The sequence below is a fragment of the Prunus mume genome, linkage group LG1, assembly GCF_029339155.1.
Source record: "Prunus mume cultivar Tortuosa linkage group LG1, ASM2933915v1, whole genome shotgun sequence".
Lineage (NCBI taxonomy): Eukaryota > Viridiplantae > Streptophyta > Magnoliopsida > Rosales > Rosaceae > Prunus > Prunus mume.
In genome coordinates, this window is record NC_142698.1 from 4,767,904 (window position 1) to 4,839,297 (window position 71,394).

Sequence of the window (71,394 nt, forward strand, 5' to 3'; positions counted from 1 at the left end):
AACATACAATTACCATAATCTTAATGTAACTCTAGTGTAACCTACAGATTCCATAATCCTAATGTAACGTACACATTATGTAACCCTAATGGAACCTACAATTGCCATAACCCTAAGGTAACCTACAATTATCGTATTGTAGGAGTTTCATTAGTTTAAGTTATTTATTTCTGGAAATGATCCTTTACTTGCACCCTATATTATTGTTTAATACATGCACTTGCAGGTTTAACTTTGAATTATTTTAATCCATTAGTTAGGTTGAACTATTTTCACACTACAATGAATCCAATATAAGTACATAAAGTAATAACATTTACTCAGCTATGCACACTCATCCTAATATAAAATTGTCAATAATAAATAATGAATACGTAACATGTGCAAAGTAGTTTATAATATATTTTTCGCGCAGGTTCGGAAAATATTGGCGGTTTTATTCCCGCTTATAGAAAAGTCTTTGCGTGACGGATAAATGTATTTTTGTCGCGCGAGGTTATATTTTTTAACTTTGCGCTATGCCAGAACTTTTTACATCGCAAAATCTTTTGTCATACGCATTATTTCGTCTCGCAAGGTGTTGAAATTTTGGCGGTCCATCTCCCACTGATTACAATATCGAACCGGCGTGATGGATAATTTTGGTTTCGTCGCACAAAGTTAAATTTTTTGCTTGCGCAACGTAATTTTTCGTCGCACAAGTTTACCCTGTTGAAATTTCAGGACGAGTTTCTTTTATTTGTCGCGCAAGTTAAAAAAAAAGCTTACGCGACGCCTTTTTTCGTCGTCGCACAAACTTCCCAATATTTTTCTGAAAACGCGACACATTCCCTCTCCGTCTTTATTCCTCCGTCCTTCGCAGCCTCCATACCTCCACCGCCAACCCCAAGACCTGATTCGCCGCCATTCCCTCCAAACTTCAATGCCTCCCAAGCCTCCATAAGTCGACGCAGCCGCTCTCTCGCTTCCTTTGCCCTCTCTAACCCCAAATTCGTTCCCGCTCTCTCCAACCCAAAGCCCCATCGCCACCACACCACCACCTCCCTTTCGCAGCCTCTGTCTATACGTATAATCTCCCATTGTTTTTTTTTAATTTTAAATATATTCGGGTTTATTTTGTTTTCTAGTTGAATTTATGTGAATGATTTAGTTAGTGTTGAAATTTCTTAGTCTGATGCTTGGTTAGGGTTTAATTTTGAATTTTTTTGTTAGGGTTTTATTTTTTTTTCAATTTTAAATATATTCGGGTGAAATTTTTTTTTTTTTTTTCTGTTTGAATTTATGTATTTATTTACTTAAGTGTTGAAATTGCTTAGTCTGATGCTTGGTTAGGGTTTTATTTTGTTTTTTTTTTTTCAATTTTAAATATATTCGGGTGAATTCTTTTTTTCTTTTTTTTTCTATTTGAAGTTATGTAATTATTTAGTTAAGTTTTGAAATTGCTTAGTTTGATGCTTGGTTAGGGTTTTATTTTGTATTTTTTTGTTAGGGTTTTATTTTGTATTTTTTTCAATTTTACATATATTCAGGTGATTTTTTTTTCTGTTTGAATTTATGTATTTATTTTGTTAACTATTGAGATTGCTTAGTCTGATGGTTGGTTTAGGGTTTTATGTTTTGATTGAAAAAATTGAGGGTGATAGTTATTGTGGTGGTTTGAATTATGTGTTTTAATGTGATTTTTTTGCTGTTTTCACATGCTGTTTTAGTTTTGGTGTTTGAATTATTGTAGCATTTTTTTGAGTTGGGGGAAGAGAGATAAGAGAGTGAGTTATTGGTATTTTGGTGATTGAATATATGTTGAATTTGTTATTCATTAGTTATTGAGGTTTTTATTTTTATTTTGTTAAATAATTTTTTGGCCAATGAGGTTTTAACTTTGAATGCTTGTTCAGTTTTGCAGATGTCGAACCTTATCAGAAGTCGTAAGGTGGTGACGACATCGAGTTTGCCTCCCGCTCGACGCCACCGCCACTACGCCAAAGAGTGCACGCCATGGCGGTTTGTCCCCGGTCCCTCATGCATGGCGTCATCGAGTCGTCGATGGCGCGACTGTTAGCGCCAGCGGCGTCATCGCCCCAAAGATGACCGACACCACTTTGACCTCCGCGTTGGTGCGTCGGAGTCGAAACAGTAAATATTTCCTTCAACTCCTGTTTCGACCAAGATTTTAGTATGATTTGTTATTTAACGTTACATTTATATTTCTTTGCAGCCAAAAAGCACACCCGGGGACCTTGTCGCCAATTGAAGACGGCAAAGGTTACCCGGGTGACCAACAATTTTATCAACATTGGATACGACAAGCAGCATCCAGCTGCACCAACGACGGACCAAAGCATAGCTCATTGGCCCATGAGATTGGTCACGTCGTTCGGACCCATTGCCCGATGAAATGGAAGTCTTGGAAGGCCATGCCTGACGAGGTGCGGATAGCAGTGCGCTCCCAACTGTCGGTATGTTTCTTACTTTTGAATTGTTTTCCCTTCACATTTTATATATTTTCAATACTTCATGTATGTACTGAATTTATTGCAGAAGAACTACAATTTGGAGGACATTGACGACGAGATGTTGGTGTACATCAACAGACTCTTTGCTGAGAGGCATAAGCAGTGGAAGAGCGACCTGCACCACCATTTTCAGACATATGATGATCCACAGGTTGCTCTTCAGGAGGGTTGCCCGAAGGAGCTTGAGGGGCGGGAAGATAGTTGGGAGAGGCTTTGCGGTCATTTTCAGGAGTCCGATTTTGTGGTAATTTCTTATCGCTAGTTGATAATTATTACACGTTTTTTACTAATGTTTGTTTAATTTTTAATATTTCATTTAAATTTCAACTAATATGTTTTTTTATTTATCACAGAAGCAGGCCAAAGCAAATAAGGGCAAAGGGCAAAGAAGACTCTTCTCCACCATTCAGGTTCCAGGCCCTTTTCCTATAGGATCAAGGAGCGGCGACGGGTAATAATAAAGTTGTTTTTTTATTTCATTTTTAATATATCTTTAATAATATTATTTGGTTTTTTTCATGCAAACATTTTTTTTGAATTGTTCAATTCAGGGGGGTCCAAATTTCGAGATTGACGTCTTTAGTGAGCGTTTACGTTCGCCCTGGGAATGAGTTGGCTGAGTTCCTTCATGTAAGTAGTCTTTAATCTTAATTATGATATTACACATTCAAGTTTCATAGTTGTTATATGAATATTTTAATTAATATTTTATGTTATGTTAAACAGACGACGATGATGGAGAAGAGCCAGTTGGTTCTTCAAGAGTCACTTCCTCCCGATATGCCGCTCAGTCCGTGGATCCTCCACATGATGCAGGTTTCAGAATCGACGGAAACCTTGGATCAGACTCTTGGGAGGCTCCTGGACATATTGTCGAGGGATGGGGAATGCTCGTTGGCGGGAACCTAGACCCGATCATCGTCGCAGCGACAAAGGATCACGCTTTGACGGCAAAGGTGACTATGCTTGAAACCTAGATGGCCCGGATGACACAGTTTCTACATCCCTCCCGGGCCGGCGTTCCAGACCGCCTTTTACTCACTTGTCAACCTCTGAGCCCATCCAACCCGAGCATGGCCACCACACCTCTGCCCCTATCGACAATGCCCGGACTTTCGTGCCGCATTCGCCTGAAGATCACGTAGATTTTGGAAACTTGTTTCATTAGTTTTTTACTTTTACATTTTAAACATTTCTATTGTATTTTATACATTTATTTTATGTCAAATTTATCTCTTCATTACATTTTTTCATTGCAATAAAATAAACAAAATAAATAAATTTAAATCGGAAAAATATATTTTAAATTTGCGCGACGAAAAATCTTTCGTCACGCAAGGATTATTTTTCTTGGTGCAACAAAAACTTTCGTCTCGCGAAAAGAAAGTGCACGACAAAAACTTGTCGCGCAATCAACGGTGAGATGAAATGCACGACGGCCCTTTTTTGTCGCGCAATAGCTCGTGAGACAAAAGAACATGTTCATCGCACAAACTTTTACGACACCAATGCGTTCCGTCGCGCATATTTAGTTGCGCAATATTTTGTGAGACTAAATGCGCGACGGCCATATTTCGTCGCGCAAAATTTTACCACCCAAATGTCTTTCGTCGCGCTGAAATTTCACCAACGCAAATATTTGGTCACGAAATAGCTTGTGAGACAAAATTCGCGACGGCTTTGTGTCGTCACGCAAACTTTTCTGACACAAATGTTTTTCGTTGTGCTGAAATTTCGCCAACGCAAATGTTTTCGTCGCGCAAATAATTATGAGACCAAGGTCTCGTCGTCCGTAAATATTTGGTGCGACGAATGCATTCGTCGGTCGTTTTTGCACGACCAAATGGAAAACTTTGTCGCACAAAGTCTTTCTTCACGATCTTTGCGCGACAAATTATTTGTTGCGCTGATATTTGCGCGATGAAATTGTACTTTGCGCGACGAAAGTTCTTTCGTCGCGCAAATGGGAAAATGTAGTGGTGTGGAGTTGATCCAACGGTCCAAAAATATCGAACCTGGATAACACCTAATATGTGATATCCGATCAATAGTCAAAAGATAACCAAAATTAAATCCGAGCATACCTCGTGCTCAGGACGACATGGGGATCATTTTATGACACAAAGACTAGTCATAAAGTAGCCCACGCGCCGTCAGCAATCGAGTGTCCATAGTAATTCCCACGATTGGAAAATCTCCAAACTACCGGTCAAGACTTATACCCACATGATCAGAACAATGAGTGAAGCAGCTTTTGTTTGGACCATGGCCAAAAAGTGGCTGAAACTAGCCGGAACGGAGTCGAAACTGTAGGCCAAATATGGGTATAATGAATGAACTATAAAACCTCAAAATCGATCTAGAATACCTACAAAAACGGATAGAGCACAAAGAGCTCATCTCCGGAAAATGCAAGAACATCGCTGGAAAAACCTAACCCTTTTCAGCTTCACAATGAGCTCATCGTCAACGAATCAGATCAAGTCTTAGGTGGGTTTTGTAGAGGATGACGAGGGGAAGATATTTCTTGAAGGTTGCAATGGCAACCGAGATGAGACGACGCCAAAAAAAGTGATGGAAGTGGCTGCCAAGAGAAAAAAAAAACCCAGGAAATCTCGTCATATCACACGGAAGAAGAAGAGAAATAGAGGCGATCAGAGCGATCTGTAGCAATCACAGATTTTTAAATTCCCACTACGTCCTTTTCGTTTCTAGACCTTTCCTCCTTCGTTACAACTCAGAATTGGGCGTGCCGCATGTCTATGAACTTGTATCGTTGAGCTCTACGTAAGGTACCACCCAAATCCCCAAATTCTTTCCCAAACAAAAAGTCAACTTTAAACCCATTAAAATATCCCCGGATTAAAATTGTCTTTTACTTAAATATTTTAATAATTAAATATTAATTTATGAACGGGATATCACAATAACTATAAATAACTCTCTATTTTCAATTTTTTTAAAGTATTTGGAAACAAAAAAATAAAGTCAAATAATAATAAAAAAATTTTAAAAAAATCTCTCTTTGCCTTCATTACATGCATAAATTAAATTAAATTAAAAATAGGGTGGTGCTAGAGGCACAAACTTTGGGCACCAACTCCCTAATAGAGGTTGAGCCTGCCAATACACCGGGATCCACGCTCTATTAGAGAGTTGGTGCCCAAAGTTGGTGCCTCTAGCATTTTCCTTAAAAATACCCAACTTTTGCATAGAGACCAAATCAATTTAGGACCAGCCTCTTTAGATTTCTTATTAACTCGTCACACCCCTCTTTAAATAAACAAACCCCAAATTTCAAACCCATCTCCCATCTTTGTCTCTGAAAAAAAAAGGAATCTAATAAAATAGCTTATTTTTTCTCTATTTGTATATTTATTTGTGGTGTTGTGGTGGGGGTGGCTAGGGTTTTGGGGTTTCAGAATGGGTGGTTGTTGTGGTGGCGGCCGTGGTGGAGGGTGAACAAGGTGGATGAGTGAATGGTCGATGGGGTGGCTGTAGAGAATAGATCCCTAGTGGTAGGGTGGGTTGGCAAGGGGGAAAGAGAAAGAGACAATTTTTTGAAAAAAAAAATAAAAAAAATATATTATTATTTGACTTAATTTTTTTGTTTTTAAATACTTAAAAAATTGAAAATAGAGAATTAACTATGGTTATAGTTAGACATGTGTCAAGTAGAAACGTAGCAGAAAAAATTATGTGAAACAGTAATTTTTACACTTGGCATACCGTGATTCGCGGGATAACAAACAACGATGGGAAAGAACGCAGTGAAGAAAACCCAGAACGCTGACATTACAGAGCAAGCAAAGCAAAGTCTCTCAGAGCTCAAAAATATCAATATGGAACCTGAAAGCAAGCCAAGTCTCTCTGAACTCAGCAGCACCGCAGCATTAGGAGATTACGTTCTGATATCAGAGGTTGGGGAAGGCTCCTTCTCCAGAGTGTGGAAAGCCGTGCACAGAGAAAGTGGGGAGGTGGTGGCTCTGAAGCAGGTCTTCCTCTCGCGGCTCAACAGGCACCTCAAAAATTGCTTGGATTGCGAGATCAGATTCTTGTCTTCTGTTTGCCACCCCAACATCGTTCGTCTCCTCAAAGCTTTCCAGGTACTTGATCATCCTCCTTTCCTTCAATTTCTTCGATTAATTTTTATTTTGTAGTTTTTTAAATTTTTAAATTTTTTTTTTTCCATATACCCATTTCATTAGTTTGGTTGAATCAGAGCAATATTGTAGGAAATTTGGAGTTTCTAAATTTCCATATTTTAGTGAAACTAGTTTTTAATGGCTAATCACGCTTCAACTTGTGTCGTCTGTCTTTTGATTTTTCTCTTGGTGCTTGATTGATTTTTATGTGACTGGTGATTGGTTTAGTGGTGAATGTTATTTATAGGTTTTTACCTAAAATATTTGAGGGATAATATTAGTAATTGGTTCCTCCATCCACCCGGTAGTAGCCGTGGTGATTTTTGAGTATGAAGGATTTATTATGCTTGCATTGTGAATGCAGAGAAGCCTTTGCCATAGATTAAGTTCTGAGCTGGTTTTTATTTTTGATTGGTTGTTGGATTGAATTTTACCCTTTCCAAATAGGTTTTATTTTTCTCTCGCCTGTGGATGATTGAAGTCTCAAACCTAAGTGCTGCCCGCCCCACTCCACCAGTTTTGCATCTATGCTGGCTCTCCGGCCCTTAATCTCCTTCCACCATTCTGTTTCTTGATCTTCATGTTGTCAGATACCTCTTCATTCTATTTAGTTAAATTATCCTTTACAGCCCAAAGGACCTTTGCTAGAATTATCCCAGGAAATTGGTTATTATCCCAGCAATCTTCATTCTATCTACAGAACCTTCAAAAAGATATATGGCATTGGCGGGGGTGGATAGGTTTCTGTTGACATTCCTAAATACTGGCACACTAATTTGTATTTTACAAGTACAACAAAAATTCTCATCTCAGGAGTACTTTCAGATACACACGTGTTTGGATGAATACAAGGATATCTTTATCTTCAATTCAATTTTTTAGTCAAACTTTTAATGCAGAAAACCTAAGCAAGAAACATGGGTCCAAGTCAGGATTCAACTGTTTAGACTTAAGACTTACTAACCTACTTGATTCTAGGACTGTTATGCACCATTGTTGTCGTTTTCTACATGATTAGTATAATGCCTCACGTAGATTTGAGTGATCCTCAATACACTCTTTCCGGCCTTCACTGTCACAAATCACTTATTCATCTTTTAAACATGTCAAGGCGTGAGTATTTTATTTAAGAATATTGTTTACCAGTAACTGGCCCAAACCTCTCAAGTTCTGTCGCTAAGCATGTTTCATACAAATGTAAAAGTAGGCATGAGATCATCCTCTAAACACTAAACTACTTTCACAGCAGATTTTGAATGCAGGTTCTTGAGGGATTCCATAATCACAACTCAAGCTTTTAGAACCCCAAATTCTCAACCTTTATCTTTATGAATTTTCATAGAAGTTTGGAAGTGAACATGGGATCTAAACATCAAACTACTTTCATGGTATATTTTACGTGCAAGGACTGTAATTGATCTGATTCCTAGTTTTGAGGGTATTGGATTACAGATTTTAACATGGAACCCACATAATTTTTTATTCCTTATGTAGTAAACGTAGGGGAAGTCATGAATTGGAATTATTCCAATACCCATTCCTGATAAGTAAACATGCCATAACGGAATTGTGTACATAGGGATGAAGGGGAATAGAGTGAGATTATATAAATGAAGATATCCAGGCACCAAACCTTTTAACAGTTGGAAACCAGCGTGTTATTTGGCTATTATTTAGCATGTTATTCATGTCTTCAACCCAGAATGAAGGTTGCATATTCCTGGTCCTGGAATTCTGCAATGGGGGAAATTTGGCAACCTATATTCGGCAACATGGGAGAGTTCAAGAACAGATTGCTAGAAAATTTATGCAGCAGCTTGGTAGCTTCTTATTTTCATTTTAATTTGTAATAAGGCTTTACACTGCTTCTACAATCTGCATCTAATCAAATTCATATTCTACAGGGGCTGGTTTGGAAATACTACATTCTCACCACATCATTCATAGAGACTTAAAACCAGAGGTAAAAACAGGATTTTATAGGACAATGGCAACAAAAGTAAATTTTCCTATTTGTAGCCATTATTTTCTTTTGCCGGGGAAGTTATGTATGGGCCCTATGGTTAAATATCCACAGAAGATCAACTTTCAGTTCGCACCTGGGTGTTTGTCTCACAATGCTGGAGAAGCAAGAACCCAAGAGGACATTCTTAATCTGATTTTGATATTCACCATTATGAATCTTATTTGAACTTTATTTTATTGAATTTTAAACTCATATATAAATCTACATTATGGGATCGGATTTTGTGAATTGAATCTATATTGGTTGAACTTTTATCCTTACCTAATTCATTGCCCCCTTACATGTAAATTGCATTAGTAGATTGGAGTGACCCTGTTTTTAAACTTCACCAATGGTTTCCACTCAACAACTAGGATTTGAAAAAACGAAAACCAAAAATTACTTCTAAATATTAACAGATTCTTTTGGGTTTGGAGTCTTCAAATTGGAAACTTCCATGTCTTTTTTTCTTGAAGCATTTTGAAATTTCTAGTCTTAGTGATGTCTTGTTGCATAAAATGCTACTTCAGAATTTTACATGTCAACTAATTGTTGTTCTGACAATGCTGTAATTTTCTGAAGTAGAGTAGAAAAGTGGCAATTTATTTTCTGGTTATGGTACCTGCAAATGCAGTGTTTTACCTATGGTTTGACAACATCATAATTCTCAAATTTTCTGAGTTCTTTTGTTTTGTTGGACTAGAACATTCTACTCTCTCGCAGTGATGATGATGCGGTGGTAAAGGTAGCTGATTTCGGTCTCTCAAGGTAAACTCTAGCATAGAGGGACGTATGTGGAAATTCATCCTGTAACCCTTTTTATTATATATTATTTACTATGATTTAAAGCAATTAAATTTGGAAGTTTCATTTTTTGCCTTTTCTTTTCTACTATGGACAGAAGCTTACATCCAGGTGATTATGTGGAGACAGTTTGTGGATCCCCATTATACATGGCACCTGAAGTTCTTCAGTTTGAAAGATATGATGGAAAGGTATGATCTTGTCCAGAGCTCATGCCATTTTCCCTTTTCAATCAGGACGAACAGAAATGAAGGGTTTGATTTTTATAGGTCGACATGTGGAGTGTTGGTGTAATTCTTTTTGAGCTTCTTAATGGTTGCCCTCCTTTTCCTGGTAGGACTAATGTTCAGGTATCAACATACTACTTTTTGCCATAAAAACTCCTTTAAATATGTTCACTCAAATAGTGATAAATTTTTTACTTTCCAGGTGCTTAAGAACATCAAGTCATCTACATGTCTCCCTTTTGACCAACTCATCCTTTCTCGGTTGCATCCAGACTCTGTTGATATGTGTTCAAAACTGTTGTCTCGAAATCCAGGTCTAGCATTATACCTTCCTCAATTTCATATATTCTTATTGTACCCTTCACCAAAACTAGCTATATATGTTGCTTCTCTGTTAGGACCAGGATTCTCTACCAGGTTGGGATTTTATCTGGTTATACCAGGGTATTAATTGTTCTATTCTTTAAGGAGTTTATGCATCTTCTCCAAGCACTCATTCCTTCACCCCTGCTGATAGTTACTACCTAGAGCTAAGATCAAATCCCATTATCTCTACAAATCAATTCTCTGAATGCATGTAAGGGTGAATAACCTCTAAATATTTACTTCGTAAAAGGAAAACAAAATTATTATAAATAAAAAAACTCAATCTGTCCGACACCCAAATTTCCCACATCAAAACCCTATTTTAATTGTTGAGCCATTCAAATTTTTTTCCTTTGACTCTGAACTGTTAATGTTAAGAAGGGCCGATAGCTTGAAACCAGGAGATACCTGATCTGCCTAAATAACTACATAACGAAAAACCGTCATGGAATCCACTGCATTTAGATTCAAACTAAAGCTTTCCTCATTAGCCATCTAGAAGAACAGTTGCACGTTGAAGATGAGTGAAATTTTAGGGTATACAAGTAATTTCTAAAAGGTTTTCATTGTTTGAAGTTTCATTCGTAAAATTTTATTGAGTCTTACGTATCAGGTTCAATACCTTGCTCTTGCATGTTGAGGATAATTGAGTGATTTGAATTTTGATTAAAGAAAATCAATATAGATGAGATTTTTGCATCTGCTCTTCCCAATTTCAGTTTATTGTCTATGTGAGCATAAAGTTAAAGTTTATTCATTCGGTGTCGTGGTTTTCATGGTGTAATGTAACCTAAAAATGTTGGTGAGACATTGGTTTGATGGTTCTAGCCATAGGGACCATGAATATAGGTGATTTTTCTCTTTTATAGTTGTAGGGAAACAATATGGGAGGCTGAGTGTTCTCTTCAAGGTCAAGGAGGAGCATGAAAGAATAAGGGCTGTGAGCAAGTGCAAATGTCATTGTAGTCTTAACCGAAAATAAACTTAAACATTGCAGATATGGCACAATCCAAACCGTAGAAGATTCTGGTACATGGGTTAAAAGCATGGTATAACCGTGTAGGATCCCAATCTGGTAGAGGCTCTTGGTCCTTTGTCTTTATGAGGAAGCCCCTGACTGATTGATGCACTATTGCAGTTCACCGCCTGTCCTTCCATGAATTTTATTCACATAGGTTTTTCAAGGTTTTTGAGAAGAGTTGAGATGTAAAAACAATTATGGGAACTCAGATGCAGTTTGAAATCTATATAGAAAGTGCTTTTACTGATGAGTTTGATTCCCAAAAGGCAGCAAGGCACCAGTTGAGATCAAGTTCCAAAAAGAAAAATTGTGCTAGAAGAGGTTTCCTGATTGGGAACGTCAGATCTTCAAGCTCCATCACTTTTCCCTGGATCATGATGTTTTTAGGCTCATTCCTTTTGTTTTGGTAGTAACTATGAGCTTAGAAGTTGGAATTGAATTTCAGAAAGTCTGCCTTGATTGTAATATCTTGAGTCATTCGGTTCCATAAAGGGCATGTTCATGATATTATAGAAATCCTCCTATGAAAATAAGATTGCTCGAGTTCTATTTTTGTTGCTCCTCTTCTTGGATGCTCAAGACCAAAAGCATTAGTTAAAGGAGGTATTAATACGTAATATTGATTTTGCAAGCATAGTTCTTAGGTGTGTATTTTAGTGAAGGATCCTATTTCATCCAATGAAACAAACGCTAACAGTTAGTTCTTTTCCATGTGGAATTTTTTACATTTCGCACTTCATCGCATGGACATTGCCTTTCCTTAACTCGTATGTCAATTTTCTATTATGTATGAACTTATTGATGTGTACGAGTGCATATCGTGTATTGGGGAAACAAACAAAAAAGCAGACAGAAATGAAATAATGTATGAAATTTCCATTCTTTCTTTATGTAATTTTCATATGAAATGATGAAAAAAATTCTAGAGGAAGACAGATTAGTCAATGAAATAATGTATGGAATTTCCACTCGTTCTTTATGTAATTTTCATATTAAATGATGAAGAAAATTCTAGAGGAAGACAGAGTAGTCAATGAAATAATATATGGAATTTCTGCTCTTTCTTTATGTAATTTTCATTTTAAATGATGAAGAAAATTCTAGAGGTAGACTTATTAGAAAAGGATATACATGTGCTCATAAATGAAAAAGGAAAATACATGTCCTCCTCTGTTCTGAGGAGTGGGACAAAGGTGGGTGTTCATAAGACTTGACGAAGGCTTTTACCAATCAATCAATGAAGATTAGAGGAAGACTTTTACCAATCAAACGATAAAGGCTAGAGGAAGACTTAAATACCAATCAATGGCTCTTTTTTTGATTGGGGGAACGTGTGTCTGGGTTTTAAAACTCATTGGAGAAAGACTAGAGGATTGTACCACATCATGTGGTAGATAATGTGTCAATTTGCAAATAACTGTAGTAAGCAAGTGGACTATACCAGCCACCTACAGCTTTAAGCCTGATCATTCAGATAATGCTTGCATCCTCCTTTTTATCACCGCTGCTAGCACAAAGAAAGCCGATGCTTTCGTTGCCTATTCTAGCTCCACGTGGCATTGCTCTGTCGGGGTTTCTCCCATTGAGGAGAATTTCCCACTACTGCCTTCGGAAGGTGTATGGGCTGTGTCATAGAAATGAAATAATGTATGGAATTTTCATTCTTTATTTATGTAATTTTCATATTAAATGATGAAGAAAATTCTAGAGGAAGACAGATTAGTCAATGAAATAATGTATGAAATTTCTGCTCTTTCTTTATGTAATTTTCATATTAAATGACGAAGAAAATTCTGGAGGTAGACTTATCAGAGAAGGATATACATGTGCTTATAAATGAAAAAAGAAAATACATGTCCTCATTTGTTCTGAGGAGTGGGACAAAGGTGGATGTTCATAAGACTTGAGGAAGGCTTTTACCAATCAATCAATGAAGACTAGAGGAAGACTTTAATACTAATGAATGGCTCCTTTTTGGGTTGGGGGAACGTGTTTCTGGGTGTTAAAACTCATTGGAGAAAGACTAGAGGGCTATACCACATCATGTGGTAGATAGTGTGTCAATTTGCAAATAACTTTAGTAGCAAGTTGACTAGACCAGCCACCTACAGCTTTAAGCTTGATCATTCAGATAATGCTTGCATCCTTTTTTTTATCGGCGCTGCTAGAACAAAGAAAACCGATGCTTTCGTTACCTCTTCTATCTCCACACGGCATTGCTTTGTCGGGGTTTCTTCCATTGCGGAGAATTCCCCATTACTGCCTTCGGAAGGTGTATGGGTTGTGTCACAGAAATGAAATAATGTATAGAAATTCCATTCTTTCTTTATGTAATTTTCATATTAAATGATGAAGAAAATTCTAGAAGAAGACAGATTAGTCAATGAAATAATGTATGGAATTTCCGCTCTTTCTTTATGTAATTTTCATATTAAGTGACGAAGAAAATTCTAGAGGTGGACTTATCAGAAAAGGTCATACATGTGCTCATAAATGAAATAGGAAAATACATGTCCTCCTTCTTTGTTCAGAGGAGTGGGATAAACGTGAGTGTTCATAAGACTTGAGGAAGGCTTTTACCAATCAATTAATGAAGACTAGAGGAAGACTTTTACCAATCAATCAATGAAGACTAGAGGAAGACTTAAATACTAATGAATGGCTCCTTTCTGGGTTGGGGGAACGTGTTTCTGGGTGTTAAAACTCATTGGAGAAAGACTAGAGGGCTATATCACATCATGTGGTAGATAATGTGTCAATTTGCAAATAACTTTAGTAGCAAGTGGACTATACCAGCCACCTACAGCTTTAAGCCTGATCATTCAGATAATGCTTGCATTCTCTTTTTTATTGCCGCTGCTAGCACAAAGAAAGCCGATGCTTTCGTTGCCTATTCTAGCTCCACGTGGCATTTCTCTGTCGGGGTTTCTCCCATTGATGAGAATTTCCCACTACTGTCTTCAGAAGGTGTATGGGTTGTGTCATAGAAATGAAATAATGTATGGAATTTCTATTCTTTCTTTATGTAATTTTCATATTAAATGATGAAGAAAATTCTTGAGGAAGACAGATTAGTCAATGAAATAATGTATGAAATTTCCTCTCTTTCTTTATGTAATTTTCATATTAAATGACGAAGAAAATTCTAAAGGTAGACTTATCAGAAAAGGATATACGTGTGCTCAAAAATGAAAAAGGAAAATACATGTTGTCCTCCTTTGTTCTGAGGAGTGGAACAAAGGTGGGGGTTCATAAGACTTGAGGAAGGCTTTTACCAATCAATCAATGAAGACTAGAGGAAGACTTTAATACTAATGAATGGCTCCTTTTTGGGTTGGGGAAACGTGTTTCTGGGTGTTAAAACTCATTGGAGAAAGACTAGAGGGCTATACCACATCATGTGGTAGATAATGTATCAATTTGCAAATAACATTAGTAGCAAGTGGACTATACCAGCCACCTACACCTTTAAGCCTGATCATTCAGATAATGCTTGCATCCTCTTTTTTATCGCCCCTGCTAGCACAAAGAAAACCGCTGCTTTCGTTGCCTCTTCTACCTCCACAAGGCATTGCTCTGTCGGGGTTTCTTCCATTGCGGAGAATTCCCCATTACTGCCTTCGGAAGGTGTATGGGCTGTGTCATAGAAATGAAATAGTGTATAGAATTTCCATTCTTTCTTTATGTAATTTTCATATTAAATGATGAAGAAAATTCCAGAGGAAGACAGATTTGTTAATGAAATAATGTATGGAATTTCCGCTCTTTCTTTATATAATTTTCATATTAAATGATGAAGTAAATTCTAATGGAAGACAGATTAGTCAATGAAATAATGTATGGAATTTCCGCTCTTTCTTTATGTAATTTTCATATTAAATGATGAAGAAAATGCTAGACGTAGACTTATCAGAAAAGGATATACATGTGCTTATAAATGAAAAAGGAAAATAGATGTCCTCCTTTGTTCTGTGGAGCGGGACAAAGATGGGTGTTCATAAGACTTGAGGAAGGCTTTTACCAATCAATCAATGAAAACTAGAGGAAGACTTTTACCAATCAATCAATGAAGACTAGAGGAAGACTTAAATACTAATGAATGGCTCCTTTTTGGGTTGGGGGAACGTGTTTCTGGGTGTTAAAACTCATTGGAGAAAGACTAGAGGGCTATACCACATCATGTGGTAGATAATGTGTCAATTTGCAAATAACTTTAGTAGCAAGTCGACTATACCAGCCACCTACAGCTTTAAGCCTGATCATTCAGATAATGCTTGCATCCTCTTTTTTATCGCTGCTACTAGCAGAAAGAAAGCTGATGCTTTCGTTGCCTCTTCTACCTCCACGTGGCATTGCTCTGTCGGGGTTTCTCACATTGCGGAGAATTCCCCACTACTGCCTTCGGTAGGAGTATGGGCTGTGTCTGAGTTGGTGCGGTTGATCTTCCTAATTGCTTTAGTTAGCTTTGCCTTACCAACTACCTAATCAGACACAAGGCCCTTTCCTCGGAGGGAAAGTTAATAGCATAACTATATAAGACTTTCACCAGCTATCAATATGATTGTGTGTTAAACCCCTTTCAACCTTAACCCTAGAATTACACAGAGTAATAAGTATTCTTCATTGAATTATCGAAATAGTATTCTCAACAACTCATTCTTGATACTGTAATGTAAAGCTCTCATTAACCAATTCAGTTGGAAATTAATTTCTTAACTAATCAATTAACAAACTGACTATGTCAGCTCATCACTAATCCAGCTTAGCAATGATGAAGGTTCCTAACAATGTGATAACCTGATGTGACGTAGTGTTTTTGATTAAAATATAGCCATCCCTACCACCTCATGTAAATCCCACAAGACTCCCATTCACGGAGGGGAAGAAAGTAGTAATAGAAACAAGAATATGTTTACATGGTTTTCAAGTCTATAGAAAACTGAAGATAATTATTTTGATCTCATAATGAGAAGTACAGGCTTATCAAACTATAAATTGGTTTCAGGACCGGCTTCATTGAATCAAATTCAAACCCAGTTAACGTCTTGAAATAAAATTTTGTGTAATCATTGTGCGAGAGGAAAGAGGGTGCAGATGGAGATTTTTGAGTTTTGATATAGAAGTAAGTTGTGTTGTTGCGGAGAGACTAAGCCATTGCATGAATTAAATGGCTAAGATAGTTGAAAATGCAGAGAGCTGCATTAAAGTTACCCAAATTAAATATAGAAAATATGCTTGAATTAAATTTATACAATGAACCATATTGATGAGAATAATCATTTACCCATGAGAGACTCTTGATTCAATGAGTCTTTGATTCTCGATACTTTAGTACAACAATGTAACCAGTATAGGTACCATACCCTTAGCAATCTTGCTTATTCTTTTAACAAACTGCATATAAGAAGAAAGCATTTCCTCACAGGCATTAGTTACATGGAGGTAGCAGTTGGACATGGAGGAATAGCTATATCAGTAATGCCTTGTAACATCAACACAACAGACTTCATAGAAGGACGCAGAGCTGGTTCATCTTGTATACACCATAGTCCCACCTTAACCATGTTCTCCAACGTCTTTTTATCGACCTCTTCACCACCCACGAGCTTATGCAGCTCTCTACCGACAAAGCACTTGTAGACCCAAGTAGATAGAATTATCTCCTCTGCTCTAACATTGACGTCCATGTTCCGCCTGCAACATACAATTTCGAGAAGCACTATTCCGTAACTATAAACATCTGCCTTCACTGAGATTGGAGTGTTCTTTTGCCATTCTGGTGCCAAGTACCCTCTTGTCCCTCTGATCCCTGTGAAAGTCCTCGTTTGATCCGGCATCAACAATTTTGCAAGTCCAAAGTCGGAGATTTTAGCATTCCAGAATTCATCCATCAGAATGTTTTGAGGCTTTATGTCACAATGGATGATAGGGGCCTTGCACTCTTCATGCAGATAGAGGAGGCCTCTTGCGACATCAAGTGCAATTGTTACTCTTTCACTCCAAGCAGGATGCCATTCATTCCTGAAAAGGAGATCTGCAAGGGAGCCATTGCTCATATATTCATACACAAGGAGTCTTTTTGAGTCCTCGGCGGAGTAACCAAGCAATCGAACTAAGTTCTTGTGGTGAGTTCTTCCGATTGCTTGCATCTCTGCACGAAACTCCCTCTCACCTTCTTCGACTAGCTTCTCTAATCTTTTCACTGCAATGAATTTTTTTCCTTTGTTTAAAGCCCCTTTGTAAACTGCTCCAAACGAGCCCTTTCCCAATTCTTCTTTGAACCCATTGGTGGCTCTTCTCAGCTCATTGAATGAAAAAGCTCTCAAAGTAAGTTCTTCATCAGCCAGCTCCAAATCAACATTAATCTCCGTCAGCCTTTTGTACCGCAGAAGTCGGATTTTGAAAATATAAAATCCAGAAACTGCAAGGGCCGCACAGGAGAATAGGATGAGAGCTAAAGTTAAAACAAGAATTTGCTCAATCACCTTCTTGTCTGTAACGACCGTGGTAATTGGATTCAGCGGGATGGCTAGATTAGTATTGTTGTGGCTGTTGCCGATCTTGAAGACAACTGTGCTGGACTCCTTGGGATCCCTTCGGACATATCTGAGTGGTAAGTTTTGTTTGACACAAACATTACTCCCACTGTGGAACGCAGCTGCCCCGCAGTTGCAGTCTTCCAGACAAGACATGCTGCATTCTTTCACGGTCGGCATTCGTGCTTCATAGTAAGCTATATCTTCCAATACCATATTCTCCATGGTGCTCATGTGATAACTTGATATGTTTTCTTTCCCATCATTACACTCTACTTCAGTATAGTTTCTCAAGCAACCGAGGGTCCTTTGGTCGGAGTCAGCGTAATCTGTTCCAGGAAGGCAAATGCAGTTTGGTTGATAGTCATACAACGTGCAGTAGCTATTAAGGCCACAGAAGCCTTTAACATCGCAAGGATCGTCCAGTGCTTGCCACAGAATAAGGGATGGCTGGAATTTTCCAGTACTCTCATCATATTCATGAGAATACAACCGGAAATTTCCTTCCACGTCAACAGTCGCACGATATATGGTACTGTTTTTGTAGTTGGTTTTGGACGATTCATCATAATCTAAAACATCGATTTCTTCCCAATTAGTGCTGTTGATGAGAACTAGACGTCCTGTAGCGTTAAGATAAAGTTGAAGCTTAAGTCGGAGATAGGTTTCAGAGCTCCAATAGGAATCTGCAGACGAGTTTTCGCTGTTTGCCGAGTATAGAACCAGGTTTCCATCAGCCTGCATGTCGAGATGGAACCGACCTGTTGAGTGGTCATTTTCCGAAAGACTGGAGAAGAGTGAACCCCCAACAGGCAGAACCTGACCTCCAAGGAGAGTATCAGTAGGATGATTAAAGCTCTCCCAGATGACATCGCGCCTTTCATTATACAGAACAAAATTTCCAGAGTCGAGCATGGAGGCAGAGGAAGCTGCAGAGTCCGTTGGTGAATAAGTATCTGTAGTGACGACGAGGTTATTTTGCCGTTCTCTATCACTTAGAACAAGCTTGCCGTCACTTGTTAACCGCAGCATTGCATTTGAGGTGACTGGGAGATTGTCGCGATTTGCTGTCCAGACAATTGTTTGCTTGTCTGTTCCCACCAGCCAAATTCCGATTGCAAATCCTGCTCCTTTTTTATAAAACCCAAATGCAAAATGGCCAGAAGGGGAAGGCCATGAACTTCGGCTACTTGTGGGATAAAGTGAAGAGCCTGGGCTTATTAGTTGGGTAGAATTATTTTGTCGAGCTCCTTCACCTCCTAGAGAAAATAGAGAAAGGAGAAAGGCAACAATCCGAATACTGGAAGCCATACTCAGATATGAAAATCTGGGATTATTTTCACTCCTTAATTTGAATTGATAGGGCATGAGAGAGAAATACGGTGGTTTAAGGTGGATTGACTGAGCAAGTCTTCTTGTTGAGTCAAGTTAACCACAAATGAAAATCATTGCTGATGATAGAACCCACGCAATCCTAATCTTTACCATGACACAGAATATATTGCTTTATCATTTATCTGTATAATGTCAAAGTAAAGATTTTATAGTAGAAATTACCTTCCCATCTTTATGTTTCAAGAATAGATTATGATCAAAGTTACTTTGTATGTAGATTCTTTGGGTGGATAAATAACTACTATTAAGTTATTAACCACTTGAGCTATAAGTTCCGGGTAAATGCTAATTTTTCAAAAAAGGTAGAAGGCTTTTTCTTTTTAAAAATATGACTTTTCTTTATGGCAAAAAAATTAGTGGGGGCAGGGCAGCTGCCCCTGGTGGCCCCATCCTACCTTCTCCTTGTCCCTAATGAATAAGTCTAAAGAGACTTTGGCATAAGAATGAGAAAATGAGGCGTACCTCTGGATTCTCTACCTAATTAAAATCCTAGACTTAAAAAAATTTGAGTTAGTAATTAGAATTAAAGGGCACATAATAGAAAATTAGAGCCCGAAAAAATTTAGCAACCTTACTATATAGCCATTAAGAGAACGAAGATACTTTTAGATCCCCAAAGATTTCCCTCTATAAAGTGGTGGAGAGAGACCCAATTTGAAAACCACCATTGTGAATGCTCTTAAGTTTGGATCTACTTAACATTAACATTATAATAAATTAAAGTCTAGAAACGTTTTATTTGACATGATACAAACAGGAGAAAATTAAAAAGAAAGAAAGAAATCTAGAGATTTTCCAAGCTACACCAAATTAAAATATGAATGAGTCTAGCTATGTCCATATATCAAATCAAGATTATTTGATTCCCTTGACATATATGCATATACATTACTTCAATGCTTAAAACAAAGATAAATCAACAGTCAACAGGATTGGCGAAGCTCTGGAGATGGAGGGACTGGTATATCCGTTGTCCCTTCCAACATCAAGATTACGTTCTTCATGAGGGGACGCAGAGCTGGGTCGTCCTGAACACACCACAGCCCCACTTTTACCATTCTTTCTAGTGTCTTCAAATCCACATTTTGTTCGTCATCTTCTACAAGCTTGTATAATTTTCCGGCCTTAAAGCATTTATATGCCCAACTAGAAAGAATCATCTCATCTGGAACTGAAACTTTTAACTCTATGTTTTTTCTGCAGCATACAGTCTCCAAAAGCACAATACCAAAACTATAGATGTCTGATTTTACTGATATCAGGGCGTTCTTCTGCCATTCAGGTGCCAAGTAACCGCTTCTCTGTTCGACTCCGGCAGCTATTTTTGTTTGATCATTTGGCACCAACAGCCTCGCCAAACCGAAATCGGAGATCTTGGCAGTCCAAGAGTGATCCAGAAGTATGTTTTGGGGTTTCAAATTGCAGTGTATAATATGCACACCGCACTCTTCGTGTAAATAGAGCACCCCTTTAGCCACATCCAACACAATTCCTACCCTTTCTCTCCAGGAAGGGCGCACGGTCGCGTCCTTATTAAAAAGAAGATGTGCAAGCGAGCCACTGCTCATGTATTCATATACAAGAAGCTTTTGGGAGCCTTCGATACAGAAACCAAGCAACTGAACCAAGTTTCTGTGATGAGTTCGTCCAATAGTAGTGATTTCAGCTTTGAATTCTCTCACTCCTTCTTCCACAACTTTCTCGAGCCTTTTAACAGCAACAATTTTGTTGCTAGTTGACAGAGTTCCTTTGTAAACAGCTCCAAAAGTGCCCCTTCCTAACTCTTCCTTGAAGCCATGAGTTGCGTTTTCAAGCTCCGTGTAAGAAAACGATTGTAAACTGAACAATTCTTCAGCCAATCCCACTTTGGTATGATCCAACAGCTTCTTGTACCTCTGAAGTCGGTGCATGTATATGATGAAACTGGAGACTGCAAAGGAAAAACATACGCATGCAATGGAACCCAGACTCACAGCAAGAATTACAATCAAGCCATGACTATTCTTGGTTTCGTATTTCACCGATGTCGAATTTCCGGTAGCCATTGGATTGTGATTGTGTGTTGCATCTACCTTGATGAATCCTGTTGTATCTGGGCTTCTTATACCATATCTAAGCGGTAGCTTGTATTTGTTGCAATTGCCTTTAGTATATAGCGCTGCCTTACAACTACAGTCTTCCAGGCAAGAGTCGCTACAAACTTGCGGGTTCTTCAATGGCACCACTGAATAAGGATGGTCAATGGGCCATGATATATTGTCGACAGAAGCTATCTTGTACCCTAGCCGTGGGTCTTCATTGCCAGTGCAGCCATCGTCACTAGCATTCTGATAGCAGCCTGGAAACATATCAACGGGGTTGATTACAAAACCGGGATAACATTGACACTCAGTTTTGTTCGTCTTTATTTCCAGGACTGCACAATAACGGTTTAAGCCACAGAAACCTTTGACATCACACTGGTTATGCAAATTGGACCAAACAATCGACACCCTTGAGCTGGGGCTCATCACAGAGTAATTGTGCAAGTACAATCTGAAAATCCCATCGGCATCCAGCGTTGCACGGTGGACAATAGTTCCGTCATCATGGGCATGGTATGAGCCAGTTGCCAAGGGATGTGCAGTTTCAGGAATCAAAACGAGAAAACCTGATGCGTTCAGACTAAGCAGTTGCGCGGAACCAACAGTGTTGGAAGACCAATAAGCATTTTCGGGAATGGTGGAGATATTTACCGGGTAAGAAACAAGGTTTCCATCATACTGCATCTGCAGCGAAAATCGTCCGCTAAAGTGGTTGGATGCAGACACACTAGATACCAAATATGTGCCAGCAGTCAGATTTTGACCCCCCAGTATGGTATCAGTTGGGGAATTAAAGCTCTGCCAGATAACCTTAGAACGATTATCATAGACTACAAAGTTTCCATAATCAAGCATAGCAGCTGAACTTGCTGTTGTTGAAACATTACTGGCAATGGGTACTTGTTCACCTTGCTCAGTTTGAAGAAGCAGACCGTCTCCCGTTAGCCGTAGTGTAGAGTTGGAGGAGACAAGCGGATCATCTCGCCGTGCAGTCCAGACGACTATGCTTTGCTCAGTCTGATTAAGTTCATTAACAAGCCATATCCCAACAGTGAAGCCGTTGCCTTGTCGATAGAAACCAAAGGCAAACCGGCCAGAAGGTGAGAGCCATGAACTCAGGTTAGAATCCGGGGATAGAGAGGAACCCAATTTGATGACATGTGACTCATTTCTTGCAGCCTTTACAATAATATTATCATTGATCAAGATAATTAAAGCAGAGAGTAAGAACAGAGCTGCCGGTACATAAGCCATGTATATGAGAGAGAGAGAGAGAGAGAGAGAACCTCTCAAAGATTAAACAAGTCAGGCCAATTAAACAAAACAAGAATAGAAAAATAAATATTTGAGTAATCTATTTTCGTCCCTGCTGATCAGTTTGACTTGACTTACGTGTTGTCTTGTCATTTACGGCAATTAGTGAGAGCAACTGGGTCCTACCGTGGAAATTTCCTCCAAATGCATACATGTAGAAGTCCCTACTTGAAGCAGTGAAACTTAGTATTACTATTTTGCCATACTCTATGAATAATACAATGTCAAGTGGAATTACTATTTTGCTATACTCTATGAATAATACAATGTCATGTGGAAGTACGGTCACGTGTGTCAAAACGTCATTGGTCAGGAATAGCAAACTAGCGTTATCCCAATAAATGATTTGATACAGTCAATAATGTAAGGCGATGTAGAGAGTATGCTAAATTGAAGATCAAATTGCATCAATTGCTTAAAAGATCATGGACCTCTCCACTCATTACCCATTTGGTTTCGGTAATTTCCTCATTTTAGAGAATTGTTTTGGTAGTAATTATTGTTGGAAGTTTGAATGAAATCCAAGACACCTTTGCCCCATATTGGTAGAACAGAGAAAGAGATTGGTCCATATAAGTGTGGTATGTCCCACGCTTGGTAAATGGGCAATGAACCAAGTGGAAGCAATTTGGGCTTCACATGCATTGATAAAAAAGAACCAAAAATAAGAGAAGTAGAGGAAAGAAGAGCCCATAGTAGCAGGGTTGTGCGTAGGAGGAAGAAAAAGAAAGAGATGCATAGAGAAGAAAAGTTTTATAAGAAAATTTAAAAAAATCCACATGCCCCAAAAACAATATATTAAAAAAAAACTTACTTTTAAGAAAAATATATATTTAAAAATAATTTAGTCCTAGTCCAATCAAACATAATAAAAAAAAAAAAGGAGTACAAGTGTTATCTAGCTTAGGACAAACCAAGTCAATCCAAGACAGTCCCATAATTTAGTCTAGTCCATGACAGTCCACCATACCAAACGATCCCTAAAGGGATATGTTGATTGATTGTACTAGAAATCCTCCTTATTATATTATTTTAATTGGGAAAAAAAAAACCACATATGAAAGTCAGATTGCATGAGTATTATTTTTGTTGATCCTCTTAGTAATACCTGGAGGTATCACCTTAGTTAGCTTTCAGTGGTAGAGCTAAGAATTGATGTTAGAGTAGGGATGACAAAAATTCCCGTCGGGCTGAGTCCTAACGGGGGGAAATTTTGGGGAAAAATGGGGATCAAGTACGAGGATCCCCGAATCATAAAAATCCCCATTGGGTGTGGGGCGGGGATGGTATTAGCATTCCTACCATCCCGTCTCCGAACCTGGCTCGATATTTATAAGATTAATTTTAAATTAATACATATATAATATATTATTCAAAATTTATAAATAAACAAGAAATCCCTTCCTCTCCTCACCTCTTCTTATCTCCTACTTCTTCTCTCTCTGTCTATCACTCACAAACTTCATCGTCTTTTTCTTTTGCTTTTTTGTTGAATCTGATAGAGCAACAAACCCTCATGTTTCAGCTTAGAAAAGAATTATTAATTTTGGCCATATAGAAGTTAATTGGTTGATGTTTGTGAGTTCATCAATTCAACTAATTAACAGTACAAAAAAGAAATATATACTCACCCTCTGTTGTCATTGGATTTAGATGTTTATATATTGAATGAGTTGCAATGTTCACTTCTCTTCTCTCTTTTTTTTCCTGTGTTTGTTTACTTTTTTTTTTTCCTAATTACCTCTTTGGAGAATTGGGTTTCCTAATTACCTTTTTTTTTCCTAACCACCAAAAACTCTTAACTGGGGATGGAGCCGGTGATGGGAAGCGGGGGCGGGGATGGTATTGTCATACTCAACCCCTATCCGGCCCGTTGCCACCCTATGTTAGAGGGGGTCTGTTGCAAAATATAAAACTGAAGGGAAGGGAATGAGAGCATAAACACTGCAAAGTTCTCGTAGAGCTTCTTGTGTATAATTTTTATGAACCAATATCCCCTAAAGTAAAAATCAAGAAATAAGCATTTAAATTATAGATTTTACACATCAAGTTCTAATTGTTGTATATATAAAACCCTTGTATCCTCTTTCAATATTCAATTCATAAACAGAACATTAAATCATTTACAAAGAGAGAAAAAGAGAGAAAGAAAAGGAGAGTGAAATGGTGGGGAAGAAGAAAAAAGAAATTGTGGGGGAGAGAGAAAGAGTTGAGAAAGGGCATGGGACCCCTCTGGTCCCTACGTGCCTCCGCCATTGGTTAGCTTTGGTCATCATCTCTAACCAGAATGGAGGATACCTAATTACAAAGCCAAGGTTTCCAAAATGATCTCGATCTAGTTTGTCAAGCATTTTGGTTCTATGCTGGATAATTGTTGGGTGCCATTGAATTTGAATTGCATAGAAATTTTCTGTTAGAACTCAAGATCCCACATTACAAAAATAGCATATCCTAGAGTAGTTTAAAAGCTCATGAGAATCCTTCCCTTATAAGTTGGTTTTCTAGGGCAAGTTCTACCCATGAGTTCTTAACAATTGATATTAGACTCTGGGCTAGAAGTTTTGGTGGTTAAAGGAAATTTGACAAATGTCAAAACCCAGTTGTTCCTTAATTTTAAGGAGTCAAGCCATGCTCGTGTTGGGCCAATTAATAATGGGCAGGAGATTGGTGTTGATTGATTAGTAGTTGGCAGATGACTAGTTTTCTCTTTGCGGAAATTTTCACATTTCTCACTTTTTCACGTACACTTGGTTTCTCAATTTTCTACAATGCATGAACGTAATGATTTCTATGAGTTCATATCATGTACCGCTTCATGTTCTAACAGAAAGACTTGTTAGAAATCTAATGGTCCAACCAAGAAAGGCATGCATGAGATCTGAAATTCCTCTCCCTTTGCCCCATCACTTCTCCCTCATCTCCCTTTCCTCTCACCTCTCCACAACTCCATCTATCCGTGTCTCTCCTCCCATCAAATCTCAAACCCAAATGACCTCTATCCCAAAAATTTACTTGGTTTGCCACTGGATTGCTATAGCTGTTTTACTCCAACAACCCTTTCTCAGGAGTCAGATCTAAGACTTGGATCTGCGCTTGTAGGCTCTGTTTATCTATGTTCATTTTTTACCACTACTTGATAGATCGCTTGAGTACGATGCTTGGTGGCTTGCTCGCTTGCTCCCCAAAATCCACACTCTTCATATCTCCTCTCTTGGTTCCCATGGACCCTGCTCTTCTTGTGGCAGCAGCAGCTTTTCTGGTGGTGGCGACAACTTGCTTTGTTTAGGGTTTGTGTATTTTGTGAGTTTTTGTTGTTCTGGGGGTCCTATTTTGGTATTTTAGATTGGGCTTTGTTTTGTTATGTTTGAGCCCATGTTTTTCTTTTTTCTATTTTTTTGTTATTGGGCTCCCTTGTATTTTGTATCTTTGTTTTGGAAATGAAATTTCATTCCTTTCGTTCAAAAAAAAAAAAAAAAAAACCAACGCATGGGAGTCTTTGAGGGAATAGAAAAGGAAGACTTTATAGTCCATGGTAAAAAGTTATGTAATTTGAAGTCTAAATGGCGTATAAAATTCTATAGGAAGACTTGCCGGTAAAGAATATGCATATGGTCATAAAATGAAAAGCAGAAGAATTACTCTGGAGCATGGGGTCGGTGGGTGTTACGAAGACGAGGGGAAGACTTATCAATCAATCAAGAAAGGCTAGAAGAGACTAAAATAAAGGAGAAACATTTGCGTGTCACAATGTGTCTCCATGTAATTGGCATTCACTAAAGAATATCACATTTAAGAATAAAATAATCAATGAGAAGCTTTGAGTCACACTCTACTATTCTTTCAAAAAATTATTGTTACCACCTATGAAGCATGGACACTAGGGTTTGGTACACAGGGTAATATGCGTGGATATTTGGCATATGCTTAGGTACGTACAATATGTGGGCGAAGGGAGTGTGCAAGGGAAATGGCTAGGTTCGTGAGCGATACACACAAAATACAAGAGAGTGGTTAATTTTGCAACTTTTCTTGAACCACAAAACTCATAACTCCACTGCCCAAGTACACCCCAAGTTATTTGACCCAAAATAATAATAATAATAATAATAAAAAGAAATGAGATCCCAAGTTCAGTCCCACAGTTTGAAAATTTAGGTTTCACTTATGTTGTATTGACTCCAATGTCGATATCTCTTCCACGTCTTGCCAATTTCTCTTCCATGTTGCGCTACCACTGAATATTATTTTTGTATCCTAATGCTCTCACTTTGGGGACTTCTCCCTTATATACAATATTGTTTCGCTTCCAGCAGTTCTACTTACATATTATATGCGCATCACATCACATGCACACCACTTACACATCACATGCACACAAACAAATAAGCAAATTCATATACACACTACAAAAATGCCTTATCTTCAGTTGAGTGAAAAGAGCAAGATTTGCAAGTCTTTTTATTTGGAAGCATGCAGGACGGGTTTAGAAGCATCTTATATTTTAAGGACTTTTTGATCATTTCCTCATATTTATATCCGAAGGTCAAATTTGTAATATTAATCAATCGAGATCAAATGCTACCCAAAAACCATCACAAATTCTAAAAATACTCCTCCATTTGTTCATAAATCGACACCAAAAAATTCCTCATATGTCTCCAAAGTTATTAATGGGCCTTAAATGTCCAAAGTTTTTAGTGGGCCTTTAACTCTCCAACCAAGAACCCTGAGACCAAGGCCGCCGAGGCCAACCCTGCCGATGAAGTCTTGCTTCTGAAGCGGGAAGAGAGAGAAGAAAAACAAAAAAAACAAAAAATGGCACCAGCCAAGAAGGGGAAGGCCAAGGCCAAGGCCAACCCGGCCGAGTCAACTCAGCCTGTAAACCCCAACAACAATTTCCCAACCTCTATTCGGTACATACCTCCCTCCTCAGTCGCCATCACCATCCACGCCAAACCTGGTTCCAAAATCGCCTCCATCACTGGTCCTTCTCTTTCTCTCTCTATTTTTATATATATAGGTCTGTGTATTTCTAGAATATAATTTTCTATTTTTTTGAAATGAAGATTTCAGTGATGAGGCGTTGGGGGTGCAAATAGACGCGCCTGCAAAGGACGGGGAAGCTAATGCAGCGCTACTTGACTACATCAGCTCGGTTGGTCTTGTTTCTTTTTGGGTTATCCCTTTTCAACCTTTTTTGTCTTTGTTTTTTTTTTCTTTTTTTTTTGAGCTTTTTTATATGGAATGCCAAATTAAAGTTTGATTTGAGAATTCTTAGGTTCATTGGTGCATCATCCTATTTTGTTAGTGGGTTGGAGACTTGGAGTTGCATTTACTTGTTTCGGGTGATTAGTGTGCTGTGTCTTAAGAAGATTGTGTGGTTCTTGAAAGATCCTAACATTCATTGTGATTGCTTATGTTAACTTCAATTGGGGAAGTGATGCTTTAATTTGTAATTTGTTGGTCTAATGCTGTTGCTCTAACCGAGCTTTGTTGGGGAAGTGATGTTTTGTTTGTATCTTTTTGGTTGAGATTGTCGTTGCTTTAACCAACCTTTGATTGTGAAGTGATTTGGTCTTGCAAAGGAGAGAAATATTGAGCCAAACTAGAGAAAAGTGTGGTGAAGTGGTGATCTGAAATGGTGAAACAAACTTACTCATGGGATGAGCTTGTGGAAAGGCACAAGGGGTGGATGTGAGCTCTTCTAAGGTTTCCTTATGTCTAATTTATTCATTTCAAGATGATGTGTGATGTGGCCAAGAATAGCCACAGTGCAGAGTGTGAAGGGTGGATTTCTTCTTTCTCCCCCAAGCATAAAATGTCTATTCCTGGACCACTTCATACCACCCGTCCATCCTATCTACATCACAATTAGCTAGTAAGAAAGAATAGATTTGATAGATTATTTGGTCAAACACTGATTTGCATTTTGGGTAGATTGTATACTTCAGCCGGTATTGTTTCTAGAGATATATTTTTGTTATCATTTTTCAGTTACTCGTCTATGACTATAAGTATGTTGAACTTCTACATTCAAATACACTCTAAAGTCGTGCACACTCATATACATGAAAATATACTTCTCTACCCATCATTTGTTTATAAGTTGGCAAGATAAGGTGGCACAGTAGCTTTATGGCAGGGTTGGCAAAGGATTTGTGACAGAACAGATTCTTGAGAAAGTTCGAAGGGAAGATTAATTTCAATTTAAATGATGGGTACAGAATGAGGCCTATACTTTTGAGGGTCTAATTTGTATTATTATGAGTGAAATGTAGCATAGTTTTCTAATAATTTTTCAGCAAGAATATAAAGTTTCATATTGGGCATTCTAAGCCGTGCATCTTACTATAGAAATCCTAAGGCCTCTACACCCATTGCCAAATGGTTTTGAGTTGCATGCACCAAATTTATCAATTTTGTTTTGGGGTCTCAACCCCTCAGTTTATTTGGTCTACTCAACCATTAATCTTTATGCTTGGAAACTTCAAATTCTCATTCTTCCCAAATTACAGGTTTTAGGGGTAAAAAGAAGGCAGGTTTCTATTGGTTCTGGCTCCAAATCAAGAGACAAGGTTGTTATTGTGGAGGGGATGACTCTACAAAGTGTTTTTGACATACTGGACAAAGCTTCGAAGTCCACCTAATAGAGTGAGAGATGAATTTGATCCTTGAATGAGACGTGAAGCTTGATTGTACTGTAGCAGCTAACCGAGTTGCTTGTGTTTGTTGGAAATTGTCTTGTTGATGTTCCAGGTACTTCAAAACTGGCATTGTTTGCGCTGTCTACACACAAATGACTACTTGTTTATAAATGCATCTTTTATTACACTTATACCACAATGAGTACATTACATTATATGAATAATGAATTGTGTTCATGCTTATATTTCTTGCCCTTGTAACAGATGTTCTATCTTTTCCTTCGTCTCGTAAACAAGCATGAATGCAGTGCCCTTAGCCTCTTATTTCTATAATATTTGTAAACTTAAGTTTCCTCCAAAAATGATAAAATCTAGGTTTTGCATCGTCATTCCTTCAAAAAAAAAACTTAACAATCGGGCATGTTTTCTCATTATCAGTCTATTCCGGGTCTTCCCTCTATAATACAGATCCAGAAAGTCTCTCCTAACTGTTTACCCGTTTTGATGCAGTTCCTATGGTGGTAGGGTAAAGTTCCCCATTGACTTAAAAAACTATTGGTGGTCAACAAGTCAACTTTCTTTTTGTATGTGAGTGTGCCACTGTTAATGGTTAAAACCTTGACAAACCATGAAACGTAATAATTTGCGCCTCAAGCTACCAACTTTGATCAAGTGATTGTGAATTTGGGTGAAGAATATCTCTCAAGTAAGTTTTTTTCTTGCCTCAGACGGATGAGGACTTTATAATTTCCCACAATAAAACTAGTAAGTCTAGCCAGAATAAGTGTTTGAAAAATAAAATAAACTAGCTCAAAATGAAATTGTCTATTACACAATCAAACAAAAGAAAATTTTCCAAGTCCAAAAGGACATCAGAACATTGTACTTCGATTTCTATTTGGATTGTTGCTGCGACGAAGGCTGGACTGGATGTATCTGTGTTGGAATTGCACGTTAGCACCTTCAATTGATGGGGTTCAGCGAGAAATCGATACCAATGTTGAGATTGGCAAAGCTTCAATCTAGTTTGGCCACAGGGAGGCTTTTCGAATGGGCAGATCTAGGATCTCTTGATCTGGTGGAATGGAAGTGGCTGGATTGGCGATTGCGGCCGAGCTGTACTTTAGTACCTATTCTCGCTAATCGTGGATCACTTGAGAGCTATTTTGGTGATTCTAAAACATCAAGGCATCTCTGTAAATTTGTTGAGGTTTTCATATTATGAAAACTTGAATTCTACTTGATTCGCCTACGTTGAATCAAATTTGTAACGAGAGAAATCTCGTCTTCTTTGTGAACTATTTCTTTGAGCCGAAAGTCAAGTCCGATTATGCTGTTTTGTTTAGGAGCTGGATGGCTTTTCCAACCAAATTGCTTGATTGCTTCAGAGTCTGAAAGCTTTTGAGATCATATGATCTTGCGTGATTTTGTCAGTATGATTGAGAGTTTAGTTTTGATTGGATTTTTTGTTGTCCTCTATCATGTTCACATTCGCCTATATTTATAGGAGATCTGCATGAGTGATTATTCCTTAAAATCTAGAGGACACATTGTTGAGATGATCCTCTGCTCCAACGCAAAAAAGGGTGGTGGCTTTTTTGACAAGAAAAGCTCCCATCAAGAGTCAGTCTTCATGATGATTAGTTTTGTTTGGGGGTGGTGAAAATTCACCAAACTCGGGCACTTTACGAAAACACAAGCTCCGAGTGTGAAGAATGGCGGTCAGTTCGAGAAGATGGTCGGGTATTGACTCCAAGCGTGAAGAATGGCAGGAGCTTGAGCGAACTGTGCTTGAGAAATTTGGTGGCCGAGCTTGAGAAGTTTGGTGTCGGGCTTGAGTAAAGGCCGGGCTAGAGAAGTTTGGCGATTGGGCTTGAGAAGCGGCAGAGAAGTTTGGTGGCGGGCTTAAGGAGTTTGGCGATCGAGCTTGAGTAGCGGTCGGGCTAGAGAAGTTTGATGGCGGGCTTGAGAAGTTTGGCAAAGCTTGAGAAGTTTGGCGACGGGTTTGAGAAGTCTAGTGGCCGGATCAAGAAGTATCGCGGCTTGGCTAGAGAAAGTCATGGATTTGTGCCAGGATTTCCGGAAGAGTGTATGCGCGTGGAGGTGGCCTTACAAGGAAAGAAATCAATGAGATTAATGATAGTTCAGAATATTCCAAACACAAGAGAGAATTAAGCAATCAGAATATCTCCACCAATGTAGTCCCAAGAATTTAGGGGGCGGGTCACGGGCGCCCTATATAAACTTCACCAAACGAAGGCAAAAGACACATATTGCCAAACACGCAAACCTATTTTTCGTCTCGCACTTTTCTTTTCTTAGACTTAGAATTTTACTTTTCGAGCACCTAGTGTAGCAAGTTCTTCCTTTCCTTAATGCAAGTTTAAATTCTTGCAATTTACATTACATTGTCATTTAAGTTCAAGTTTATTTCAATCGCTTTTTTTTTTCATTGTTATTGAATTTTCATTAAGTTTAAATTCAAGTTTAATTTGGTTTACCTTTCTTATTGTTCTTATTTCGTTTTTGTTTATTTATCACTTTGATATATTTTATCGCACTTTAATTCTCGTATTTACGTTATTTATTTTATGCACTTTACTTTATGCATTTATCTTTAAATTATATTTAAGTTTAAGCACATTTACTTTACGCACTTGTTCTTTGTTTCATTACGTTTCACTTTCAATCTTCGTGTCCGTTTGACATTGCTTATTTGGGATGATAAGTGATTTTTAAAAAAATTTGGAAAGCCCAACCCCTTTAGTAAACTGTGAGAAAATCACTTATTGTTAAAAATTGCTGTGAGAGAAAGCTATAAAAGAAAGCAGCTAATGAGGTGCTTTCATTTTCTAATTATGCATGAATCAGTTTTGAGAGATGCTGGGTTAATGAATATGTGACAATCATTTTCTGATTATGTGTAAAATCAATACCAACAATACTTTTAATAAAAATTTTACCAAATGCCAAACTGCTTTCTCTCACCGCAAATCCGATAGCAATTATTTTCACAAGCATAGTAATGCCAAACTGGCCATTCATCTCCACCCACTCCACAATATTTACATTAAGCCTTGACCCTGAGGTAATGAAAGAACCTAGGTCGTGAGGAGGTTCCGCTCGGCCAAACAATCGTTTGATTAAAGTTAGATCTCGGGCACAACATACACTCACATTCCATTCAAGCCAGATTCATGGATTGGTGGTGGCACGACCTGCACTAAAAAAAGAAAAAGGATAAAAAGTTCCTTCCATCGACCTACTCGGCCGAAAAGAGGGAAACAAGTTTTGACTTTCTAACAACCAACTCTCTTATTTCTTGTTTATCTCTTGTAAACTTAGCTTTGTTCTGACCAGAAATCCTCACGAGTATGGGAAGAAAACTTGGCCCTCTTTTCTGGCATTAAATGGTTATGGGGAGTGGTTTTTGATATTGTCTTTCTACCAACTCCCCTAGATGTCTTCCGTCCCCTTTATGTGGATGTCTTGTCATTGGGGTCACGTGGGCACTGTGGAGAGAAAAATTCTCCCAATTATCTGCTGATTTGATTTCTGAATTGTGATTAACGGTGATGATCAGACTTTGAGCCCTTTTGGAAAAGATTTGGAAGCTAGGTAACAATTAAGACAATTAAGACTGGCTTTTTCCAGATTAAATTACCACTAATGGTAATTAACTTTTAACCTGTGGAAATTTATTTTGCAATTGGTTTAAATTCCAATCTTTGTTTTTCAAAATGGTCTGACTTTCTTTAAAATATCATGGGCTAACTGGTAATTTGTTAAAACAAAACCCAAACCCCTATCGTCAATATGAGCCAATAGCCAGATGGGCTGGTGTGTGAAAATTAGGCCCAAACACTAACTTTTCATGATTGTACTTTTTCTCAACAGGTAAGGCACATTCTTACGTTCCCCACCTTAGTTAATATAAATTTAGTACATTGGATTTGTTCTTATTGGTCCTCCTTAGCTCCCTTTCAGTTTGGAAAAAAAAAAAAAAGTTGAACTGGTGCTAAAAAACGATAACATTCTTCTTGTACAAGAATTGTATGGAAACCACATAGTCTAGATTGTTTTAAACTAAATGTTGAGGCATGTCTATAATCTGGTCATGCTGCTATTGATTTGTTATTCGTAACGACTCCAAGGAATGTTTGAGTAGCAGGTTCCATTAGTATAACGTATGCGATGGTTTTGGAACTAGAAGCCATCGGTACGAAGCAAGGACTTCTAAAGGCTAAACTAGTCAATAGCCATGTTGAATGAGATTGTAAAGTTTCTTTTGTGATGATGCCTTTGCTGATCTTCTTCCGTGAAAATTATGTGGTAGGGTATTAGAGAACAAGTCCAAGGTGCCTCGTCCGTCTGCATCATCTTCATAAAATCAAGGGTTTTCTGCAGTTTTGCCTCCTAATTATTTTTATAGAGTGATGCTAGGGAGACCAATTTTAGATACTAACTTGTGTACCATCTTTTTAATAGAGATGGAGCTCATCAATACAATGGATCTCACACTCTATTAGAGAGATGATATACAAGTTGATATTTAAAATTGGTCTTCTTAGCATTTTCCATTTTTATATTGTCAATTTAGTTCCTTAATAAATTTTTCGATAAATTAAGAACTCCAATTATTTTAAAATCACCAATTGAGGGCCTACTGTCAGATTCTTAAGAACACCATCCACTTTTCCGTTAGACTAAGGCCACATTCGTAAGTTTGCTGAAAATTAAGATTAATCCAAATTAGAAGTGGTGTTATGCGACGACGTAGAGGGCTGGGGCTACGTTGTGTCGAGCAGACACTAAGGCCCCGCTTGGGATTGCTTTTTAGCTTAACTTTAAAGTTTTTAAAGTGTTTGGTAAAATTAAAATATCCCGATTATTTTAAAAGCGGTGTTTTGAGTGACTTTAAAGTCGACTTTGCTTTCAAGCAGAGATGAACATTTAATGAATTTTTAATCATCAAAATATCATCATTCATTTTAAAAAATGACACCACCTCCACTTTTACATCGAACTTCACCACTTGCACCACCACATTTACTACCTTCACAACCACCGCCACCACCACCACCACAACCACCACATCCTCCTCCTCCTCATCCTCTGCCACCACCACCTCCAACATCACCTCCTCCTCATTCACCACCACCACCACAACCACCACATCCTCCTCCTCCTCATCCTGCCACCACCACCTCCAACATCACCTCCTCCTCATTCCACCACCACCACCACCACCACCTCCACCTCCACCTCCACCACCACCACTACCATCACCACCTCCTCCAAAACCTCAACATCCACCACCACCACCATGTTGCCACTACCACCACCACCACCACCACTACCTCCACAACTGCCATCCCCACCACCACAACCATCAACTTCGCCTTCATCTCCACCACCAACTCCACTCCATCACTATCACTACCAATACCACCACATAATTAGTGCATAACACTTTTAACATCATGTCTATTTTAGTCATTATTCACAGTTACAACGATTTTATATTAAAATTTACCAAACGGTTTTAACACTGCTTTTTGTACTAACAACACTTTAAAAATAGTGTTTACCAAACATTGAGCTGCTTTACTTTACAGCTAATTATTTTTAAAATACGAAACAACTTTTTTAAAAGTGACAGCAATCCCAAACTAGGCCTAAGAAGGGAAGAGGTCGTGGCTGCTTTGTGGTTGCTCTCGAATCCTAAAGCAATGGAGATTCTGGGTCTAATCCTTTCTTGGCTTGCCTAATCCAAACATAAAGGTTAACAATGGAGGAAAAATGGCTTTTCTTGATTTTCAAAGCCAGCAGCCTCTATAGACCCATCATCCAAAGCATAAGGCTCGTTTTCAACTGGGTTTAGCCTAATCTTGGCGAAGACCTCGTCGGTTTTTGGGTTCTCCATGAATTGGATAGAAGCCACCAAATTCGGGGAGTGGAGTGGAGAGATTTGGGCGGCTGGGTCAGGGGAAGGGGAGGGTGGGGACAGAGAGATAAAAGGTGGAGGGTGGGGAGATGGAAGAGGAAGGAGGTGAAGGGGAAGGTGGGGCAGACAGAAGGAGAGGATGGTGTAGACGGAAGGGGAATGAGGGGAAGGGGAGGAACAGGGGGAGACGGAAGGGAAGGATGGGCGAGGGGAGGAGGAGGTTGAGGTTTAAAAAAAAATTTAAAATGTTAAATATTTCTTTTCTTTAAATTTTAAATGCTAATTTTTTTTTAAAATTTTAAATGTTTAATTTTAGGTAGGTAAGTTTTTTTTTTTTAATTTTTTAATTTTTTTAAAATGACGAATTTACCCTTAATTTTGATGAAAATTTGGATGGAATTTGAAAAAATTGACGGTAAACCCTCAATTGGCGATTTAACTATTAGAGTCCTTAATTTATCGAAAAATTTGTTAAGGAGTTAAATTGACAATATACAAATAGTTGTGCAAAACTGTTAAAAATCCTAAAATCAAAGAAGAAAAATGCACCGATTCATTGCCCGAAGAAAACGAGTTAACTAGTTTTCCTTACATCTGATTGGAAAAGTCTATATAGTCAAGTTCACAAATTCTGGAACCTACCATTAGCGACAAATTTAGGAGAAAGTTAAACAATCTGCGATAAAGTTAATAAACAATTTGAACGAAAAATTTAATGGAAAATTTGGTGCATCTTTTGGACACGTAAGTGATGTCAATTTGCTGACTTAATTATAAAATTAATTCTTCATATCTGAAATTCATGTTGACAACGAAATCTCGGTCTGTGTCTAGTTAATTACATGGACTCAAAAGTCTCCGTCAACGCATGACAAGTATTCCATCACTTTCGACCGGACTGGGACTTACTGTATCTCTCCTTTGAATCTTCTTATGACCGGACTGGGACTTACTGTCTCTCCTTTGAATCTTCTTATGGTAAAGTAAATTATATATGGGTGGTGAACTACTCCACAGAGAGAGAAGAAACACGTACGAATTCATTTACACCATCCGCCTTAAATTAAACAGAAATTCAGAATTACAACTTCATACTGCATTGGAACCAATTTTCTGGAGTGCTGCAGAAGGAAAAAAAAAACAAGGGAAGAGGAAGACAAGTTACACTGAGATCATTTTTCGATGGCTTGCTTGGCATGCCTTCTTGCCTTGGCATTTGTTGCTGCTGAAGCACAACAGATGCAGTCGAATATAAGCCAGGGCTCTTCTTTAACACCAACCACCAACTCCACATGGCTGTCACGTTCTGGTCTATATGCCTTTGGATTTTACAGGCAGGGCAATGGCTATGCTGTTGGGATATTTCTTGCTGGAATTCCCCAACAGACAGTCGTGTGGACTGCGAATCGAGATAATCCACCAGTCTCCAACAATGCCACCTTGCTCTTCACAGGTGACGGCCTTGCCCTGCCAACAGCAGAAGGCCAAAATTACTTGGCAAAATCTTCTGGCTCTGCTTCTTATGCTTCCATGCTCAATTCGGGTAATTTCGTGCTGTACAACTCTGGTCGGGAAATAGTATGGCAGAGCTTTGATCATCCAACTGACACCCTTTTGCCCAGTCAACGCCTTTTATCAGGAAACGAACTTTTCTCTGCGAAATCAGAAGCTGATCACTCAACGGGGATTTTCCGTCTCAAAATGCAAAATGATGGAAACCTTGTTCAGTACCCTGTAGATACTCCAGACACCGGTGTTTATGCTTTTTATGCATCTTCCACTGATGGCGAGGGAGAGAATGTGACACTTAATTTTGGTGCTGATGGCCATCTCTACTTGCTCAACAGGAATGGTACAAATATTCGGAATATAACAGATGGGGGTCTTCCTACTGATGAAGGAAAACTTTATCTTATGAGAATTGATGTAGGTGGGATATTTCGTTTGTATTCACATGATTTGAAAAAGAATGCAAATTGGTCAATTGAGTGGGAGTCTTCCAAGGATAAGTGTGTTCCTAAAGGCCTATGCGGATTGAATAGCTATTGTGTCTCAATTGATCTAGAGCCTGACTGTAGATGTCTTCCGAGATTCGAATCTGTCAACAAGGGAAATCAGACATCCGGGTGCGAGAGAAATTTTGTTGCGGATGCGTGCAAAAACGGGAATGAGAATTTCACTTACACCATGGAAGAGCTGGAAAGCACAACATGGGAAGATGTTCCGTATATGAGTTTGAGATTATCCGACAAAGATGATTGCATACAAGGCTGTCTGGAGGATTGTAACTGTGAAGCTGCGCTTTTTGACGGTATAAACTGCAGAAAGCAGAGGCTTCCTTTGAGATATGGTAGAAGAGACGCTGGAACTTCAGACAGAGCTCTCATCAAGGTAGGTGTACCTACAAAACCAGATACAGATCCTAGAATCGTTCAACCAGGAAGCAAGAAAAAAGGTAGAACTCACATCCTGATTATTGGTCTTTCATTTACTGCTTTTGGATCCATTTTGTTGTTGATTTCCGTGATTGTGTTGTGGAACCACAATGTCTGGGTATATAAAAGAATGAGTGCTGTGAATGGTGACCTTGAATTGAATGAGAGTGTGGCTCCACGACGATATGCTTATGAAGAGCTAGAAAAGATGACTAATAATTTCAAGGAAGAGCTTGGTAGAGGAGCCTCGTCAACAGTTTATAAAGGGCTGATTTTGGGTACCCAAAAGCCAGTTGCTGTCAAAAGATTAGAGAAAGTTGCAGCCGAAGGGGAAACAGAATTTCAGACTGAGATCAGAGTTATTGGGAGAACCCATCACAAGAATCTAGTCCGTTTACTTGGGTATTGCCTTGACGGAGCGAAAAAGCTTTTGGTGTACGAGTACATGAGCAACGGCTCACTTGCAGATGTGCTCTTCACCCGTGAAAGGCAACCATTTTGGGAAGAAAGAATGGGCATTGCTCGTAACATAGCACGGGGGTTTCTTTATCTCCATGAAGAGTGTGATACACAGATCATCCATTGTGACATAAAGCCTCAAAATATACTTCTAGATGAGTTCATGTGTCCGAAAATCTCCGACTTTGGATTGGCAAAGCTGCTTAAGGCAGACCAAACTAGAACAACTACCGGAATTAGAGGAACCAAGGGGTATGTTGCACCGGAGTGGCATAGGAAAATGCCGATAACGGTTAAAACAGATGTTTACAGCTTCGGAATTGTGCTGTTGGAGATCATATGTTGTCGAAGGAACGTGGATTGGAGTCTTCCTGAGGAGGAGGCTATTTTGGATGAATTGGCCTCCCATTGTTTTGAGAAGGGTGAACTTGGCAAATTAGCGGGTGATGAAGAGATAGAGAGAAGGAAATTTGAAAGGATGATTAAAGTGGGACTTTGGTGCATCCAGGATGAGCCATCGCTCCGTCCCTCTATGAAGAAAGTTCTGCTGATGCTGGAAGGGACCGTGGACATCCCAACCCCTCCCAGTCCAAGTTCTTTTTTCAGTGCCATTTAAATGAATGCCTGTGTCTCAAGAGTGAAGTGGCTCTGGTTCCAAATTCCTATCTGATGCTGATATGCTTGTTGTTTTCCTTTTCTATGTACCACAACTCTATCATGTATGATATTATTATAGTTTGACTTCCTCTTGTAATCTATATTTCTTTCATCCGTTTTACTTTGAAGAGATGTTGGTTGTTTTGGATATGAGGGAATTTGGCTTTATTTTAAATTTTCTGTGATTCCCTTGACGAGTGCACCTTTTGGCTTTATTCTAAGCTTTCTGTTTTTGAATGCTTTTGTCTTGATGTGCATGTGAATTATTTGGTGTTTTTTGTTCGGTTTGTCAGGAGCATTGGTGCAATAGCACCTGAACGTGTATATAGGAAAGAACTCTTCGAAGTAAAAAGTGGTGGCAAGTTCTTATTTAGTTATGATTTTGATTACTTATTATATTAAGATTTTGGTTACTTACCTATTTGTCTAGTCTTATTATAATTGAGATTTATTTCCTATTATAATTTAGTTCTATTTTCTATGTTATTTAGGGTTAACACATTTTTGTACTTCTTTATAAATACATCTACATTAGAGAAGAATACACGTATAGGCATAATTGAATATTTGCCTTATTTTGTTTGACTTGGTATCAGAGCCAGTTTTCTTGGGACTTGTGCTTGAGTTCTCTTTGCAAAGGATATGTTTATTGACATATCCCCATTACCTCGAAGTATGAAAATATTGCCTACTTTTTGGCTTCGACGACCCATTCTCTTTTGGGGGAGATGACAGGACTCGCCCCCAATTCCTTGGAATTCATTATGGATCCTATGGTTTTTTCGACATCCAAGGCCCACTTGCTAACATCCTACCTCTCTTCCAAATCAAAATAGGAAAGGGTCGAGACTTTCTGCTGAAATTTCGGCAGAATCTCCTCTAAAAAATGGACTTAACCAAATTTTTAACTTGTTAAAATGCAGTTTGAAATTTTCAAACCTTAGCATGTACAATCATAAGTAGTTGTACAGACTCAATCAATAATCATTCATCAATCTAAAACAGGTTTCCGCCCTGTCACAACCATAAACCAAATTAAAGTCCAAAAATATGGTTTATCTTGTGGCTGCACCTGGGTGAGACCTTAGACTGCCTACGTGCCCTTACTAAGGGATCAAGTGATAAGTGCATCATTTTCTATATTTTAATACCTCTTATATTTGGTTGTTTTTAGGGAAAGCTCATTAAAAAGAGTATTATTACCTTACTTTCCTTATTTCAGCTATTCTGCGCTCTTGGAAGGATTTCGACTGAAAATTGACTTTTCGAATGAATTTTAGATCAAGGCCAATTGGAGAAGAAAGCTAAGACATTGAAGATCATTGTGACAAAGGTTTCATAATTTTCTTTGGAGCCAAATGCTCCAGACTTGCAAGTCAAGACAACCTAAGTTAAAATCCGTCAAAACTGCATTGATGTGGAAGATTGAAGATTTGACAACCTTTACGATTTTTCCTAGTGGCTTGTAATATATGCTTAGAAAGCTTAGAGATAAAGCTATGTTTTTCATATTTTTCCAGAATTGTCTAGGAAGTGGAACGACCCCAAAACGTGTGTCCAAGTCAAAGAAGGATTCTTTCCTAGTTTATTTCCTTAATTGTTTGGGATTTTGTTTTGCTTTAAGAGAGTTTTTCCAGACCTTTTTAGAATAGGGTTAGTTGTTTTACACTATATAAGGTCACCCTAAGCTCTCTCTAGGGACAATCATCTTTTTCACCATATTTTTTCACCAACTTTCATACACCAAGAGAAATATAGAGCCAAGAATTTGCTATTGCACTACTTGAGGAGCTTTTGAAGGTGTTCATGTGGAGAATCCAGAGATCAAATCGGTTTTTTGACAACAATTCTCTTGTTTAACTTTTCTTTTGTCATGAACTAATTTTCCTTGCTAGGGCTACGATGTAGCCTAAACACGAACACTTAATTTTTATAATTATATTAAATTCTGATTACTATTCCATGTTGAGTATTTGTTACTGTTCTTATGACTTTCAGATTGCACAACAACTGTCCTTAGCAGTAGTATTCCTATAAGATAAATTAATATCCTTATTCAACTAGTTATAAATTTAGCAGAAAAATTAGACCAAATACAATTTAAAAAAAGCATAAATTTAGTAAATGGAATTGTCATAGTAGTAAAGTGAGAGTAGACATATAAAGAAGAGGACACATAAATAACCACATAGTGTTAAAGAAAAGAGACTATCATACTGATAACATGTTATAAAATAGACAAAATATGAGAGTACCATTGAATGTTGGAGTGAAATTGAATTTACTTTGTGATGCTATGTCGCTATTCCAGGATCTAAATGTTGGCTAGGTAAGTGTCCTGTAGTCAGAGGAGTAGTTATGAACCCTGTAAGACCATCCCCATGGGGATGGTGAAGGAAGGGCCCCAATTGGTAGAAAAAAACCCACAACCCATTTGGGTTATCCTGCACTTGGAAGAAGAAGTAGAAAAATGAATAAATATAGTGATAATTTGATTCTTTGTCGCCGTAGTAAATAGGCGATAAAATATAATTTGTTTCTTCATCTTTACAAAAAAAAAAAAAAAAGGAGTAATTAATTGTGACACGTTCACTAAAAACAATCCTTTTGTAGAGGATCATTTATTAAGAAAAATAAATACACTTAACACAAAAGCAGAAAAAGAAATACTAGTAACTTGGTCCCGAGCGTCTACCATTATACCTACAATGATCGGGCATACTATTGCTATCCATAATGGAAAGGAACATTTGCACTGGCAGACCCAATACATGCCTATTGTGGGCAATTGCCCACACTTAGGTGGTTTCTTCACCCATCTAGCCAAACACTTTGCCAATAAAAATAAGACACTTGGCCAATATTTTGCATGAAAATCCCCACTCAGCACCCTAAATAAGTAAAGCCAAGGTTTTATGAAACGACCTGACCCAATTTCCACTTTGGAATGCGGGTCGAAATCTGCTTAAACTGACATCTGTAACCGTGGGTCATAAAGACCAAAATACCCTGAAAAACAGAACACAAACTCTGGGGCCTAACTCATGGCTGCGCTGTAACTATAGGCTGCCTACGCCTTCTTGAGGATCAAGCCACACGTAGTTCTCTCCTCTATTCTTGACCTGCAACTGGTTCGTTATTTTGTAACTGGTTTACTTATCCGTAAAACATACTCTAGGGCTAACATTTCTGGAGTATCTGGGACTCCGTTTTATGATCCATCAAATACTATACGATCCTGGAAATACCTAGATTAACATTCTTGGAATTAACTACGATCCAATGGTTCAAACGTATTGAACCCGGAAATCGCATACTAGGCGAGATCCGTTCGGGGTTCAAACGATATCCGAATTAAGTTCCGCGAAATCTTACGCGCTGGTGAGGACTAGGGGATCATTCTAGGATTGACTGTGGTCCCCACCTTATTGCCCACGCGCCGCCACACGCGCTGGCAGCGCGTGGTGCCTAAAGCGATAACGCCTCGCCAGAAAAACTCAACATCTCGGCTCAAGACTCCTATCCTAGGTAAAACACCCTATTTGGAACCACTTTTGTTCTTGGACCTACCCCAAAAAGTGGCCGAAAGTGGCTGAAACCGTGATCTCAAAACTGGCCGAACCCTAGGTTCGAAATTAACCCTCTCACGCTAGAAATTCCTCAAATCCTACTCAACCATCAGCTAGATCATGAAAAATAGCTAGAAATTCATACCTCACACGACCGGATTGGTGGCCGGAGGAGGGAGAAACCAGCCAAAGTTCTGTCAAAAACCGGTCGGAAAACATGGTTTTCCGACGCGTCGCCGATCGACGGCGGAACAAGGCTCGGGCGTGATGGCGAGCTAGGCGGTCATTTTGTGACCGGTCTTGTGACTGTGGTGGCCGGAGGCGGCGGTGGCTTGGAGAAGCCACCGGCTGGAGAAAAGTATCGAGGGGCTCAGAGAGAGAGAGAGAGAGAAAGCTGAGGGTTTTAAAATCTAACTTTCCAAAATTACCTTTTTGCCCTTGAGCGTATTTTGACCGTATTCTCTTCGTCATTACTCCGATTCAAGCCCAATACGTGTCTACGGACTCGTCTCGCTGCGCCCTACGCAATGGTATAACTGGAATTCCTAAATTCATTCCCAGTCAAAAAGTCAAGTTTTCCTCAATAAAATATTCTAAGGGCATTTTAGTCTTTTCCTCCAATAAATTAATAATTAAATATTAATTTTAGGTTTGGGTTGTTACATTTTAGCCCAAAACCTCTCCTATATTGAAAATATCAAGGCTCAAGACTTAATAAACATGTGGTCCAATATATAAAGCCTTAGATTTTGGTCCAATATATTAAAAAATTATTGAAATAGATTATGTGTTATAATATATATCATATTGCTATGAAAACTTAGACTCTGCAGGAGTAAGCTATGAAATTATTTTTTATGCCCCCAGATGGAAAAAAGTCTGGGTCTACCACTGCATTTCCCTATTATTAGTACTTATATTTAAAAGTATTTATATTTAAATTACATATTTTATTAAATTTATGGGTGAACGACAGGAATTGAACCCGTGCATGGTGGCTTCACAATCCACTACCTTGATCCACTTGGCTACATCTACCCCTTGTACTATTACAAATATTTATACCATTTATCATTACTTGTAAGATAAAATACAACATAAATTAAACTGAAACTTTTAACTTTAATTAAATTTTGTAGTAAATTAACTAAAAAAATGTAGAACAATATAGTAAAGTTAAGTAGTAAATTATAAAAATACTAAATAGTAAAGGAGTAATACCAAATCTCTTGATATAACATACGATATCAAAGAATGAAGAGGGAAAGTACTTCTCAAGCAAACACAAAGTAACTACTACATCTTCTTCCAACTTATTTAGCTTGGAAACATCTACCGTCTTTGCACATATAGCATTGAAGAAGAAGCACAATCGAGTTATTGCATACCTTGCAGGCTTCTCCAAAACAGAAAGTATTGCCATAGGGAGCAATTGTTGCATCAAGGTATGACAATCATGAGATTTAAGTCCAAGAAGTCTTGAATCTTTTAAAGATGTAAGATTTTTAATATTTGAACAATAACCTTCAGGGACCTTCATACCATAGAAAGAATTGCAAACCGCTCTCTTCTTTGCTCTTGACAAATTCCAAGGCCCTAGAGGCAAACAAATACGTCTTTCTCTATACTCGGGTTGCAAATAAGTTTTGACCCCTATGTTCAATAAATCTAACCGAGCAGCAACCCTTTCCAGGGATCTCCAACAATGTGTCAATGATACTATCGCAAACATTCTTATCAATATGCATAACATTTAGGACATGCCTCATATGAAGGTATTTCCAATCCTCAAGATCAAAGAATTTTGATTTCTTCTTCCAACAAACTCTATCACCATCATTCTCACCAACACTTACCCCATTTTTCGAGCCCCATATGTAATTAATATCTTCAACCATGTGCAACACTTCTTCTCCAGTTAATGGCTTGGGAGGCGTGTCATGTTCAGGTTTCTCATTAAAACCTACATGCTGCCTCCGATATGGATGATTGATTGGTAACTATTTTCTATGCCCAATGTAACAAACTTTGTGGCTATTTTTCAACTTGTGACTAGGTGTATCATCACCGCATATTGGACAAGCTTTATATCATTTAACGACACAATTAGATAAGTTCCCATAGGCAGGAAAATTATTAATTGTCCATAGTAATACACCACTGAGTGTAAAGTATTCTCATATGTGTGCATCATATACTCCTCTAATCCCATCTCACAGAGATTTTAAATCATCAATCAAAGGTTCTAAGTAGATATTTATACTATTGTTTAGGACTGAAAATTAATAAAGTTAACATCATGAACTTCCGTTTCATACATAGCCATGGTGGGAGATTATATGTAACTAAGATAACTGGCCAACAATTGTATTTGCTACTTAAAGAACTGTGGGGATTGAATCCATCAAATGAGAGAGCCAATCTCAAGTTTCTCGGCTCTTTACCAAACTCGGGACATTTATTATCAACAAGTTTCCAAGACAGAGAATCTGATGGATGAGATATATGACCGTCAACTGATTTTCTAGCAGCATGCCACGTCAAACTCTTAGCTGTCTTATGTGATTGAAACATCCTTTTAAACCTTGGAATTGGAGGAAAATACCACACCACCTTCTTTGGCACACCCTCATTCAAGATTGAATCTTTGCCTTCCTTCCACCTTGAGATACCACAATTAGTTGAATCTTCATAATCCTTCCTATACAAGATGCAGTCATTGGGACGTGCGTGGATTTTCTCATAACTCATCCCTAAAGCAGACAATGTCTTTTTTGCCTCGTACATAGAGGAATGTAGTGTATTTCCTTTTGGAAGCAAATCTCCTTGAAGTATCAATAATTATGTAAAACAAACATCACTCATACCATGTTTTGCTTTCAAATTATATAACTTTACCAGGGTCAACAACATCGTGTACTTACTGCAAACAAAGTACAAGGATTGATTTCCATCCCCAATCACATTGGCAAACTCATAATTATCAAATCCAATATCGCCTAAATCATTATCATCCATCCCTAATTCTTTAGAAACAAAACTGAACCTACTTTGCTTATCTTCTTCCACATTTCTACTAGCATTAGTAGTCCATTCCCAAGGTTCTCCGTGCCATGTCCAAATCTTATAGCTTCGGTCAATTCCATTAAATTATAAGCGGTCCCTTATAATTCCAACTCCAAACAATTGAATATTCCTACATTTAACGCATGGACAACGAATATGAGTTGTATTTCCAAGATTTTTTACAGCAAAATTCAAATATCCTTCCACCCCTAACTCATATGTCTTCGATCTTCTATCCGCATGCATCCATGACCTATTCATCTCACACACTATAAAATCATATATATAATAAAATGAAAAGACCATCAATGAAACACTACTATATTCACATAGTAGAGAATAAATTGAAAAAAAAAAATATTAAACAAGAGTAAAATGACAGTTTTTACAAAATAATCATCGTGTAATAGAGAGTTAGACAACGGCATATCTAGTTACCGACGTCTTTAAGCTACCCAAACCATATATTTGTACTGCTTTTTGAAGAACCTAGGTCCTAGGTTCTGGTAGCCTAAATACCATAAATGAAGAAACAATCGTCTTTACCAAATGCAAACAACAACTTAGACGACGGTAGTAAATGAAAACCCGACGTATCCTAAAAATTTGGACGACAGTTTGTTCCACCAATCGTCGTCGTGGTTTACAAATATCCGAAGTCTAAATCTCCCATCCCCATTCCTTTTCCATGAACCCGTAACAGAATGCAAACACCAAAATATAAAAGAACCCATATATAGCTCCCAATTAAGAACCCATAGCTCCCAAAACATATATTAAGAAACCAAACTACCAAAACGAACAAAAACATTTATGGATTTACAAACTAAGAGAATATTGAAAGAGGGTTGAGAGAATATACTTGCATGGATATTGAGAGAGAGCTGAGAGAATATACTTGCATGGATATTGAGAGAGAGTTCAAAGAATATTCCCAATGCTTTGAGAGAGAGAGAGAAAACTTTAAGACAAATTTATGTTGAAGAGAGAGAAGGAAATATTTTAGGGTTAAAGGGAAATTCTGAAAATTTTAGATCGCGGTAAAAAATTTCAAAGGATTGTGTTTTTCAAAGACGACGGTAAATACAACACAGTTGTCATTTAATTGTACATTTACGACGACTGTTAAGGTAAACTGCTATCGTTGTAAATCATTTTTACGTCGCCTTTATAAAAATCGACGTCTAAAGTATTAAATAATTAGATTTGGTTTGCATTTCCTGGGATTCGAACATGCATAATTAACCAAAAAGAGCTAGAGAAGACCGGCGTCATTTCAATAAACCCTAAACCCTAAACCCTAAATTTTACAATAATTATAAAAAAAATACACAAGTATGAGAAAAATGGACCGAAAATTGCTACAGACTCCTTACAACAATGCCTTCTATATAAGTAGGCTAAAATCTAGATTAAATAATTTTGAATTTTATGAACACCAATGGATCACATAAACCTTAGGGTTATGTTGTAGAAAGTATAAGGACTATTGTGCTTTGTCTCTAAATCTTTTTGACTTTTGTTATCACTTGTAATTTTGAAATCTAAAATTAAAATTTTCAAGCCTTTAGAGGGGAGATATTGTCTCAATGAGTGCCTAGAATTTGCCGATTTATTTTCAGATTTTTAAAAATATATTATGAATATTAGTAATTAAATACAATAAAGAATATTTCTAAAATTTCATTTTTTAAAGCTTTAGGGGAGAGATAATCTTTCAATGAATGCATGGTAGTTGTCAGTTTATTTTCTAGAATTTGTTTTGAATTTATGAATTAAATAAAATATAAAAGTCATATAAAATTGAAATGACAAATGTACATAACCTGTAACAACCCGGTCATTAATTAATATTTAATTATTAATTTATTCCAGTAAAAGACCACTATACCCCTAGAATATTTTAATGGTTTAAGAATTGAATTTTTGACCGGGAAGGAATTTGGAGATTTTAGTTATACCGTTGCGTAGAGCGCAGCGAGATGAGTCCGTAGACACGTAGTGGGCTCAAATCGGAGTTGTAAAGAAGGAGTTACGATCAAAAGAAGTTTAGTGGCATAACCGTAAATATTTTGAAGTTCACTTTTTAAAAACCCAGAATTCTCCTCTGTTGGCAGCTCGACCAGTTGACTTCCAAAGGTGATATCTCTCAGCTCCGACCACCGATTCGAGCAAGACCGGTGCCAAACGAACCACCTCACTCCCCTCTTTAAGTCTCAGCCCATCCCGGCCTCGATCCGCCGTCTTTGTCTCCGGAAACTGCCACGAAACAGGGCGGTTTGGACAGTTTTTGGATGGAATTTCACGGAGCTCGTTTGGACGCCTCCGGCCTCCAAATCGGACGAGTGAGGTATGGTTTTCTAGCTATTTTCCATGCTCTAGCTGATGATTGGGTAGGATTTCAGAAATTCCAAGCGTAAGCACTTCGATTATCAAGCTAGGTTTCAGTCGGTTTTGAGGGTGCGATTCGGCCACTTTCGGCCATTTTGGGGTAGGTCCAAGAACAATAGTGGCTCAAAATAGGGTGTTACACCTAGGGTAGGAACCTTGAGCCGTGGTTGGGAGTTTTTATGGCGAGGCATTATTGCTTTAGGTACCACGCCCGCCGGCGCATGTGGCGGCGCATTGGCATAGGGTGGGGACCACAGTCAGTCCTAGAATAATCTTCTAGTCCCCACGAGCACGTAGGATTTCGCAGATCTTGATTCGGTTAATGTTTGAACCTCAAACAAATCTTGCCTAGCATGTGATTTCAGGGTTCTGCAGGTTTGAGCCATTGGATCGTAGTCATGTTCAGATATGTTGATATAGGTAATTCCAAGATCGTATAGTATTTGACGGATCGTAAAACGGAGTCCTGGATACTCCAGGAATGGCATCCCTAAATCTAGTTTTACAATAAATCAGTACGGACCGAAATGAGTTATCTAAATCTTGTTATGGGATGAGCAGGTAGTTACTTATATATTGCGGCCCGGATAAAAGCAGTATCTTCAAGGCCTACCAGTTTATAGATCAGGAATAGAGGAAAGAACTACGTGTGGTTTGATCCCTTAGTATGGGTACGTAGGCAGCCTAAGCTGATTACAGTGCAACCACGAGTTGGAGTCTTTCGATTTGTTTTATTGTTTTCGAGTCATTTTGGTCATTTACGACTCACGTCCACGGTGTCGCTTTAAACGGAGTTGGACCCGGATTCTAAAGTGGAATTTGGGTCAGGTCGTTTCATGACCGACGTTGCATCCATTTACAACTTCGTTAAACAACACATGACGTCATCCTAGATGATATTAGACGTCAAAATTCAACCAGCACCGTGGTTCGTCTTTACAACATCAGCTTGTGCTGAATAACCGACATGGGCAGCATTTACAATGTCGATTCTTTTGTAGATGTCGACATTGTTGATGTGTACAATGTCACATTTGGTCAAGAAACCGCCATCGTATGCACTTAAGACGTCGTTCTTGTTGTACGAACAGACGTAGTATATCTATAAAAATTAAAATTCGTAGATTTCAGTTTTATATATAAACCGTCATGTTTCTCTCTATTACATGTCGTTTTTAAGAATTGCTGCCGATGTTTTATTTCTTGCTACAATAAGACGTCGATTGTTTATACATATGAGACGTGTAAATTACAATAAGACGTCAGTCTTTGGGAATTAAATTAAGTTTTTATGATTTATTGTCATTTTAGTTCATGTAATGACATGAATATCCTAAACAAAAAAAAAAAAATTCAAACAAAATTTGATTTTTTTGATGATTGTTCAATTAATTACCAAAAATATATTTATGTGCATTGTCAATAAATTAAAATAAACCTAAACATTGTTAACATAAATTACATTACTTATTATTCTGTAATTGCTTGTAAACGAATTCAGCCCATTCCAGCCTACCTTCATCAATATGTTCTTGTACATACTGAACTGGTTCCTGTTTCTTGGCAAACTGCAAATAAAGAACAAAAACCGACATGTTATAAAGATTAAAACGACGGTTTTTAAAGAAAAAGTCGAGGTAGTAAAATAAAAAAATTATATCTTAAATTTTGCCTTTTACCTTCTTTTCAAATGCTAGGCATGTATCATAAATTATATCTCTCATGAAACGCATCACGTAATAGCCACACTCTACATTAGTTGGTTGTCGAGGAGTGACATGTAGATTTTTCCATATGGTTGATTTGCGTGATGATTGTTTGCTTGTGTGAGAGTTATACATTTTGATTGAACTGTTTCAAGAAAACAAAAAGTATTAATGACAAAACTAAAAATCTAAATAAAAAATATTAAACGTCGTGGTAAATAAGTGAAGACGACGGTTTTGTAAAAAAAGTGACGTTTTATTTCATTTCAAGCGTTGATAAATAAAAACCGTTGTTGTGTAGCATTTTAACATCGGCGACAACGAAAAACGACATATAACCAAAAGTTGTTTGTAAATGAAAGTTGAACAGAAAAAATTAAAATGTCCTCAAATGAAAAATATAAACGACGTGGTAGTTCAATTAAGACGACAGTTTACAGAAATTATTAATGTTGTAAATGATTTCAAACATCAATTTGAAGTTACCGTCGTTGTGTTTTCATTATAACATCTGTATTAGAAAAAACTGTCGTATCATTCAAATGCAGAAACAAAAAAATCTTAGATTTTCATAGATAAACTTACGTATTCACTATATTTCTCATGTCCTCGTCAACAGAGCGGTTTGGCAATGAATCCATGTAATAGATAGTCTCCTTAGCTGGTCTCACAATTATTAACGCCCAATGACCCCTACACATAATGATACATATAGGTTAAATATACTACAAAGAAAAATATTACAAGACACCAAGTATAGTTAAGGGGACTAACCCTGGATTATAAGGCACCAAGTAAAATTGATTCCCATCTGCATTTTTCAGGCAGTTTGAGAGATGTTTTGAACAGTAAGATAACGTTCCAGATTAAGAGCTGACTTGTTCAGGGTCCACAAGGCCAACAAGGTTTACCATATTTGCCAATTTTAAATAGTCAAATAGATACCTAAATATATGAAATTCAATTAAATGAGATTTTAATTTAAAAGAAAGGAAATGTAAAAAATAATAAAAAAATAAAAAAATTGGATTTCGAGAGTTATCTCATGTATACTGCAATCACTGTGGATCCAATCTCAACCATGGAAGGAAACTGCAAAATAACTTCACACAAGAGGAAGGCATCATGGTCAATGCCAAACACTTCCTCTGGAATGTGAATTCTAATGGTCTTGTTAGCAGGCTTCAACTTGGTCTCAACAAATTGGCATAGGGCTAACAGAGGAGGTGGCATGTCTAGCTTTGATAGATCCTATTACAAGAAATTAATAAAGAAATATAAGTTAGTTTGTACATCAAGTTAAATAAACAACTCTAACTAAACCAACCAAACCGACGTAGTATATAATATAAACGACGGTTTCTAGAACACACTGACGGATAAAGTTATAGATGATGGTAAAGACATAACCGTCATTGTGTAAATGTTCTAAGGTGCTAAACTATAGAAAGGTCGTCTAATTAAAATGCAGTGAAAGCTTTAATGAAATACACGACAGTTTATAAAATAAAAACCGACGTAGTAAAATACTGAGACGACAGTTATCAACAACATCTATTTAAAATTATAAATCAGAAAAAATCAAATGTTAGAGATTTAATGTAATTGGAGTGATAATGTATTTTCTTTCCCATCATTACACTCTACTTCAGTATAGTTTCTCAAGCAACTGAGGGTCCTTTGGTCGGAGTTAGCGTAATCTGTTCCAGGAAGGCAAAAACAGTTGGTTGATTGTCATAAAATGTGCAGTAGCTGTTAAGGCCACAAAAGTTGATAAGTCCATAAATTTACACATTTATGTACTCTTTATACTTAGGTTTTGTTGGAGAATTTGATTTAAAAAGGACTTATTACTTTATTTTCTCAATTTTCAGCTTTCCAGAGCAAGTAACTTTTTTTCAACGGAAATACTACTTTTTGGTGAAGTTTTAGTGCGAGACCAATTGGATATGAAAGCTAAGACCTTGAAGATGATTGCTGAATTTTTCTAGAATTTTCAGAGTAGCCAATGAGAGCAGTCTTTGAGGTTAAGTCAGCATAAGGTGCAATCCCGTCAAAACTGTGCTGTTGTGGAAGAATGACTATTTGAAGACTTTCCTGATTTTTCCTCAAGGCGTGCGATATATGGCTGGAAAGATAAGACCAAAACCTACAATTTGCATATTTTTCCCGAATTTTCTTGGAGGAGAAATAACAAATTTTTGGCGCCGTTGCCGGGGATTGGCTTCATCAACTACGATTTAGTTCAATCTTAATTTTGCTTTGCAGTTTTTATTTTATTAATTATTTTTCTTTATTAATAGTTACTTTTCGTTTTTTTTAGTTTTAATTTATTTATTTCATTTTGATTTATATTTATTGGAAATTTCAGGTTTTTGGAATTGATTTGTGTTTCTTGTTTGTGTTGTGTTTTTTTTTAGGTTCAGCTTAGTGTATGATTGGAAGACGCTTTGAAGGTCGTGACCTCATACTGTTTGATCCTAAGATTGAAAGAATAGTTAGGAAACGAAAAGACAAATTCACTCACTCACTGGAACATCAAGAAGACGGAGGTTTCATTGAAAATATAAATGAGAAGAGTGACGAGAACGTTGGGGAACAACAAATAGTGCAAGAGGAAGCAAGGGAACGAACACAACCTGCTCGAGCTATGAAGGAGTACTCCATCCCAACTCTTTCCAACACTCCATCACGTATTGTAGTACCAGAAGTTGAAGCAAATTCATTTGAACTTAAGTTCAGAATGATTCACTTGTTACCATCTTTCTATGGCAAGTCGAATGAAGATCCTAAATGTCTCTGATGAAGTGGTTAGGCTGAAACTGTTCCCATTTTCATTAAAGGATAGAGCCAAAGCTTGGCTTCACTCACTGCCAGCTGAATCCATTAATTCATGGGAGGGATTAGCTCAAAAATTTCTCCGTAAATTCTTCCCTGCGCAGAAAACGAATCAGCTTAGAAGAGATATCATGCATTTTAGTCAAGGGGAGCATGAGCCATTCTATGAAGCTTGGGAGAGATTTAGAGAGTTGCTGCAAAAATGCCCTCATCATGGCATTATTGATTGGATGCAGATGCACCTCTTTTATGGAGGACTTACAACTACAAACAAACGAATGGTTGACTTTGCATGCGGAGGTGCATTGATGGAGAAGACATCTCAACAAGGGTTTGATCAATTTGATTTGCCTGCAAATAATAATCAACAATGGGGTAGTGAGCGGACAAAGAAGGTAGGAGTTTATGAAGTTGACACCAACTCATCCAATGGAACTTTGTCCACCTTCACCACATCAAGCCTTGAGAAAAAACTTGAAACTCTTATGTGTGCTGTTATTCCACCTTCACCACATCAAGTTTGCACCATTTGTTCTGACCCAACTCATCCAATGGAACTTTGTCCATCTACTATGCAAGGTTTTGAGCAAGTTCACCAAGTAAATTAGTTTCAACGACCTCGGAATGATCCATATTCGAACACCTATAATCCAGGGTGGCGTAACCACCCAAATTTCTCATGGAGCAACCAGCAACAACAAGCTAGTTCTAGCCATCCCTCCCAGTAGCAAATGCAGCCCTCAAGTGAGCCTAAGAAACCTACGTTGGAGGACTTAATTGCTCAGTTTGTACAGACTTCTCAACAAAATCAGAATACTATGCAAGCGTCCATCACTAAGTTAGAAACTCAAGTAGGTCAGCTCGCTACTATTGTTCATGAGAGGGCGCAAGGCACATTCCCAAGCCAATCTGAAATTAATCCTCGAAATGTTGAGCACGTCAAGTCTATTAGAACTCTGAGAAGTGGCAAGTCATATGATAGACGAGAAGAAGCCATGACAAGTGTTGGAAAAGAAGATGAAGGTAGAGAAGAAACTAAAGGACTACTTCCAGCACCTACCCAAGGCAAACCATGCGATTCCGAAAGAACCTCTAATGATGATCAAATCGCCCCTGTCAAAGAAAGGATTTATGTTCCCCCACTTCCGTTTCCAGCAGCCCAACAGAGTCCATAAACAAAAGAAAGATCAAATGGATATTTTGGAGATTTTCAAAAAGGTCCATATCAATATTCCATTACTGGACGCTGTCAAACAATTTCCCTCTTATGCAAAATTTTTGAAGGATGCATGTACAAACAAGAGGAAATTCGCAGCTCATGAAAAAGTGATGTTAACTGAAGAGTGCAGTGAGTTTTACAATTCCTTGCACTATTGGTGATGTTCAATTTGATAAAGCATTTTTAGATTTAGGCTCAAGCATTAACTTTATGCCTTTGACTATTTTTCAGAGATTAGGAATTGGAGAGCTCAAGAGCACTTCCGTTTCTCTTCAACTTGCGGACAGATTAGTCACATATCCAAAAGGAATCATTGAAGATGTGTTGATCAAAGTGAAGTAATTTGTGTTGCCAGCTGATTTCCTAGTTCTTGATATGGAGGAAGACTGCAACATCCCACTCTTGCTAGGCCGTCCCTTCCTTGCAACAGCTGGTACATTAATTGATGTGCAACAAGGAACTTTAACTTTGAGAGTTCAAGGGGAATCCGTTGAGTTTAAGGTGTTTGAAGCTGTTAAAAAACTGAGGGACTTGGAAGAGTGCAGTCGTATAGATCTCCTTGACCCAATTGTACATGTCAACTACTTGGAAAACACCTCTACAGATGTCTTGAAAACCAAGTTGGCACCCTTTCCATACGTGAAATGCAGGCGCTTTTCTCTTGGACGTGCTGGAATTTATCAATGTTGTATCAAAAGCTTTTCCAAGATGAGCGGCTCTTGTGGCATCTCCTTGCCAAGGATCACACCAAGACATTACATGACAAGGCCATTATTCGCAAAAGGAGTTTGGACAACAGCTCAAGCACTATATGGAAGAAGTAGCATTCTTTGCTACTTCCGCACCACCATAGACATTTGAAAAGTCTAGCTCATGACTATAAAGAAGCGCTTCTTAGGAGGCATCCCAAGCATTCTTAACTTTTGTTTTTGTTTTTTTGTTTTTAGTTTCTATGTGATTTCTCTTACATTTATCATGTTTTTGTTTTTGTTGTTTTTGTTAAGTTTTGCGTTATCAAACAAGGATTTTGTGTTCCAAAGAACATTTTTCACATTTTTCTAGCCCTAAGATGTTTGCAGCATATTTTAGATGTGTTACAGAAATTTGTTTAGTCATTGGTTGAAGTTAAATGCCAGAAAATCGCAAAATAGCTTAGTAGGTTCTTATTTTGGTGAAAATCAAAATTTCTGCCTAATGTCTTTTTGTTGTTTTTCAGGTCAATCTGAAGCCACCGTACATGTTTAGACTGGTTATTATGATGTTTTGGACTAGGTTTGGGGGTCTCCGGTAGCCTACATTATGTTTTAGGACAATTTGAATCTCAAAAAAGGACACAAAACACAAAAAAAGACGATTCGTTCTAATTTGAAGATTTTTCGTCACCAAAGAGGTTTTAGCAGCGGTGTTCATCAGATTTTTTGTCGCTAGAAGTCGGATTTCCAGATTTTTATGATTACATATCCAGCTCAGTTTCGTTCCAATTTCATCGCATTCCAAGACTTATAGGAGCTATTACAAGTCTGTTGACATTCCAAGAAGCAAGTGTTGTTAAAATGTTAACTCGCAATTGTATGCGCAGGCCAATTAGTAATCTGACAAGACAAGTACAGTCGTACCAAATTCACGAGGACCGAGAAGTTAAAATTAGTTATGTACTTAGATTACCAAATTCAAGAAAGTAGGAGGTTAAGTCTAAAATAAAATTTAAAGCAAGAGTGATTGTAATTGTTGAACAAATGAGGCAAAACGAAATTTCAAACAAAAGCAAAGTGAGCAAATGTAACAAAGAGTGTTTGTGGGCTGGAAAACAGATTAAAATTTAAAGCAAGAGTGATTGTAATTGTTGAACAAATGAGGCAAAACGAAATTTCAAAAGCAAAGTGAGCAAATGTAACAAAGAGTGTTTTTGTGGGCTGGAAAACAGATTGGGAGACTAGGGCATTCGATTCACCATAACAGTTCAATTCTAGGTTATAAGGAGTCAAGTAACAAGTCTAATTCGGATTCAAAGATTGATTCTAGCTAAAGTATGATTAGGCCATGGTGTCTGGTCCTAACCTTGTGTTCCTAATTTCCTAACTTGATCATTTGTTGTCTAACCTAAATTAAGCATTAGGAACTCATTAAGCATAGAAGAACAATTTAAACAACCAAGCATGTATCTAATCCCTGTTGTCGAATGTCCATACATACTTTTCTTATTCATAGTTCAATTCGAATCAAAGCATAGTGTCTACTCTTGATTCAAACCAAGATAGCTAATATACAAGTTCTAATGGTGATCAATCCTCCAAACAAGCATATTAAATGATAAGCATAATGAATAAGAACATGAATCACTTAATCAAACTTGAAACTGTAACTTCAACTTATAAACCCAGAATATTCATGTTAGGTTACATCGAAGTCCTAGTTATGAATTTAGCTACTCATAATGGAAATGAAACTTAAAAGCAAATGAGAAAACATAATGAATGTAATAAGAGGAAAACCCATTTCAAGTTACTTGTGGTGTCCAAGGCTTCTCCAAGTGCTTCTCCACACCTAATGCTGCTCAAGAGCGTTCTCACATCTAGAGTATGGCAACTAAAGAGGTGATTTGGGATGAGTTTGGGTGAGTAGTGATGGCAGAGAAAGAGGAAATTCGTAGGGAAATGGAAGGAAGGCTTGTTGGAGTTTTTTGGTGATTTGGGACTGAATGGAGTGTTAGGGAAGGATGGGAGTGTTAGAGGATGGCTGAAGTGAATTTTAGGATGAATGGAGTGACTCTTCTTGAATGAGTGTGCATCACTCTATTTATAGAGTGCAAATTCGTGCTCCCCCTTTGGCTGGTGAAACACACCCATTCCTAGCTTCCCATTTATCCGAGCTGCCCATTAGGTTCCTATGTGATTTGATGTGTAGCCCATGCCTCTAGGAATGTCAGCTGCCCATACCTCTTGGAATGTCACTGCCCATGCCTTCGAGTTTCCATCTGTCTTGTCGGCACATGGCTCAACAATTAGCAAATGCATTCCCGAGCATGGTGTGCATTTTGATGGGCTCACAGATTGGGGTTGACTTAATCAATTGATACATTTGAGTTGTCCATCTTGAAGTTCAGACTCTCATCTTTCCAAGCACATATTACATGGGCCAATCAAAGTTGGGAGAAAGACGTTAAGGCGAAATGAGTTGCCAACCCCTGCTCGTTTTTGCACCATTTTGCATCTTTTCTTATCCAAAGGCACCATTGCTACCTAAGGCTCAATGAACTGAATGATAAACAGAAAAGGGATTAAAAGCACACGTTTGACTCAATAACATAACCAAATCATAAGTTAGAAGGGTACAAAATGATATGCAATTGTGAACTGATCAAATACCCCCAGACCTAGATTTTGCTAGTCCTCGAGCAAAACAAAAGAAAACAAAGTTAAAAACAAAACAAGAAGTTTAACTAAACCACTTCTGCGGGTAACTCGATTGCATTGAGCATATGCAACAAGCCTTTAAACCTCTAGGCATCCCTAGTAGGAGGAGTTGTGTCTCCTGAGGGTTTAACAGAAACGATACCCACAAACGCTTTACTGACTCTACAAAACAAAAGGTTAGAAAACTAACTTTGAAAACGACTAATGAAAATGAAAGAAAACTTTAATCATACCTCCAACACCAGAGAGTTGCCAAGATAGATGATCAATAAGTGTGTAAAGTGGAAGCTATAGCTCAAAGGCACACGGATTCAAAGTAAACATAATCAAATCTTGAAGGAAGAACATGCTTCAACTCTAATTCTCACATATAGCACTCAATCACTCAGAACCTATGGTTTTATTCTCTCAAACAAGCACTCAATCACTCAGAACCTATTGAGGACAATGTTTGTTTTAAGTTGTGGGTGATTGAGTTTTTTGGTTTCATAATGTATGCAGATCCTCTGTCTTTGTTTCAAATTCTGTCCTTGTTCGCTGCTGTTTTTGTATTTTGACCCGCGTATGCATTCTTTGTTTTTTCGTTCTGAATCCAACCATATAAAGAACGTAAAGTTTGGCCAAGTAATTTATTTGTTTGTGATAGTCACTTCCCAATTCTATGATGAGATTGAATTTTATTTACAATTAACTTTCAAGAAGTTTTGAGCGTGACACTAATTCTTTACATTATCTTTGTGTTAGCCTTATTTTTATGATTAGACTTGGGAAATCCTTATGCACATAGCCATGTTAATATGAGTTTCGATTGGGGATTTCACATGATTTAAATGGCTAAATAAGAGCTAGTGTAAACTTATGTAACGCTCATTATGTGAGGTTTTGAGCCTATGCCTTTCTTTCTTGAGTGTTATATACTATTTTATAATTTTCTTGTCTACATCGTTGTGATCTCATTATTCTTTGTTTTTGGTCAAATACTTGAGGATGTTTAAATTGTTTGTAAGAACTACTTTCATTATCTATTTGAGGCATACTTCGTGAACCACATGGATTCTAGGAAGTGATATAGGCCTTGTTTCTTTCGTTTGAGCCCTTCTAGCCAACCCATATCACTTTTATCCCTAGTTAACCCCCTTGTGCCTTTTGTGTAAGCATTTTTCATTCTTCACCCAATTCTTCTCACCTTAATCTATCATATGTTTATCCTACACCCTTCTAAGGAGTTTTGTAGAGTATTTTCGTTGTTAAGGGAGAATTGCACAAATTGTTCAATCATGTGGAAAGTAAAGGATACTATTTCAACCAAAAAAAAAAAACTAATTTCGAAGCCTTTTCAACTCGAGTTATTAAGTCCTAGGAGTGTTTTACATTTAATGCCCTAAAGCTATCTAGCTTGGGAGTCATTGGCCTAACCCTCGCTACATGGGTTGATTATAAAGCTAATGGAGTTAGAAAAAAAAAAAAAAAAGAAAAAAGAAAACAAGAAAAAAATAATAATTCAAGACAGAATCAATATGAAGTTTCGTGCTCAAAGTGCAAGATGTTATAATTTTCATGGAAAGCTCTATGAATTCCTTAGAGTTTGTTCATCCATATCTTTTTTATGTTTCACCCATCACCCTAAGCCCTATTACAACCTTAATGAAAGTCCTACTTGATCCAAGGAGAAGTGTGGTTCCTCAATTATGCGATATCTTTCCATGAGATCTTTTATCTATGTCATGTGCCTTTATTTCAATTATGTGAGTACATCATATTGCTTTGATTCCTCTCACATATTTATGAGTGGCAATAACTAGTCAAATTTCAAGTGCTTTTATTGGAGCGAATTTCCTTGATGAGATTTGAAGTTGAAGCTTGTTCTTATTTGGTTATTTAACTTCTGTGAAGCTTAAGTTGTGGGTTGTATTAATGTTGGCTATTTCACACAGTACGTCCAAGTTCTTCAATTAAAGTTTGGATAATGTCTTGAGTTATTGTTGCTTATTTCTTGAAAGTTAGCTAACGGTTGGTGATTATCTCTGAGATCAATATTGGGAAGTTAGTCAATCGCTTGTTTGCGTTGGGTCTATATTCTTTTGTTTTTATTTTTCGTTTTGTTTTGCTGGAGGACTAGCAAAATCTAAGTTGTGGATATTTGATAAGTCCATAAATTTACACATTTATGTACTCTTTATACTTAGTTTTTGTAGGAGAATTTGATTTAAAAAGGACTTATTACTTTATTTTCTCAATTTTCAGCTTTCCAGAGCAAGTAATTTGTTATCAACGAAAATACAACTTTTTGGTGGAGTTTTAGTATGAGACCAATTGGAGATGAAAGCTAAGACCTTGAAGATGATTGTGGAATTTTTCTAGAATTTTCGGAGAAGCCAATGAGAGCAGTTTTGAAGTTAAGTCAGCATAAGGTGCAATCCCGTCAAAAATGTGCTGTTGTGGAAGAATGACTATTTGAAGACTTTCCTGATTTTTCCTCGAGATAAGACCAAAACATACAATTTACATATTTTTCCCGAGTTTTCTTGGAGGAGAAACAACCCCAAACGTGCGTGCAAAGTAGCTGATGTGTTATCCCAGTCCAAGTAGGAAGAGGAATCAATTACTTATCCATTTTGGATTTATGTTTTAATTAGGTTTTTCTTTATTCTTGGGCTGCTGTAAAAGCCCAGCTAGGGTAGGAATAGATGTGTGGTGTTTATTTAAGCATGAGAAACAACTCCCTTGAGGACATGCAAAGACTAGGAGAAATTGGAGACACCGGAAGAGTACCACAATTGGCTAAGTTTTATTGTTTCTTCCTTATGTTTTTGCTTATGTTGAATTCTATGATTATGTGTAACTAATTTTCTCTTGCTAGGGCATGATGTAGCCCTAGTATGATAATCTAGTTTTCTTATTTTACTTATCTATTGATTGCCGTTTGATGGATTCTTAATCACTGTGCTTAATAACTTGGTTTCTTATCTTGATGCTTGATCACCATCTAGACTTTTAATCGAGTTAATCGGATGCAAATTAGAGTAAATACCATACTTAATTTGAGGCTTGCTTCTTGCGATTAGGATTTGTAATTCGTCTAGGGTAAATACCATATTCCTAGGGTTTACATGCTTGTTTCAGATTTTCACTGATCTTAATGAGTTTCTATGTTGATATTTGACCTAAATACCATAGGCGAATTGAATGTAGGAATATACGAATTAGCCTAAATACCATAGGTAATTCATGAAAAAGGAAAACTAAGTGGCAACATCAAATGGTTAGTAAATAGGTAGGTGAATAAGAGGCTAAATTGGATTACTAGTAGTGAATTCATTGTCCTAGTGCTTTTATCAATTTGAATATCTCATCCTTGTGTTTCGTGACTTTCTACTTATTTTGTCTTTTAATTTCTTTGTTGATTAAATCGTTCTTTCAAAAACCCTTTTTGTGTTTACATGAGTATGCTACGCGTTTAATTTCTTGTTTATATAATTAGAGTAGTTAAACTATTTTGTGAAGTAAATTAGGTTAGACTAATTGGTAGTTGAAATCAATCCTCGTGGGAATGACCTCGTATTTGCCATACTATATTACGATTGACCTTGTGCACTTGCGAGTATAATTTGTGTTTAGACTAATCTTTATAATCTCTATTTTTCAAGTTGTCTAAAATTCACAACAGAAACCTTTAACATCGCAAGGATCATCCAGTGCTTGCCACAGAATAAGGGATGGCTGGAATTTTCCTGTACTCTCATCATATACATGAGAATACAACCGGAAATTTCCTTCCACGTCAACAGTCGCATGATATATGGTACCCTTTTTGTAGATGGTTTTGGACGATTCATCATAATCTAAAACATGGATTTCTTCCCAATTAGTGTTGTTGATGAGAACTAGACGATCTGTAGCGTTAAGATAAAGTTGAAGTTGGAGATAGGTTCCAGAGCTCCAATAGGAATCAGTAGACGAGTTTTCGCTATTTGCCGAGTATAGAAAGTGTTTCCATCACCTGCATGTCGAGATGGAACCGTCCTATTAAGTGGTCATTTTTCAAAGACTGAGAAGAGTGAACCCCAATAGCGGAATTTGACCTTTGAGGGAGTATCGATAGGATGATTAAAGCTCTCCCAGATGACATCGCCTTTCATTATATAGAACAAAATTTCCAGAGTTGAGCATGGAGGAGAGGAAGCTGCAGAGTCCATTGGTGAATAAGTATCTGTAGTGATGATGAGGTTATTTTGTCGTTCTCTATCACTTAGAACAAGCTAGCCGTCACTTGTTAACCGCAACATTGCATTTTGTTATGAAAAATAATAGTTTCCTTCTTTCCGTAAAGCCAAATACAAAATATTTATATTATAAATAACATATAAACAAATTGAAAAGCTTTGAAGGTATAATGAAATTTTAAAAAATAAAATAATAGGGAAATAAAAGGAAAATAAATAATAGGTAAGAAGGTGAGTTTGGTACGGTGAAGCACGTCAAAGACGCTATCCTAAAGCCTTTGTAGCCTCCCTACGTGCAAATCTTGACGGTCTACAAGACTCCAAGATACGACTCCTTGTACACAAACTCAAGATCTGCTGTGAGCACGTTCATAGACAGATATAGGTATCCAAGTCACATAACCATTGCCCAAAATAATAATAATATAAAGTAAAGAATATATGTAAAAGTAGAAAAGGAAAGAATTAGTTTGTGGTGGTGATTGTGGTATGTGATATTCTGGTAGTGTATTGTGTCTTGTGTGTGTATCAAATGTGAAGGAGGAGTGGCCTTTTATAGGCATCCAAAACATGTAACCTTCATTAACCATAAAAGTTCACCAACTAAAAAATTAAGGCATTCACTAACCAGAAATAAAGCCTGAATTTTAAATATTTATAACCCCTGTAGAGGGCTTTTTCCTTCCAAAGAGCAAATAAATGGGCTTGTTAAAAAGGTAGACTGAGGAGATTGCCCCTTTTTGTTTAGGTTCGAAAATTAAGCCCCAAAATACCTCGAAAGGGCAGCAAAACCCTAGGAGATATTTTGGATAATCTTCACCAACGAGAATAATGGTGACTTGCAGATAGTTTTGGCATGCTTACAGATGGTCTTTCAGCTCAGCATGAGTGGCATGAGGCATGGAGAGGAAAATCAACATGGGTTTAGCACTAAGAGAGAGATTAGGCTTGGTTTATGAGAAATGAAATTGTTTAAGTAAGGAATGAGGTGCTTTGTGAGGGATTTTGACTAGAGAAAGAGAAAAGGAAAGGCATGGTTCTTCCAGTAGTTGCCAGAAAAACAAATTGGAGAAGGAGATGAACAGCGATTACGAATATGAGTTTTGCAAGATAGAGAGAAAAGCTTGCTCTCTCCAGGTTGTGGGTTGAGTTTGTTGGGTAGGGGAATGCTCAATTTATAGCTGCCGGAAATCACCATTTTTCAAGAAACCCTAATGGCTTCTACTTACTTTGGCTGAGCTTTTCTTCCTTTCTCATCTCCTTCTCTAACTTCCCTTTCTTGGCAAAGATTGCTTCTGTCTATTTTCATGAATTCAGGGGATTTGGGGGCTCAACATCCTCCTTTCCCATGGGTCTGTGCAATGAGAGCTTCCACTCTTGGTTTGCTGTCTTTTCTTCTTTTCTTTCCTCTTCCTTGGCTGAATCTGATGAAGGAAAAGAGGTGCAAATGTATCTGGTCCAAGGGATGCTTCGACATGCGGGATGGTATTCATCGGTTCTTTAGATGTCTTTGGCTTGGGACTGGTTTCAGACTTTGCTTAAGGAGCCTGCCATCTATTCCTTCACGTGTTCTCTGTTTTTCAAAAGGCTGAAGCTCTTGTGGGCTATTTTGGTTTTTTTCTAAGGGCCAAGATGGCTTTCTAAGCAAATGGGCTTGGCTGGGCTTCTCGATTTGGGCTTATTATTTTTTGGTTGGGTTATCTCTTGGCTAGGTTATTTTGCTTGGGCTTTTGGGCTATTTTTTTTTCTCTTGTGCTTACCCACATGTTTGGGCCTAAGAAATGGGCTTGAGTCTCGAGGCTCCCAAGCAACCCGAGACTTTCCGCTTCTCGGTCCATCAATGGGTCTCATGTTGATTTATCACCATCCATGCCACAACCCACTCAAGCAAGCCCCGGGTTTTTTGAGTGGCTTGGGCCCACCTAGGCTTGTAGCGTGGTTGGATGCGAGATAACGGCATGGCATGTTGCTTGGCATATTTTAATTTATCGCCCTTGGGAAGAATTGTTTTAATCTTAGCATGAGTTAATCGTATATATTCTTTTTATCGCGAATCATAGCATGATAATTTGTTTATTTAGCACGGCATGTGGATTATAACTTGCATGTGGTAGACCCTTTTTCCTTTCTTTTTCCTTATGGAATATTGTATCGGGCTGATAATTGCTTGGGCCCAATCCTTGGATTTTTTGGGCCTCAACAACCCCCACAATAAATAAAATAAAAAAGCCAAAATAATTAAATAAATAAAACGGTTAAATTTTTAAAACCTTTTAAAATTCCAACACATTTGAGGTGAGGCGATTATCGCGATTTGCTGTCAGACAATTGTTTTGTTCCACCAGCCAAATTCCACTGCAAATCTTGCTCCTTTATGCAAAATGGCCAGAAGGGAAGGCCTTGAGCTTGGCTACTTATGGGAGAAAGTGAAGAGCACTGGGCTTATTAGTTAGGTAGAATTATTTTGTCGAGCTCCTTCATCTCGTAGAGAAAATACAGAAAGGAGAAAGGCAACAATCCGAAATCTGGAAGCCATACTCGGATATGAAAATCTGGGATTATTTTCACTCCTTAATTTGAATTGATAGGGCATGAGAGAGAAATACGGTGGTTTAAGGTGTGTTGACTGAGCAAGTCTTCTTATTAAGTCAACCACAAATGAAAATCATTGCTGATGATAGAACCCACGCAATCCTAATTTTTATCATGACAGAATATATTGCTCTATCATGTATCTGTATAATGTCGAAGTAAAGATTTTATAGTAGTACCTTCCCATCTTTATGTTTCAAGAACATAATATGATCAAAGTTACTTTGTATGTAGATTTAAACACAGAACCTCGAGTGCATAGATAACTACTATTAAATTATTAATCACTTGAGCTACAAGGCCCTTGAGTAAATGCTAATTTTTTGAAAAAGATAAAAGGCTTTTTCTTTTTAAAATATGACTTTTTGTATGGCAAAAAATTTAGTGGGGGCAAGGCAGCTGCCCCTGGTGGCTCCATCCTACCTTCTCCTTGTCCCTAATGAACAAGTCTAAAGAGACTTGGCATAAGAATGAGAAAATGAGGCGTACCTCAGGATTCTATACATTAGAGCCCGAAATTTAGCAACCCTAATGTATAGCCATTACACTACCAAAAAAAAAAAAACACAACAGTCACTTTTTTTTCGTGAATTTTGGTAGTACTAGCCATGAATATTCATAACTAAAGCCATTAGTAACGGTGTAGTTACAAATTTTGATCCTGTGACTTATGTGGCCGTAACTATTGGGTTTTCTCACAAATGGTGTTTGACCATCCAATTGCTCCAAAGTGAGCCCCACATCATGTCTAGTTAAACTATATTTATATTTTATTATTTTATTTGATACTGCGCTGTTCAACATCATTTCATTATCTTTTATTTTTATTTTTATATTTATATTTAAAGAAATCATTTCCATTATTATTTGTGTTATATTTGTGTATAATATTTTTCACAATTATAATAATTTCCAATTCTTTTTTATTTTTATTTTTAATTGAAATCCAAATCCCTTACTGAAAACCACATTATAACACTTAAACCAAAATACCCATCACCCAATTATTCGCTGAAATCACAATCAAAGTTGAAAAAATCTGAGTCAAGATCCATATTATATATATATATATATCATCCTTCCACAAGAGTTGAAACCTTGTTTGGGCCAAAAATTGACACACCCAGCCTAGATAAAATTAGCCCGAATAAAGCGCAAAATCAAAGAAAGATGGAAGCTCAAAACTAGAAGAGTTCAAGGCTCACTGTGAGCAAACAAGGCCAATTTGGGCCTCACAGCCCAATATAATAGGAAGAGGAGCCAGAATAGAGAACAATCCCACGTGACATCTCGGGATAAAGAAAGTCAATGATAAGCATTGTCATAGAAGAAGTGATTGAAGGGTTCATGACATCAAGTTGATTCTGAAAAACTGAAGATCAAATCCCTCTTATATATGTATATTCAGAGATTTTTCTTCTGTCCTTTCAGAGAAGGTAATTCTCCCAAGGAGATAAGCAAGTTACAATCTCAGAGAGGGATAAGCGAGAAAGCAGGAGCTGTCCGTAAAAGGAATCAAACTAACCATCACGGGTAAAATATCACAAGGGCGAGAAATTGGGAAAGAGATTAGGTTCCTTTCAAGAAAATCAGGGAAGTGATTGCCTATCTGAGAGCCTATCTGCCGAAGAAGAATAGGAAAAGGGGGAAATATCTTTTGCCCTAATAAATAAACACAATCACCCTACTCCAGAGAAGAAACAGTTTACTATAAATACAAGAAGGGGTGAATAGGGTAAAGGACAACCAAAAAATCAATCAAAAACAAAAACTCAAAATGATCACTTGATCTCAAAAAACCTTGAAAACACTGAAGCAACCAAAGCTCATTGAGCCACGACACCAACAAAAACAAACACAAACACAACAACAATCAATCCAACACTCAAGTCATCAATCAAACAAATAACTCAAAATCAACCAGAAGCTCACTTGAATTCCAAGTGAAAACCAGTTTTAGATTAGAATTCCCAAGGTTCGGACTTAGAAAATAAGTCATTCAAAACGAGATTTCTCTCGTTACAAATCTGGTTTAGCAAAAAACCAAGACAGGTAGAGCTTGAGCTTTTCCCAAACATGAAAACCTCAACAAATTTTACAGTGCAGTCTCTAGCCCATTGAAGTCCTCGAGAACACCATACGCCCTTACAGTGAAGAAGCCGTAGTTCTGCCCACTCAGAATGTAATAATGCAAACCTAAAATTAATATTTAATTATTAATTTATTTGAGAAAAAGACTAAAATACCTAGAATATTTTATTAGTTTAAAAGTTGACTTTTGACCGGGAAGGAATTTGAGGATTCCAGTTGTACTGTTGCGTAGAGCGCAACAAATCGAGTCCGTAGACATGTAGTGGACTCAAAACGGAGTTGTAATGAAGGAGTTCTGAGCAAAGAAGTTCAGTGGTATAGCAGTAAATATCTCGAACTTCAAATTTTATAAACCCAGATTTTTCTGGGTTTCGGGAGAACGAGCGATTTTCTGAGCTGATTCCTCTCAACTCCGACCCCGATTCAGGCCATACCAGTGCCAAATGAACCACGAAACTTCCTCTTCCAAGCCCTTCACCGCCATGATCCGTCGCCATAGTCGCCGGAAACAGCCACCTAAAACAGCGGCTGGGCATTTTGTGAACTTCCAGCGTTCGTTCTCCGTCGTCCGCCACCAAATTGGACGAGTGAGGTATGGTTTTCTAGCTATTTTTCATGCTCTAGCTGCTGGTTGGGTAGGATTTCAGAAATTTCTAGTGTAAATAGCTCGATTTACGAGTTAGGTTTCAGCCGGTTTCAGTCACTTTATTCAACCATTTCCGGCCACTTTTTGGGGTTGGTCCAAGAACAAAAGTGGTTCCAAATAGGGTGTTTTACCTAGGATAGGAGTCTTGAACCGAGATGTTGAGATTTTCCTGCGAGGAGTTATCGCTTTAGCACCACCTGCTGCCAGTGCGTGTGGCGCAGCGACGTACAGCGAGGTGGGGACCACAGTCAGTTCTAGAGTGATCTCCTAGTCCTCACGAGCGCATAGGATTTCACGGATCTTAATTCGGATAACGTTTGAACCCCGAACGGATCTCGCCTAGTATGCGATTTCGGGTTCTATACGTTTGAACCGTTGGATCGTAGTCAATTTCAAGTATGTTGATCTAGGTATTTCCAAGATCGTATAGTATTTGACGGATCGTAAAACGGAGTCCCGGATACTCCAGAAATGTCAGCCCTAGAGTATGTTTTACGGATATTTAAACCAGTTACAAAATAACGAACTAGTTGCGAGTCAAGAAGCAGAGGGAAAGAACTACGTGTGGCTTGATCCTCGAAGGGAATGCGTGGCAGCCTACGATTATTAGGCGCAGCCACGAGTTAGGGGCTCGGGGTTTATGTTATTGTTTTTGAGGTATTTTTCGTCTTTTACGATCCACGATACAGTGTCGATTTAAAGCGGATTCGCCCGGATTTCAAAGTGGAATTTAGGTCGGTCGTTTCTGAATCTTCACAAAAGCTTAAGGTACATTGAAGCTCGCGAATCAACCTTTGGTATCGATTTATAGTTGAAGCTTAGCAATCGAGTTGTCAACGGTCGATCCAGCCCAGACATTCCCAGTCAACCCAAGCGTCTCAGTCTAGCGGACATTTCCCGGTCCTGACAGAACCTTCCATCTCGGCGAAATGGAGTTCCAATTGTATATTCATCTCTCTAGCATGAGTATTTATTGTTATAGTTTTGTAAAAGGTAGTTCTGCCTAAAAAGCAGTTTAAATTCCATCAACCATTACGGCGAGAACAACCTCTTTATCTTGAGATAAATTGTTAAAGTCCTCACCAGTCTGAAGCAAGAAAAGAACTTACTTGGGAGATATTCCTCACCCAAATTCACAATCGTTTGTTTGCAGAAATCAGTAACTTGGGGCACAAGTTATCCATTCCAAACTAAGTCTGCTATAATTTTATTACTAGCGATGGCACGCTCGCACACCAAAGAAAGCTAACTTGTTGACAGTCTATGGTTCTCAAAGCGTGGGGAACTTTGCCCTTCCATCACGGAGTAAGCGCATAAAGCGGGCAAACAATTTGGCACGATGGGACTTCTCGGTATACATTTTCTCATTGAGTTCTTTACAGTCCATGAATCTTTGGAAGCTCTAGCGAACCCACACCACGACATGAAATAAACCAAGTGGCCCTCGAGGAAGGAGTGGAGTCGAAGAAAGTGATGCGGCATTGGCACATGGCGGCCACGAGGCGGAGGTCGGGACCGGCTCGGAAGGATGAACGATCTGAGGAATCGTATTACGACAAGAGGTCACAACACAAAGGAGCCAAGATACCTAAATAATATAGCTGACCATGATGCAATGGCGGTCAGCGAGCAATCGGGAAGGATCGGGGCTGCCATGGCGGAATTCCCAATCCCGTGAGGTGGTCGGCAACTAGACCTTCCCTATGGTCCCCCACCGAGGATTGGCATGGCCATGTCAAGAGAATCCTCTCGGTGCACAGTGGCAGGGATACGAGCGGGAGAAATCGAGTGGACCACGGAAATGGTTTTCTGTCTAAGAACATCCGGCCCGATGCGGCCGAAGCTCTGCGCCGAGGACAAGTCCGCGAATCGGCCCGGAACCTCGACTTGTTCGCATGACAAGCGGCCCACAAGATCTCCTATGGAAATTTTGCAGGCGGCCCGGCAATATTATCCTCACAGGCCCGGAAGGATGGACCCCAATCCATTCCCTCCACTGCAAGAGGAAGGAGGCGGAGGGGGAAACTATCCTTATGCTAATAGCAACAAAAGCAGGCGAGGCAAGCTGGAGGAACCACCCATGGTGGAAAGGAGGAGAGCACAGGGAAGAAGTTCTGCCTAGACCATATAGGCGAGAACCACGATTTGCTCGGCGAGCAGGACAAACCCCTCCCGTTAATGCTCTAAATGACGTGGGGGCATTGCGAGAGGATGATCGGGAAAATGATGGAGCTCGAAGCTAGGAGAAAGGCCCACTTATAAAGCCATATCCACCTTACATCGATCGAGATACCCTTGTCCCAGGTTTTAAAGTACCAAACTTCACTTTATTCAACGGAGAGGATCCTCATGCTTCATCGATTGAGCACGTAGGCGATTTTCCACCCAATGCATAGCCATAGAGAATAACCCTTTATTAAAGCTAAGACTTTTTGGGAACTCTCTCTGGACAAGCTTTCACTTAGTACACTAACACACCAACAAATTCTATTCAGACTTGGGAGCAAATGGGAGCGTCTTCCATGACTACTATTACGAGGATTGACGAAGTCACCATCAGTGACCTTGCGCTCTCAAACAGTGAAGATGAACCTGCCCAAGACTTTATAAGCGAGTTCGGGAAGCTCAAAATGAAGTGCGAATCCCCATGAAGAAAGACACTTCATCAAATGGCTCATTGCTCTCAAAATTTCTTTGAGAAAAGATTTGATGGGATGTTGTTTGGAAGATCTGGCAGAAGCTGGCGGATAAGCGACCAAGTACGAGAATTGCTCGAGAGAGGAACAACGAGAGAAACTCTTCCAAAGGCGTATTACAAATCCCCTTCTTCCTCAATACATATGATTGAAGTAGAGTCAGGAAGAAGATGCAGAGGAATCGGAGAAGAGAGAGGTTGCGGATTCTTGGAAATGGCAAAATTAAAGCATCCCATCGGCTTGTAAAACCCTTACAAAGCCTCCAAGGATCAAAAGCGCCACCATTCACGAGAGCGTTAGATTTCCAAACAAACCCATGAGAACAAAGTATATTCTTTGATCTGACCAAAGTAGATGCTTTGTTTGATGAAATGTTGCTCTGAGAAAGCAATAGAGGCGCCTCACGAGAATGCCCAAACCGAGGAAGAACTCAAGGCGAGCGGTAAGATTGTAGATGACACAATTCTTGGAATCATTCTACCAATAGTTGTGTTGTTTTGAAGATGTTATCACGAGGAATGGATAATACTTGGCGGGAAGGCTGAAGCTAGCAGAAAAACCTTCATCCGTCACCACAGATCCTTTTCCCCGCCACAAGTTAATATGGTCAACCTAAATTGGCGAGCGAAAGAAAGAAGCGGCTATAGAGTGACTCGGTAGAAGCGAGAATAGTTTCAAAGGAGACTATGGAAAGACCAAAAGCAACCATTTCAGGTGGAATAGTGCTCTGCAGCGAGTGCAAGTGTGGTGGTGGAGGTAATCTGGAAAAGCAGGATCTGCCCCTCCAAGTATTTTTGGCCGATTGGAACCACGCCCGAGATAAGGCAGACGGAGAAACTACCTAGGCTGTCAATCCAGAAGAATGACTAAGGCCCAAGGAAGAAAAATCAATAAGAGTGCCCAGTGATAAACCTTTGGCGGCCATCATTGAAGGCGGTGGTATTACATCGGGAAAAGTGGCGACCAACAATGGGCCGACAAGAACCCAAAGGAGGAGGTTGAGCGATCTGCACATTCCTCAATAGCGAGAAAAACGCAGTGCTTCCGGAGGCCAATCTGCCAAAGGAAAGAGCGAAATATTTCCTCAGACAGAACAAGCAATCTCTCAACCACAGAAGTTGAAAAAGCGAGAATCCTCAAAGAAACCTTCTATCCATTCTACCTCCGCCTCATAAAATCTACTTAAAACTCCCCGACCAGAGGAAAAAACCGATCCTATTCGGAAGAAGGGCAAGTAGACTGGGTTGAGGAATATGAAGAGGCGGTGGATTATGAACCATCTGAGATGACGAATCGCTCCTCGAAGCGAGAAGAACTAGGAGAATGGGCGGAGGGTATGATGGAGAAGCGGATGGATTATGACGGAGGTGGATGCGGCCGAGGCCTTGATGCGGTGGAGGACTTGTTGCGTCTTGACCTAGGCATCAATATGGTGTTCATTACGCGGAAAAGTTACAGGCGTTAGAAGGACGAAGAGCACTCGGATGGAGCGTATTTTCCCAAGAAAGTTTTGAATGCGAGGTTGAGCGGAAGAAATGCGGAGCGACAAGCAGCAGTCGGGGCCAGGAAGAACAACCCACAAGTTGGCTACTGGATCAGCTTTGCTTCTCCAAACCAACCAAAGAAATGGCAAACCACCTCGGACCCTTGTTTATAACAAGCAAACTTTGGAGGTGTTCCTATTCCCAAAACTATGGTAGATGGAGGTGCAGCCATCAACCTTCGCCTCACGAATCTTGAGCAAAATGGGCGAACAGAAAAGGATTTAATTCCAACCCTGACCGTCACCAATTTCGCAGGAGGCATCACCAAAACCCTTGGGATCCTAGATGTGGATGTTTTAGTAGGAAGCAAGAAGCTGAAGGTTGCATTCTTTGTGGTAGATACTACCTCTACCACTTACAATGCATTGCTTGGCAGAGACTGGATTCACTAGAGTCTATGTGTTCCTTCCACTTGTTCATCAATAGTTAGCTTTATGGAATGAAGAAGGCTACATGGAGATAATAGAGGCCGATCCACGGCCATTTCTACCTTCGCCATGTGTTGTGAGGCAAGGTATTATCATGATGACCTTGGTCCTTTCACCTTCTTTGGAGTCAACCAGACAGCCGCCCCCATGGTGTCACGGCCCTGAGGCTCATTGAAGAAGGTCTAACCAATTCCTTGGAGGATTGGAGCAGACCTTTTGTTCTAAATTTCCATAGCACTAATGTCTAGTCCCAATCAACAAAGAAAAGGATCGATTTGCAACAATCGGTCCATTACAAAAAGATTGTTGATATCTTGGGAGGAAAGAAAGTTTTTTTGAGAACCCGACCATCAATATGGCGAATTCACTCATGAAAGCACGGAAAGCGGGAGGAAGAGGAACTACGGGGAGGAAGTGCTA

The 71,394-nt window shown here is 38.3% G+C and overlaps 5 protein-coding genes, 1 non-coding gene and 1 pseudogene across 16 annotated transcripts; 3 read left to right on the plus strand and 4 right to left on the minus strand.

Moving 5' to 3' along the window:
* The first annotated feature begins 6,307 nt into the window (after positions 1–6,307).
* LOC103342986 (protein kinase family protein) lies at positions 6,308–11,790 on the plus strand. Of its 10 annotated transcripts, none has more exons than XR_016123159.1 (8): positions 6,308–6,619; positions 8,361–8,478; positions 8,563–8,621; positions 9,367–9,431; positions 9,565–9,658; positions 9,737–9,800; positions 9,897–10,008; positions 11,199–11,331. XR_016123159.1 is itself a non-coding variant. In XM_089043829.1 (8 exons), the coding sequence occupies exons 1-8, from the start codon at positions 6,356–6,358 to the stop codon at positions 11,040–11,042; spliced, it is 906 nt and encodes a 301-aa protein (XP_088899955.1). In that variant the 5' UTR covers positions 6,311–6,355; the 3' UTR covers positions 11,043–11,790. The 10 variants fall into 10 exon arrangements, 8 of the variants coding, with proteins under 8 accessions (XP_088899957.1, XP_088899955.1, XP_008244879.1 ...); XR_016123160.1 differs by lacking the exon at positions 11,199–11,331 and adding an exon at positions 11,058–11,095; XM_089043829.1 differs by having other exon boundaries at positions 6,311–6,619; positions 9,737–9,817; positions 10,930–11,790.
* Positions 11,791–16,304: 4,514 nt separating this feature from the next.
* LOC103342988 (G-type lectin S-receptor-like serine/threonine-protein kinase LECRK2) lies at positions 16,305–19,190 on the minus strand. The gene has a single exon (XM_008246661.3). It carries the CDS (start codon positions 18,983–18,985, stop codon positions 16,514–16,516), a length of 2,472 nt encoding a protein of 823 aa, XP_008244883.2. The 5' UTR covers positions 18,986–19,190; the 3' UTR covers positions 16,305–16,513.
* A 632-nt stretch (positions 19,191–19,822) lies between these two features.
* On the minus strand, positions 19,823–22,392 carry LOC103342987 (G-type lectin S-receptor-like serine/threonine-protein kinase LECRK3). The gene has a single exon (XM_008246660.3). It carries the CDS (start codon positions 22,348–22,350, stop codon positions 19,936–19,938), a length of 2,415 nt encoding a protein of 804 aa, XP_008244882.2. The 5' UTR covers positions 22,351–22,392; the 3' UTR covers positions 19,823–19,935.
* A 4,728-nt stretch (positions 22,393–27,120) lies between these two features.
* On the plus strand, positions 27,121–29,792 carry LOC103343236 (uncharacterized). 2 transcript variants are annotated; one of them, XM_089044199.1, is made up of 4 exons: positions 27,121–27,394; positions 27,477–27,565; positions 28,926–29,061; positions 29,167–29,297. In XM_089044199.1, the coding sequence occupies exons 1-3, from the start codon at positions 27,226–27,228 to the stop codon at positions 29,055–29,057; spliced, it is 390 nt and encodes a 129-aa protein (XP_088900325.1). In that variant the 5' UTR covers positions 27,121–27,225; the 3' UTR covers positions 29,058–29,061; positions 29,167–29,297. The 2 variants fall into 2 exon arrangements, 1 of the variants encoding a protein (XP_088900325.1); XR_016123338.1 differs by lacking the exon at positions 29,167–29,297 and adding an exon at positions 29,565–29,792 and having other exon boundaries at positions 27,122–27,394; positions 28,926–29,166.
* Positions 29,793–35,196: 5,404 nt separating this feature from the next.
* LOC103331266 (G-type lectin S-receptor-like serine/threonine-protein kinase LECRK3) lies at positions 35,197–38,710 on the plus strand. Its single transcript, XM_008233880.3, has one exon. The coding sequence runs from the start codon at positions 36,184–36,186 to the stop codon at positions 38,509–38,511; it is 2,328 nt and encodes a 775-aa protein (XP_008232102.2). The 5' UTR covers positions 35,197–36,183; the 3' UTR covers positions 38,512–38,710.
* Positions 38,711–44,211: 5,501 nt separating this feature from the next.
* On the minus strand, positions 44,212–44,986 carry LOC148920798 (uncharacterized; annotated as a pseudogene).
* A 7,249-nt stretch (positions 44,987–52,235) lies between these two features.
* On the minus strand, positions 52,236–52,342 carry LOC148920799 (small nucleolar RNA R71). Its single transcript, XR_016123419.1, has one exon. It is a non-coding gene; the product is annotated as a small nucleolar RNA R71 (small nucleolar RNA).
* Positions 52,343–71,394: the final 19,052 nt, after the last annotated feature.

Excerpts from the sequence above, each read along its gene's own strand:
- LOC103331266 (XM_008233880.3), top strand. The coding sequence starts at position 36,184 with ATGGCTTGCTTGGCATGCCTTCTTGCCTTGGCATTTGTTGCTGCTGAA.
- LOC103342986 (XM_008246654.3), top strand. The coding sequence starts at position 6,356 with ATGGAACCTGAAAGCAAGCCAAGTCTCTCTGAACTCAGCAGCACCGCA. Across the intron at positions 8,479-8,562 it reads AAAATTTATGCAGCAGCTTG|GGGCTGGTTTGGAAATACTA; the intron begins GTAGCTTCTTAT and ends CATATTCTACAG. Across the intron at positions 9,818-9,896 it reads CTGGTAGGACTAATGTTCAG|GTGCTTAAGAACATCAAGTC; the intron begins GTATCAACATAC and ends TTTACTTTCCAG.
- LOC103342987 (XM_008246660.3), bottom strand. The coding sequence starts at position 22,350 with ATGGCTTATGTACCGGCAGCTCTGTTCTTACTCTCTGCTTTAATTATC.
- LOC103342988 (XM_008246661.3), bottom strand. The coding sequence starts at position 18,985 with ATGCCCTATCAATTCAAATTAAGGAGTGAAAATAATCCCAGATTTTCA.
- LOC103343236 (XM_089044199.1), top strand. The coding sequence starts at position 27,226 with ATGGCACCAGCCAAGAAGGGGAAGGCCAAGGCCAAGGCCAACCCGGCC. Across the intron at positions 27,395-27,476 it reads CAAAATCGCCTCCATCACTG|ATTTCAGTGATGAGGCGTTG; the intron begins GTCCTTCTCTTT and ends TTTGAAATGAAG. Across the intron at positions 27,566-28,925 it reads TACTTGACTACATCAGCTCG|GTTTTAGGGGTAAAAAGAAG; the intron begins GTTGGTCTTGTT and ends CCCAAATTACAG.